At 34.0% G+C, this 72,089-nt stretch overlaps 3 protein-coding genes and 1 pseudogene across 24 annotated transcripts in view; 1 reads left to right on the forward strand and 3 right to left on the reverse strand.

Annotated features, from left to right (window-relative positions):
* Positions 1-5,027: 5,027 nt before the first annotated feature.
* Positions 5,028-5,675, reverse strand: LOC147391476 (uncharacterized). Its single transcript, XM_086459071.1, has one exon. It carries the CDS (start codon positions 5,673-5,675, stop codon positions 5,028-5,030), a length of 648 nt encoding a protein of 215 aa, XP_086315197.1.
* Positions 5,676-12,063: 6,388 nt separating this feature from the next.
* On the reverse strand, positions 12,064-31,940 carry LOC147391477 (3-hydroxyisobutyryl-CoA hydrolase 1-like). 6 transcript variants are annotated; one of them, XM_086417421.1, is made up of 14 exons: positions 31,660-31,940; positions 31,197-31,277; positions 29,868-29,918; positions 21,886-21,949; positions 17,973-18,052; positions 15,410-15,493; positions 15,198-15,282; positions 14,945-15,030; positions 13,795-13,916; positions 13,342-13,402; positions 13,008-13,109; positions 12,771-12,872; positions 12,469-12,510; positions 12,064-12,344 (listed from the first exon to the last, which is right to left on the reverse strand). In XM_086417421.1, the coding sequence occupies exons 1-14, from the start codon at positions 31,699-31,701 to the stop codon at positions 12,207-12,209; spliced, it is 1,140 nt and encodes a 379-aa protein (XP_086273547.1). In that variant the 5' UTR covers positions 31,702-31,940; the 3' UTR covers positions 12,064-12,206. The 6 variants fall into 6 exon arrangements, with proteins under 6 accessions (XP_086273547.1, XP_086273546.1, XP_086273548.1 ...); XM_086417420.1 differs by having other exon boundaries at positions 29,868-29,935; positions 31,196-31,277; positions 31,660-31,936; XM_086417422.1 differs by lacking the exon at positions 29,868-29,918.
* Positions 31,941-34,317: 2,377 nt separating this feature from the next.
* Positions 34,318-40,892, forward strand: LOC147391478 (uncharacterized). Of its 16 annotated transcripts, none has more exons than XM_086458697.1 (9): positions 34,318-34,750; positions 35,672-35,770; positions 36,042-36,096; positions 37,729-37,770; positions 38,024-38,103; positions 39,326-39,362; positions 39,560-39,607; positions 40,178-40,565; positions 40,659-40,892. In XM_086458697.1, exons 3-8 carry the CDS (start codon positions 36,091-36,093, stop codon positions 40,424-40,426), a joined length of 462 nt encoding a protein of 153 aa, XP_086314823.1. In that variant the 5' UTR covers positions 34,318-34,750; positions 35,672-35,770; positions 36,042-36,090; the 3' UTR covers positions 40,427-40,565; positions 40,659-40,892. The 16 variants fall into 16 exon arrangements, 13 of the variants coding, with proteins under 13 accessions (XP_086314823.1, XP_086314824.1, XP_086314826.1 ...); XM_086458704.1 differs by lacking the exon at positions 35,672-35,770 and having other exon boundaries at positions 34,320-34,750; positions 40,178-40,238; positions 40,440-40,565; XM_086458703.1 differs by lacking the exon at positions 35,672-35,770 and having other exon boundaries at positions 34,321-34,750; positions 40,178-40,238; positions 40,414-40,565.
* Positions 40,893-64,238: 23,346 nt separating this feature from the next.
* Positions 64,239-72,089, reverse strand: part of LOC147391479 (3-hydroxyisobutyryl-CoA hydrolase 1-like) — a 16,302-nt pseudogene continuing 8,451 nt past the window's right edge. Inside the window, exons 5-14 of the transcript XR_015170335.1 lie at positions 70,451-70,530; positions 67,947-68,030; positions 67,315-67,399; positions 67,061-67,146; positions 65,916-66,037; positions 65,451-65,514; positions 65,140-65,241; positions 64,914-65,015; positions 64,635-64,677; positions 64,239-64,510 (exon numbers count right to left, since the gene is read on the reverse strand). The product of XR_015170335.1 is annotated as a 3-hydroxyisobutyryl-CoA hydrolase 1-like (transcript). The remainder of the gene's footprint in view (positions 64,511-64,634; positions 64,678-64,913; positions 65,016-65,139; positions 65,242-65,450; positions 65,515-65,915; positions 66,038-67,060; positions 67,147-67,314; positions 67,400-67,946; positions 68,031-70,450; positions 70,531-72,089) is intronic.

Genomic DNA, 72,089 nt, shown 5'->3' on the forward strand with positions numbered 1-72,089 from the left:
TCTCAGATTCGATAAAAATTACTCCTTGTACCGTACTCCATTGCTTCGTTCTATCTCCGGATTTGATTTCCGATCTCCGAGGTAAGGTATCTCTTCTTTCTTGGATCTGAATTCTTCGAATTTGTTAATGAATTTTGGGGTGTTCTTGAAGGGCTTTTAGGTGTTTTTTAGGCTAAAATCGAAGAAGGGATGTTAGGTAAGGAGTTGGGACTCCAAAACTAGGGTTTCTGGGAGGCTAGGGGGGCTTTTAGACCTACTTCTCTTAAGATTTATGATTTGATCCGAAAATAGGGTGTGAGCACCCCTATTTATAGATTTTTTTAGGGGTTGATTTTGATAGAGTTAGTGTTTAATTAGAGTTCTTTTAATTAGAGTTGTGTTTTAGTTAGAATTATTTTAGGTAGAGTTGTGTTTTAATTAGAATTGTTTTAGGTGGAGTTGTGTTTTAATTAGAACTCTATTAGATAGAGTTATTATTTAATTAGAACTTTATTATGATTTTGACTTTTGGTCTTATTTGATTGACTTTTACTATTTTGACTTTAGTCTTAATTGATTGACTTTTAATATCTTGACTTCAGTCTTGCTTAATTGACCTTAATTTTGACTTTAGTCTCACTTGATTAACTTTAATACCTTGACCTTAGTCTTGCTTGATCGACTTTAATTTTTTGGAGAACCCTCCTTTATTATATCTTTAATTCTTTGGACCCCCAAATGGAGGGGTCCTTAAAGAAATATCTCACGAACCCTCAACAATTTTACTTGAAAGCCTGATTGATTTATTTTTTTAATTTAAAATTTAAAATTAATTTAATTAATGTTTCACTTTAATTATTTAATATTTTATTTATTAATTTCGAAATTTTAAATTATGAAAATTGTGAAATTACCGTTTTGTCCCCAGAGAGGACTTTTCACGTTTTAAGTCCGTTTTTAATGTTCTAGGATGTTTTAGAATCAATTTTTCATAAGGAATTCAATGGAAATATTAGTTTGTATCATTTATGAAATTTTTTGTGTGAAATGGTCATGAACTTTATGAGGGGCATTTTCGTAATTTTGTTGAATTCTGTTAAAATTGGTGAAATGATTTATTCGGTTACGATTTATTGTTTTATGTGTTCGAAAGAGTTTTTCTAAGCATAATGTAGGCTCTAGGATTGTTTTGATGTTAGGGGTATTTTGATAATTTGATCAATTTTTATGATTTTTATCGTGAAGCTTCTTTTTGGTCTGCAAGATGATGATTTCTATGTTTTTGGGGTCGTATTTTCCTATCGTAGTGTGGTTTCTAAAGTTTTGTAGTTCGAGGTACCTCATCCAGATTTCTGAAACATATTTGGTAATAAAATAAAGCATTGGAATAAACATCCATCATTGGGAACCGTTGCGATCGGGTTGACGAGTTGATTAATCAGGCGAATGCAAAAATGGGGTGTCTACAGAAAATATCATACAAAAATTGAAATGTGCTCTCCCACACCCCCAAACCTAAATTTTGCATTGTCCTCAATGATTAAAGAGTATGAGTTTAAAGTACACCTGAAAACAGATTTCATTACGTCGCAAAAGTTGTGGGTACAACCAAAATAAGTGTTCTGCATTGGATGTAAAAGCTAAAAGCACACCACATAAAGTTTAAACAACAGAAAATATGACAAAATAAATCCTATTTAGTCACACAGAATATGGACAAAAATCATGGGTTGCCTCCTGAAGTAGCGCTAAGTTTAATGTCTTCAGCCAGACATGGAACTGGAGCTAATCCTGGTACACAGGATTACTCAAAAATGAATCTTTTTCTGACGAATGGGGGAGATGTTGAAATGGCTTCAGTCTTTGGCTATTGACTTGAAAATGTTTCCATTGGCTGGATTGAGTACCTCGATGTATCCATGAGGGTGAATATTGTGGATCAAAAATAGTCTAGTCCAACGAGACTTTAACTTCCCTGGAAATAAATGAAGGCGAGAGTTATACAAGAGCACTTTCTGCCCTACGTGGAAAGATTTTATCTGGATGTGCTTATCATGTCAGATTTTTGTTTGATTTTTGTATAGCTTCGCGCTATCGTAAGCATCATTCCTTAATTCTTCCAACTCAGTGAGTTGAAGTTTTCTAAGCTCGCCGACTTTCGCTAGATCAAAATTCAAATGTTTGATCACCCAATAAGCTCGATGCTCTAGTTCGACTGGCAGATGACAGGCTCTACCAAAGATTAACCTATAAGGAAACATTCCTATGGGAGTTTTGAACGCTGTTCTGTAGGCTTACAAGGCATCAGATAATCGTAGGGACTAATCTTTACGAGTCGGATTGACGATTTTTTCAAGAATGGTTTTGATCTCACGATTAGAAATTTTGACCTGCCCATTGGTTTGTAAGTGATATGGAGTAGCTACCTTATAGTGATTGAATATTTGCGCATCAAACTTTCAAAAACTCGGTTACAGAAATGTTTTCCTCCATCATTAATGATGGCTAGAGGAGTTCCAAATCGGGCAAACACGGTGTTCTTGAGGAATTGAACAACAACCTTATGATCATTGGTTCAACAAGCTATGGCTTCAACCCATTTTGACATGTAGTCGACTGCGACTAATATGTATTGGAATCTGTGTGAAATGGGGAACGGACCCATGAAGTCAATGCCCCAAACATCGAAGATTTCGATGATCAAAATTTATTGTTAAGGCATCTCATTTCTTCGATTGATTTTTCCTAGACGTTGACATCTATCACAAGATTTAGCAAAGAGATGAGTGTCACGAAAGATTATGGGCCAATAAAAATCACACTGTAAGATTTTAGCTACTGTTTTCTTTTCTCCAAAATGCTCCCAACAAGCGTGATTGTGGCAGAACTGGAGAATCCTACTCTGCTCTCTCTCATTAACACACCGACGAATTATCTGGTCTAGATAGTATTTGAACAAATACGGATCATCCAAGAAGAACCATTTGTCTTGAGCAAGGAAGAGCAGACAATTTTGTTTACTCCAAGAGGTGGAAGTTTGACCTGTCACCAGGTAGTTGACAATGTCAGCATACCAAGGTGTGTCAAAATTAGAAACTACCATGATTTGCTCGTTAGGAAAATTTTTAAAAATTAGGAGAGAGTTAGAGAGAGTTTCAACTACTAGCCTAGATAGGTGGTCTGCAACTACTTTCTCACATCCCTTTGTGTCTCGTATTTTGAGATTAAACTCTTGAAGAAGAAGGATCCATCGTATCATCCTCGCTTGTGCATCTTTTTTGGCAAGAAGGTATTTCAGCGTTGTGTGATCGGTGAAAATAACTACTTTGGACCCTATACGATAGGAACAAATTTATCTAAGGTAAAAACTACTGCTAGTAGTTCCTTCTCAGTGGTGGAATAATTAAGCTGGGCATCATTTAGAGTCTTGGTGGCATACTGGATGACATGGGGGAGTTTTTCAACTCGTTGCCCCAATACAACACCTATAGCATAATCAGATGCATCACATATCACCTTAAATGGGAGATCCCAATTGGGTGGGTAGATAATAGGTGCTGAGGTCAACTCAGTTTTCAACTTCTCAAAAGCGGATAAGCAAGCGATAGAAAACTCAAAAGTATTGTCTTTGGCTAACAGATACACAGGGGTTTTGAAATTTTTTCGAAGTCTTTGATGAACCTTTTGTAAAATCCTGCATGCCCTAGGAACGAACGAACTTCTTTCACAGTTCTAGGTGGAGGCAAATTTGCTATAAGATCGACCTTGGCTTTGTCTACCTCAATTTCTTTATGGGAAATAATATGTCCTAAAACTATCCTAGAAGTAACCATGAAATGACACTTCTCCCAATTTAGCACGAGGTGCTTCTTTCGACATCTTTTCAAAACTTGCTTCAAATGATCCAAACAGTCATCAAAACTCGACCACAATACAAAAAAATCATCCATGAAGACTTCAAGAAAGTCTTCGACAATATTAGAAAATATACTCAATATGCACATTCGAAAAGTGGTAGGAGCATTACATAGCCCAAAGGGCATGCGTCGATAGGCAAAGGTCCCAAATGGACAGGTAAACGTTGTCTTTTCTTGGTCTTCAGGAGCAATTGGGATCTGGTTGTATCCCGAATATCCATCAAGAAAACAGTAATAAGCATGACCGGCTAAACGCTCAAGCATCTGATCAATGAATAGAAGAGGGAAGTGATCCTTACGTGTCATCGTATTTAGTTTTCGGTAGTATATACAAAATCTCCATTCGGTTTGGACTCGAGTAGGTATAAGTTCATTATCCTGATTGGTCACAACTGTGACACCCAACTTTTTAGGGACAACCTGAACTGAACTAACCCATTTACTATCTGAGATGGGGTATATAATACCTGCATCTAAAAGTTTGATGACTTCTCTTCGGACTATATCTTGTAACACCGGATTGAGTCACCTCTGTGGTTCTCTCGATGGTTTGAAATTTTCCTCAAGATAAATTTGATGCATGACCACAGAAGGACTGATGCCTTTAATATCAGCTATGGTCCACCTAATAGCTTCTCGATTTTCGCGCAGAACGTCAAGTAATCGATTTTCTTGTGATTTTTCTATAGTAGGGGAGATAATGACAAGGAAGGTTTCAACATTACCCAGAAATGCGTATTTCAGCGTATCAGGTAATTGCTTTAACTCAAGCTTTAGAATTTCCTTCACTATTGGGGATGACGAGAGGGAGGAAAGACTTTGAATTTTTGGCTGCCAATCCATCATAGGGACGGATTCAAGAAGAGAGTTTACCTCCCTGATGGATTTCTCCGTATCAAACTCAAGGTCGAATTAGCCAAAATACTCTTCAAACGGATCCTTATTTTTCGCTTCTTCAAACGTGCTACTGACTAGGGTGTCTATCATGTTGACTTCTTCCAAATAATCCATGTTAGTAGATTGAAACTTATTTTGGAAGACGTTCATTTTGACTTTCATGTCCCCAAATGATAGGGTCATGATACCATTGCGACACTTGATAACTGCATCAGAAATGGCTAAGAAAGGTCTTCATAAGATGACTGGAACATGAGAATTTGGGTTAATAGCAGGTTCAATGGCAAGAACTATGAAGTCGGCAGGAAAGTAAAAATCCTTCACCTTAATGATCACAACTTCCACTATTCCCTTGGGAATCTTTCCCGATTTATTTGCTAGACTCAGAGTAATATCCGTAGGTTTAAGTTCACCTAAACCTAATTGCTGATAGACTGAGAAATGAAGAGGATTCACACTGGCCCCAAGATCTAATAGACATTTCTCAATCATGGTATCTCCTATGTGCACAGAACTTGTAGGACAACCTGGGTCCTTGAATTTCGGAACAATTGTCTGCTGAATCAGACAAGAAGATTGGGCTGTCATCACAGCCTCTTTTGGCACAGGAGTTTTTCGCTTCACTGTGGTGAGATCCTTGAGAAATTTGGCATACGAGGAAATTTGACGAATTGCGTCAAGGAAGGGAATATTGATTTGAACATTTTTGAACACTTCTAAAATTCCTTCCAATTGTTTTCCCTTTTTGTTATCTATGAGTCTATGAGGAAACGCGGCTTTGGGAATGATTACTCGACTTTCGAGAGGAGGAGGTGTTTCCTTAGACTGGTCTTCTTTTTTCTGTGGAAGGTGTTCTAGAGGCTGTTTCTTTGACCAGAACATCCTCAGGCATTTCAACTTTATTGTCCACCAATTTATCAGATCGTAACTTGAACAGAATTAGAGGGACCTGCCTGACTATTGATTTCATACTATCCTCTTGGAACAGTTCTTGCTGGATTAGGCACAGTTTGACTGGGAAACTGGCCTTTGTTTTTCTCTTTTATGAATGAAGCTAATTGACCAATCTAAACCTCTAAATTTTTAATTGCCTGTGCAGTGACCTGGTTGGTCTAAGACTAGCTCTGGCTAGTTTGGATTTGTTGCTGTATGAGTTGCTGTTGTTGCTTTAATATCTCAGCCATCATTGATTCCAATGCTGAGTTTGTTTGAGCAACAGGAGTAGAGTAATTGGTCAATGATCTCCCGTTGATCAGAATTTTGAGGTGAAGAATAAGATGGTTGTGGAACCAAATATAGGTTCGTACTGGCATGAGTTTGACGATTGAAATTTTTCTAAAACCCTAGAGGACTTCCTGATTGGATAGGTTCACTTTGTCGATATGAAAAATTGGGTTGAAACCTATTATCGGGATGGTACGTCTGGCTATAGGAGTTAGGAGTGGGTTTCCTATATGTGCTATAATTTCCAACAGCATTGGCTTGCTCTGACTGCGAGGGAGTCAAGGTGGGATAATTTTTCGTAGAATGATTGAAATTCTCACACAGCTGACATTATGAAAATGTCTCTGTGGCGACTTGTAGAATTGGAGTGGCTTCTTAGAAGTTGAATTTGACACTGAAAGCATCGAACTTTTTGTTGAGACTTTTTAAGCTACTCACAAGGCTATTCATGACATTCTTAAGTTTAGGATCAGACTTAACCTCATACATGCCCGATTTCTTAGCTCCTAAATCTCCTCTATCGAAATCCCCTATGTTTGTGCTCTAATTTCGAGCATTCTCAGCCAATTCGACTAAGAATTCATAAGCTTGATTGGGAGATTAATTCATGAATTTACCCTGATGCATAGATTCGAGAAGAATACGCTGGGCTATTGGGAGACCTCGATAAAAGAAATTAACTAATTGGGCTTTGTCTATCCCATGGTGCGGACACTTAACAAGAAGGTCATTGAACCTTTCCCAAGTCTGGGAGAATTCTTCATCCGGTCTTCCCTTGAAGTTCTGAATGGTATTTTTGAATTGTTCCGTCTTCGCCATAGGGAAGAATTTGGCTATGAATTTTCTCGACAACTCATCCCATGTAGTGATAGACTTGGAGGACAAGGAGTTTAACCAAGTCGCAACATGGTCTTCGAGAGAGAGTAGAAATAACCTAAGCTTGACATTCTCATCGTCGAGGTGACTATTTTTGAATATCTGGCATAAGGTCAAGAATTTTTTGAGGTGATTGTACGGTTGTTCCCTTTCGAAATCGTGGAATTTGGGCAGCATATTGATGGTGGTTGCCCGAATTTCAAATTGTGCCACATTAGCGACAGGTAAAGCTATACACGAAGGAGGGTTGGCAGTAATAGGTGCGAACAACTCATTGAGAGTTCGCTGATCCTCATGGTTGTGATGAGGTGGATGATCTATTTCTAGGACTGGTGGAGTGAGAACGGTGTTGCTTTCTCGTCTAACCTTAGGTAGTGGGTGAAACCTTGTGATCTCCGGATAAAAAACAATTGGATTTTTTTGCGATCTCCTACTTAACATACACTACCAAATTGCACACAATAGAAGGAAAAAATTCACACGTTAAAAATGGGTACCTATTACTAGACAGCTTCTAACTGGTTTAAAGGATTAATCAAAGCCTCCAACCCAAATCTCTGAAATCGGAACAGCCAGTTTAATCTCCAGAGGAGAGGTGGTGCACAATGTTGAGCAAGGGCACTCTTAGATCACCTCTCGTCTAGAATAGACGTGTGTCTATCCCCCGAATTCACGTAGAACTACAGGGCAAGATTGCGCTTAGGCACTGTTCACGATCAAGAAGTGCAATTGGTGCAACTTTTGATTAGTTTTGCTTAATGAGCTCGATGGAACCTAGAGTCCAGTCTTATCAAATTTTAATTAATTAATTTTCTGTGAATTTGATTTTCCTAGAAGGGCAAGATATTGGTAATGAAATCTGATTCTTATCTTATGGTGTCATCCTCATAAGGGTGCCCTTATTATTATGTACGATCCAATGTGTACAAATTAGTCATTAAAAAGCAATACAGAAACTCACTAGCGAGTGATGTGTGAGTGTTTCGAAATTTACCTCCCGTTCTAGACGGGGGATGATTGAGTTGAGTTGACTCGGGCCACCAACACCAAATTTGGTATACGAACTCAAGGAACTGAGATAGTTTCGTCCCAATATCGTCCGTCCTTAATTCTATTACAATCTGAGCCTTCTCGGATAAAATTAAAATTTAATACAAATTCAAGTTCCTAATACAAGTTGTTTTCTAAGAAAATTAAAATGCAGAGAAAATTCGAATTTGCTGATCTTCTTGGTGAGAGAACCAATTCAGTGGATAAAAATTTCACTTGTCGCCTTTGGTCAATTTCCATTGACTTTCGTCGAGTCCTTCACCTAAAAATAACAAAATTATTCAAATCAGAATGTTAAGCAAAAATCCAATATGACCATTACAATGTCCATGATGTCAGAAATTTGCTCAACAAAAATCAGCAAAAAATATTGCCACGTTACCGCGGAGCACTAGGGGGCAACCGCGGAGCGATGAAATTTTGATGAAAATTAAATTTTCAAATTGGAAATGGTTTCTGATATCTTGAGGATTGTAATGAAATTTTTTTTCTGTTCGTTTGGCTTCTGTTTCAAGCAAAACAAGTTCTGTCCTGTTTCGAAAACTATTTCGGATTTTTTCTGAATTGGAAAATGAATCAACTCGCTATCTTCTGCAGTGGCGCCATTTTGATAGATTGTAAAACTTGCTGTGTAAAATAAAGATTAACAGATGTAAAATAAGACTTTGGGTAAGCCGAATTCGTTCCACATGGACAATGAAGATTCAAAGATTCATTCGGATTAAAACCATAACAGAGTTTTGAAACAAATTAATTTAAAAACAAACCAGATTTGTTGCACAGATGATATGAAAATCAACTTGTAAATTGAAATCAAAACAGAAACTAGAGGTTGAAGATAAAAGAAATGGAGATTAGAGAGTTCAATGTAGCCTTCACAAACCATCCATAATGTAAATTAATTCTGAATTTAACTCAATCCATGTAGCAAGTCATTGCTCATGGATTGGAAAGTGGAGCCGTTTAATCATTGAATGTAACCAAGGATCATTCATGAAAATACTGATTTAATTAAGATTGCTTAACCTATATTTCAATTCTTCACAAAGTATAGTCATTCTTGAACTTATCTAAGTAATGACTATCAAAGCTTGAATCATAAACATAAGCTAAGGGATCTAATCAAAGGAGAATTTATAGAATGATTAACAAGACAAGCAAGAATAATGAATTTAAACTACATTAAATGGATGGACTTGCTCTGGCATTATTGACCTCTCTAAGGAGATTCTAACCACTCATTGCAAGGATTATAATTGCAGAAAATAATAAAAGAAAAGAGAATATGGGTGAAGAAGATGAAGATGCAACTTGGTTTCTTCTTGAATGGATCTCTAAAAGAGTTACAATAAGAAATAAAGGATGAAATCACTCTTGTTGTTCTCACTACAATCAAAAGCTCTCTCAAAGAAAAAAATTACAGAGAATTAAAAAAAGAAAAACTAAAAAATTATAGAAGAAGAGAGCCCAAGAGGGACCCAAGAGGGGACCCCTTCTCTGAAATCAACTCTCCAATTTATAGCATTCATAATCTGGTCATTGGGTTGATTTTTCGGATGATTTACTTCGAAAGAACCATTCTGTTACAACCACCGAAGCTTCTAGAACATCTCATGCAAATCTCGAGGAAAAATTCCTCGAGATCATCGCGAAGCACCCAAGCCCAACCGCGACGTGGTGATGTGGCACCCTTTTTAGCTCATTTTCGATCATTTTTCTCCTTTTTGCACGCACATTGTAACCAACTTTGTTAATCGTTTGGCAGCTTTCACATGCGCTTTATTTATCTGCATTTAGCAATAATATCTCATTAGCTCTATTAATTTGGATAAATAATTTAATTTTGTAATTATTTATGAGAACTAACAATTATATGATGATAATCTTAGTGTAATTACGGTCCCAAAATTGAATAATTGGGACCTTATCAGAAAACAAACCAAATATACTAAGAAATGAGTCATAAAAATTAAGAACTTCTTAAGCTCATACATACTGACATTTGTAGTCATTTTTCCATTGTATGCTTAAGTAAAGAAAGATATTTAATTACCTTTATAGATGACCTTTCTAGATTTGGTTATATTTATCTGATTCATGAAAAATCTCAACCGGTAGATATCCTTCAAATATTTATAATTGAGGTAAAAAAATAGTTAGATAAGAAGGTGAAAATAGTTTGGTTAGATAAATGAAGTGAATATTATGGTCGATTTAATGAATTGGATAATAATTTTGGCCCTTTTGCCAAATATTTAGAAAAATTAGGTATTTGAATATAGTATACAATGCTTGGGATGCCTCAGTAAAATGGTGTAGTTGAAAGACATAATCGTATACTCATGAACATGGTTGGGAGTATGTTGAGTCACTTAACAATTTTAGAATTTTTGTCGAGAGAAGTATTAAATACCATAATGTATATCTTAAATAAAGTTCCTAGTAAGATAATACCTAAGACTCCATTTGAGTTATGGACTGGTAGGAAAAGTAGTTTAAGACATTTAAAATTTTTGGGACTACCCAACAAAAGCAATGATTTACAATTCACGAAAAATAAAATTGGACCCCAAGACCATTTTTGAATATTTCATTGGTTATTTAGAAAAGTCTAAAAGATAAAAATTCTATTACCTTAACCACAATACGAGAATAGTTGAAACAAAAAATGCGCTAGATTCTTGAAAAATGATGAGATTAGTGGGAGTGTAAAATCATGTAAAATAACTCTAAAAAAAGAGTGGATATCCTACCACCTCTTAATCTTCAAGAAATTGTTGATTCGTAAGATGTTCAACAACTTGAGGAGAATGAATAACAGTAAGAGTAAGTTGATTCACAACTGAATCAAGACTCAACTATTGTAATTGAAGATTTACCACTAGTAGTTCTGAGAAAATCTCTTAGAGTTAAAATACCTGTCATTTCAGATGATTATGCAATGTATCTATAGGAATCTGATTTTGATATTAGGATAAATAAAGATTCGTTTACGTTTTCATAAGTAATGGAAAGTAATATTTCTACTAAGTATAGTAGTACTTATGGAGATTTTTCTCACGTTGTTTATTCAAATTTTTTTCAAATACTCATCCCAAGAAGGTGTTTTATTCAAATTTCAAAAAATTTCATCTTTACAATCCTCTTATTTTAGTTTTGTTTAATGTTGAAATAAATAGTGAAATTATTGGTAAACACGTGGTAGTTTATTTTATTTTATTTGTGAACTCTATCTGATGAGTCATCCAAGAAAAATGTTAGGTTGATCTTATTAATTTCTTTAAATAATGGATTAAGATTATGTTTATTTGCCATTTATTTTCAAGTTTGAAGTAGATCATATATAAATTAAATTTCATTCAATAAATTATTAATTTTAGAATATTTCACCATTATAATTTTATAGAGGTAAAAAATATCTTTCTAAAATGAGCAAAATTATCAAAATGGGATGAGTATTAAATTTTATATGTTTTTTTTATTAAAGAAACTATTGGAATCTGAAGTTTTGCTGTCTTTTTAAATAGATTCTATTTCAATCCATTTTTCTCTCAGAAATATTCTTTTTCTGGAAATGGTTAAAACACAAAAGTTTTAGCCTTATGTGTTAACTTTCCAACCTCACCGACCATTCACAAAAATACTGAGCGTATTGTCCGCAGCGACCATTTCTTTAAAATGGGTCTGTTTTGTCAATAATGAGACAACACACATTTACTTTTTCTAAAATTTTCTCTCATTTCTTCTATAACTTGTAACTATTGTATTTTTTTTATCAAAAATATATTGATTTGAGAATCTAACGATTTAGAGAACGCACCATATCGAGATTTCTTGATAATCAAATAAAATCAACATATTTTTTATATATCATAAATAATTTAAAATTTTCTGACCTTCAATATTCAGATCTACATCTTGTTTCACGGATTATGGGTTGGGTCGTGGACCCAAATTTTGGAGCATCACCGACTCACTATTCCTCGAAAATATTGACACCTTGAAACAAGTCTCATTCCCAGACCACCTAACCTTGCTCTCCACCATGTACCAATTTAAAATTAAATTAAGATTCATTAATTAAATTCAAAATAAATCATAGAAAGCCATCAAACGATGGTTAACTTGAAACCAACTTTCACACATTTAGAATTTGATAGGTGACATGTTTTTTTACTTGCTCTAACATTAATAGATATCTCAAATTCTAACTTAACAAATATACAATCCTTAATAAATTGGTTCATTCTACGAAGATGGTGCTTAGAGTTTAGCTCTACCAATGCCAATAGGATTGGATCTACTTGCAAGCTCTAAATCTTCCCAATCTTCATCATCGACTTTGGCGAAATACCAATCCACCCTTTCATTGCTAACTAGCTCCAGTTTTGAAGGCTCCCACTGAAATCAGAAATATTATGTTAAAATGTAACTCTAGATGGAATTCGAGGGATGAACAAATTCATTCAGCTGAGCTGACCCCAAATTTTCTTATATAAGGCTTCAATGATGATGAGAATGGTACCTTAGGTTGTTTGTCCTTGTCAAGCAGAAGTGCCCTACAACCCTGCATTTGATTTGAGATTGTTTTTAGAATGCTGATTCCATTCTAGCACACTATTCATTTTTATTCCGAAAACAGTAAATTATTAACTTTGGAATTAAATTTCTACCAAATAGAAAAAAAAGTTAACTGCGAAAACATTTTCCTATTTGGTAAAAATTTGATTCCAAAAATGGAAACTGTGTTTGAAGGGCAATTTTCTTAAATCAACTAACATATATAATGAACCAAGTTCTAGTTATGAGTTAATAATTCTGTCTGACCTCAAAGAAATCCCTATTGATCATTCCACGTAGCAAGTGAGAAACGATTCTGTATTCACAGATTAGACACCAACTTATGTCTTGCGTCCGGCCTTCTCTGATCTGATGTATCAAATGTCAACAAAATCAAAAACGAATTTGACATGAATTTTTTTTTTTTTCTGTTTGATTTATCAGAATAATAATGAAACTCAATCCTGTTTTATACCATCATTTTTTTTTTTTTTTTTTTGTTACCGATTTAAGAAATAATTTAAGGCTCGTAGGTGATGCAGATTTTATAGACTTGATTGTGGCACTAAGCCACTTCTCATCTGCTCCATTTAAAGCTTCAAGTTCCTGTAACAAAGAATGTGAGCTTCCTCTTGAGTACCAAAAGAAAAAAAAAATTAATTAATTAAACCTTAATACCAAGTAACTACGAAGAAAAACATAATAATAGCTCAATTGATGTATGATTATATCAAATAGAGAAGGCCAATATTAATAGAATCAAAGAAAAAAATTAAAAAAATGAACCAGTTGATTATTCTAATCATCAAAGCTTTCTTATTTAAATCAAATTTCTTACCAATGCAGATATTATTTCTTCAACTGTTTTTTCTGAAAAGCATTTGTTGATAATCCGTAGCCTGCATTTTCATTGCAAATCATTCTCAAGATTATATAGTATTGTTGCATTTAGTTTGAATTTTAGAATCCAATTATTTCCGATAATCCAATTTTAATCTGATATTACGTTTCATATATATGGATTATAAAAGCAATTATCCAACAATAAGAATCAGAAATCAGATAAAATCAGAAATGGGACCAACCCGTTTCTTGTGACATTGAATAAAAACTGTTTCAAGTATTTCTAGCAAAAGTGCATTTTTTAGTTTAGGTGATTTAAATGAAACAAAGTCAGTAAACGGAGATTCTGAAATCAGTTCCTAGAAACAGTACAATTTTGGGCATAATCTGATTCTGACAATCCAAAATTGGAATCTGGAATCAGAATCTAACGATAGTAATTGAATACCTCCTATAAGCACTTTCTTGCCTCAGAGATACTCTATCTGCAAACCCATCGATTACTTCCGAAACAACAGCTTGCTCCATAGAGTCCATTCCATACAATGCTTTTTCCAGTGAAGGCAAATTCTGTCATCAATAGAAACCTAATTCAATTATTCCTTTACTTCTTTCTATATCAGCTTTTCTCATTAATACAATCCTTTACTTCTAAAACAGAGAAAATTTTTAACGGAGAGATTGCAGCTATTTTTTTCACTGAGATCACTGATTATAAAATTGTCAATCTCGCTGTAGAACATGTTTTTGGGAATTAAAATGAATAGTGTACAAGAATCAGAATTTTCCCATATTCAGCTCAAAAAATGGTAATTTACCCTTAAAAAAAAAAAGAGTTGTGATCCAAAAGGTGTCCTGCTTCTATAACAACATTACGTGTCTATGTGGCACATTTTTGTTGGAGTTCAAACACATCGGGCAGTGTGCATGGCTTGGTTAAATGCTCCAGGTGTTTCAAACTCTAACAAAAGCATTCCATGTAGACACCTTACCTTTATTATAGGAATGGGACACTGTGACCTGTCTTTACTATTATAATGAGAATCTAGAAGGCGGAGTAGAAGTGGTTCTGTACCAAAATTTGGAATCAAAAAATGCCACTACATTAACATATAAAATATAATATAATTAGGGTTACTTTGGTAAACAATCAACATCCCTCGCATCACACGTTTGTTAGTTTTTAAAATTACAAAAATAATTTTTTTTACTATGTAATCTTCAAAATCACCATTTAATTAATATTTTTGAATTACAATTAAGCCCTTCAGATAGATGTGTGTTTGCACATGCCACCTTCTAGTTTTATTAATAAAAAGAAAAAGAAAGGCAACGGTTGAGCGAGGTAGCCACTTACAAATATACAAGAAAAAATTACAACACATTTAAACAACAACTCACTCAAGCATTAATTAAATAAAAGTTCCTCTTGGAATAAGAAATCCTCAAGAAATATTCATCTAAAGTCCTTCAAATCCTACTCCAAGAGAATATGAGCCTCATAATATATGGACATAATAATCACATGAAAAGGGTGCACCTTCCTTTCAAAATTAGCACTAGTATTCCATTTGTTAATGGACTCTACAAATAAATACCTTGGAAAAAACAAAGTGAGTTGCAAGGCCACATGCAAGCATTTCTTCGCCATCCAACCGAGCACCAGTGAGCCCTAAGTATTCTCCTGTAAGCCATTGTTAACATGAATACACAAAAGTGGAGTGATACAAAGCAATCAATTAATTTTTTGCTGAGGATCGGATGAAACATGGTACCAGAATGATGGTTATAACAAGACTATGTCCATGTATAAATTAAGCTTCGGTACGGTTGGCACTAAAAAATTATTACCAAAGAAGCCGGGAAACCTTGATAGAAAATGAGATGCGCCTATATCTGGGATAAGTCCCAATACTGATTCTGGCATAGAGAATACCTGCAGAAGTCAATGACCAATACTTCTAACTTAGACTACATGTACAAGAATTCACATCTGCATCTTAAATAAAAGATTTTATAAACACACACACACACACATGGAGAGAGAGAGAGAGAGAGAGTACAGAATTCTCAGTGACAACTCGAAATCTCCCAAGAATGGATATTCCAGCGCCACAACCCATGACAATTCCATTAAGAATTGAAACCTTCAACCACGCTTCTCCGTTAGAATGAAAACAATATGAATAATAACAATATAAACAAGGACAATGGCGTCAGGACTCAGGACCCTAGTGGTCATCACCCCATGAAGCCATGATCACAAGCAAATTCTAAAAGGAAATTACTGCTCAGGGACACTACTCACTTTAATTCCAAAAATGACAATTTAGCATTTTTGAATTCAAAAGGGTTATCAAAAAAGGTCAAAAATGCTACAGTAATAAGGGTATTTTTATAATAAAAAAATGACAATAAAAAGGGATTTTTGTAATTGAAAATCTCACTTTATTGTTAGGTAAAATTACCATTTTGTGAGCTGAATAGGACAAAATTCCCATTCCAGCTAACTGTTCATTTTAATTCCCAAAATGTTAACATCAATATCGTAGGTTTTTCAAGTGACTATCTCACAGCTATAAAGTAGCAAGATCACTAATAATTATTTTTTTTTTTTTTCAAGTGGAGAATCTTGCTGGTTTATATAGTGACGATCTCGCTAAAAAGTAGTGAATCTGAACCTGCGAGATTGTCACTTGAAAAACCTACGATATTGATGTTCACGTTCTGGGAATTAAAATGAATAGTGAGCCTGCAAAAGTTAAAGTTTGGATGAAGTCTGGCAACATATGACACTTACAAGAACAGATTTTCTTGGTAGACTAACCTGGAGTTATTTACCATCGCCGTAAGAGTGATTTTGAAACAAATATTGAACTTAAGGGTTTGGTAAGTTCTTCTGGTTCCTCTGGCTTAATTGCATTCCTCAATTATTTCTAAAGTAAAATTGGTCACAATTAATTTTGAAATCAAGGTAAACCTTGTGTATAAGGTTCCTAGCTAATAGCGAGTGCATCAATGATAAGTTGGAAACTTCAACCAATATGGATCTCATGAACATTTTTTTTTTATTATTATAAATTTAATCATAATTAGATGCTTACCTAGTAATGAACGAATATAATTTTTCTTCTAGAAAGGTTTTTGAGCCATTGTGGAATCGAACTTACATATGCATTAATGGGCTGGTATAATAGTGCTCATTTTTACTTTAGGTTTTGTATTATTAAAAACCCATGTTGTGGATTGTTCTTAATGATGATATACACTAAAAGAATTACATATTTTTCAAATTTTGAAATGGGTTTGCTTTGATGATTTCTTTGAGTGGTGCAAAAGAGGAGGATACAAATATCTGCGTGAACTTGAGCAAATCCAAGGGAAGTTCGCACTTATAGTTAAGAATCCACGGATTATTTCTTCCGTGGGAGTCAGAAAAAGAAACTCAAGTTCTTGTTAGGTATAATATACTGGAGTTTGAAGAAAACACAATAAAAAACACCTCAAAGCTACCTAGTTTCTTTTTATTAATTTTGGATATGTTATCTTCCAAGTAGTGATTGAAGTAACTTTGATGCTTGGAATTTTTTGAGTTCTGGTGTGTATTTTTAAATTTCGTAGGTTCAATATGTATTTATATTTATATATAAAAAAATATATCGTGGACATTTTAAAAGAAAAAATCCGCCTCTACATGCTATATATATATATATATATATATATTTTAATAAAATTACTTATAGAAGTGGATTTTTTTATCCACCACCATAGATACCATTTTAGTGGCAAACCATAGCTTCAACCACTAGTTTTAGTTACAGGGGCAACAACAAGGGATAGGATTTCCGCTGCAATAGGCGGAAATTGGGAAAAAACTTTGAAGCAGGAAGCTTGCTTCAAAATTTTGGTAGAACCCTCTTCTATGGATTACACGCGGCATATTTAACGAGGTATCCCAAATATAGATGAAAAATAATGGTGTGAAATAAATAAATAAAAGCCACATGTCCTCTTGCCAAGAGGGTTTTATCAAGATTTTGAAGTGGTCTGCCAGCTTCAAACTTCTAAAATTGTACCCTATTGCAGTGGATTGATCTGCCACTGTAGCTCATTAATGCTATAGTGTGCAATGGGAATTTTGTTAAAAGTTGATCACGTTTTGGGAAATTTCTCTTACGTCAATCCCCCAAAAATGATAATTTACCAATTTCATAATTAAAATGAATGGTACGCTGGTATGAGAATTCCAATTCTTCAGCCAACGTTATGGTAAATAAGCCATTTTAATCTGGGCAGTCGAGCTCGTGAACATTCCAGCCACTCTTTGGTGGACCTATGTTCCAAAAAACTAGATTTATTGATGATTTCTTGATGTTTGTTTGAGCAATTTTTTTTATCAAGGGATTTAAACCCTAAATGCTTTTTAACCATTGTCTTGGTTAACAATGAAAAGAAGCTCAGATCCAACAGCTAGAATTAATGGAGTCAGCAAGCCCAAAAGTGGGTCTCATGGCATTTTTCTAGTGTTGGGTGACTCTAGTAATCTCGGGCCCTGACAGTATTGTCCTATAAACAAAATCTCTACCCACTTGGAAAGAGAAATAATATTGAACACATGAATCTCACCAGGGGCTTCTTGTATGTAGCTACAACATAGACTAAGTTGATCAGTTTTCCATAGTAAATTTGACCAAAACTCCAATGACCTGATTATCCAAAAATGATAAGTTAAAATTAAGGTAATAAGACAATTAAATAAATTTTAACGAAGTGAAGTCAAATTACTTCATCTATACTCCTTTTTAAGATGGTAATTGGGCTTCAGCATGAGGCATCACTTGCATGGTAAGGAGGGAAATAATGAAAAATAGAAACTTCTCCTGTGCTAATTTTCATAACAGTCTCTCTCACTACTTTAAAATTTGGGGAAATTACTTAATAGATCCCGTGGGAGGGGTTCCTTGCAAACAGTCCCTAACTTTTGGGCATTAGCATGATAATCCAATTTATTTCAATGATTTATAACAAAAAGTGACTAACAAAATTTTGTTGTTAAAGATTTCGTCATAACTTTTGGTTCGAGTGTCTGTTTCACAATTATAATATATTCATTTTGGGCATTTTGAGAACATCTATTCATTATCAAAGTCGAAAAAAAGAAAAAGAAAAAAAAAAGAAAAATCTGAATCTCATTTACAATGTTGAATTTGTAACTTTTTATACATTCTCAAGGTCAACATTTTTTATTTATAAGATCAATATCTCTAAAAATAAATGTTGATCTCATCAATAAAAATCGTTGAACTCAACAATAAAAAATGTTCAACTCAACAAATTTTTAAAAATTACCCAACTCAATAATAAAAATTGTTAAACTAATCAACAATAAAAATGTTGAACTTGATGAAAAAATGTTGAGTTTGACAATAATTGAACAATTTTTTTTGACTTCGATGTTGAATAGATTTTTCCAAAATACCCAAAATACATATATAATAGTTAAGAAATGGACACACAAATGAAAAGTTATAATGAATTCTTAAAAAAATTTAGAATGCCAACTTTGTTTGTCCATTTTTTAATTATAAATCATCGAAACAAATAAAAAATATATCTAAATTTAAAAAATTAGGAGCATATCGTTTTCCTGTCGTTGTCCACGATAAAAAATAGTTGGAAATGATTGCAATCTCCATTGAATGACCTAAGTGTAGATATGTGGGGATTCAAAGGAGAATTTTCATCCTCATCTACAAAGGGTTTTGGAGTCGCCACCATTCAAAGAGTTTAGGTGTGAATGAGCACCATAAAATAAGTTTTGAAATTATTTTTAGACTAGTAGTGACTCACTTTCAATGGATAAATAAAAGGTCTAGCTAGATACTAGGTAAGGAGGTTCGATTGAAGGACAAGGAAGGTGTTAGACACCTTGTCCTATCTATCCATTAATGGTTACTAAAGTATGATAACAAAATGAAGTATAAAAACTATTTTTGTAGGGTTTTGAAGATAGAGGAGATTATAGAGAGACTATAGAAAATATTGACTATAGTTTTATTTATAAATTAGAGAGATGTAAGTAATGAGCAAGCCACTACTAGAAGTAGGTGCTTACTGGATTTTTTTGTGGGCTTGGGACTTGGATGGAAATTCACTTGGATTCCACTTTTTTGAGTCCTCAAATATTATTTTCTATTTATTTGCTCATTTTGGAGTCTTTATTTGTTGGTTTGGTCCATAGGTAGTGTCTATGGATTGAACAAAACCTTAGTGAAGCCAAGACCTTGTGCATGAAAATATTGTCCACTTTGAGTTTATTTTTGTTGGCTTGCTATAAGGACCTAGACCTTAGCTCATAGCAATTGGAAGTTGTGGGCGTGCGCATGTTGTGTATGCATGTATGAACTTATAAAGAGAAGATTACTTCATAGAGTGTTTACTCTTTAGCTCTTAAGTCATAAATAATTGCACCCCTCCTACTAACGAACAAATGTTGGGCATAGTGGCCAAGTCCTCCCTTTAAAAAAGGATGAGATCTTGAGTTTAAATCACTTTTGTATTTACTCGTTTGTATCATCTTGCATTTATTATCAATAAAGGGGGTGGGGGTCCCATTAAACCCCAACTTACCCATTAAAAAAAGAATCATAAAGAAAAGAAGAAAAGAAACTAAACTAAGAATCTTAAATTGCAAGGAATTGAAATAAAATAAGGAACAATTATTCTAAGGAACTAAAATGGTCACTATGGAGTTTATTAAGGACTAATAGGTGGAGATTACCTCACAAGGAGGGATTACTCTCTACCAACTTAGCCTCTAACCTAAGAAACTTAAAGGCTTACATTGCTAGAAATTTAAAGGTGCATAAAATAAAGAACAAGGGGTGATAGAAAAATGAAAATTGGGGGAGGAAATTAACTATAAAGAAAAATAAATGTGGCACTCCATCTTGGTGTTTTTCTTGATTTTTTCGCTTCTAAGAGGGATGTAAGTATTTGGATAGAATTTTGGGGTATTTGGAGAGCTTAGAGAAAGAAATTTTACAGAGTTCGAAAGTGTAAAACTTCTCCTCTCATTTTCCTTGGATATGGATCTTTTTTGTAGGTTTTTGGGAGACTTTTGGAGATATACTTATCCAAAATCCTAGAGTTCCTAGTATTTTCAATAAAACCACAAAAAATGACATCAATTTCCCCTCATCAAATTGTTCTTGATTGCCTTTTACACTCTTATGAGTCTTAGCAATCACGATGAACAAAAGATAAGATTGTAAAAGACAACAAGATTCTAGAGAATTCTAGAGGTTAAAATTGTCCTAGACGTTTGACTTTGGATTAACTTGAAGAGAACTAGGCCAAATGACATGTAATTTGGTGCTTGATTTTTGAACTTTCTAGACTTTATACCTGACTAGGCTACTAACAACCTAGAGATAGCAGCATCTTTGCACACAAATTCTAGAGTTTTCTTATGGTTGGACAAGATGACCATGGCTCTTGGATTTGGTCAAATTACATTTAATTTTCTTTGAATGGTAAGCAAGGTTGGGGGCACTCGAGTAGATTACTTCTATTGAGTCTCAACAAATCATGGTTAGGGAAGTAATTAAATTTAAGTGGGGACCAACAATTGATTTGGAGTCAAGATTAGAAGAAGAGGTAGAAGACCAAAAAGCCTATGCTTTGAAGGATGGTAGGGGTTTAATGCCAGGGTAAGGAATGAAATAAATATGATTTTCTTGAAGAATAAGTCATTAAGAAAAGGTTTAAGGGGTTATTTCCCTTAAGAAAATCTTGTAAGCATATGGGTTTTAATAAGCTCAACCGAATAGGTCTTGGGTGGGGGTGTTGGAATGCAAATTTTTGCTTGACTCGTTAACCTACTCAAGGTTCTATACAAAAAAAGGCAGGAGCTATGAGTGATCCACGACATTAAGAAAATTTCCTTTAGGTCGTGGGTTACCTATGGCCTAGCTTAAATTTAGCTTTGAAATCAGCTTTGGGGAGTTGAGCTCCACTGAAATGGACCCCACTTAATCCAATTTGAATACTTGAATTGGGCCTCCTCTTTGCTGGATTCTAAGAGCTTTCGGGTTCAATTTAGATGAATTGGGGTGTCTACACTAAGTATGTAACGAAGATGTGAAAATGGTAGATTTTTATCTTCAAAAATATTATATAAGGAGATGAGGGACCATTTAGCTATAAAAAGTTTACAAAATGGAGTATAAAGTTAACCCCCACCCTCCTACAAGTTCTATTAAGTACTCTTTACTAAAAATTTACTACCCAATTTATTCACCAAGTGATTTCGATTATAAAGAAAATTGGGTAGTAAATTTTCAGAGAAAGATGGTCATTACAAAAGGTTGGCCCCAAATCATTAGGATAAGACTTCAATGATGATGTGCTTGACATTCACTATTGCATTAAAATTGGAACAACTAAATACCTAATAAATAATTTTATCTTTTTTTTTTTCTTTGGGAAATGTATAGGACATACAAATATTGGCAAGAAATATATAGAAGAACTTTACCTATTGTCGAAACATTGACGAGTGATACAATATCACCCCCGGCACAAAATGCTTTTCCATTTCCCTACAAATGAAAATGAGTAAGTGTATTTATTGAACTAATTGATACGAATACATATTCATATTAAAAAAAAAAATTATACATATAGAGGGCACTAGCATATCAAAGATCTATTAGTAAGAGTAATCAAAATTTTTGGAGTACGTAAGTACTGATGTAGGTGGAGTTTGGCCATTGATTGGGCTTTTCTAGATCGAAACACATTAAATTCATGTAGAGCACTAACTAAAACAAGTATGAATCCTTGTAATTCTAAAAGCCCACAGAAGAACTTAAACACGTTAATAATGAATGTCATTCGATTATGAAAAGTCCATTTACAATACCTTCATAATTAAGGCTTACAATGGTATGGATTTTATTCGATATCCGAATCTAAATTTAGTGGGTTTGGTTTCATCAAGTATATTTGAATTAAAATATAGTTTGGATATAGGTTGATTTCCTTAAACCCGAGTTGAATACAGTTCCATCCTTATATCTGCCAAGCACCAAATGATATATTACTTTGCAAGTTGTATTGTAATATTTTTTAAATAATCTTTGATCAACCAACAACGGTTGGGTGTAGTGGTCAAGGCTCTTTTCAAAATGGAGGGGTCTTAAATTTTAGTAATTTTATTTGAAATTATCTTAAACGATTTGACATTATCCGACTTGAATCAATTAATTCAGTCAAATCGAATCCGGATATGATTTTAATGAAAGTAAAATGGTTTGAATATGGTCTTAGCTAGTATGATCCGAGTCAAATTTAAATCAAAATAAAAAATTTAGATATGGATATGGACACAATCATATTTGGTCCGAAATCGACCCGTTTTAAGCCCTATTCATAATTAACATTTACTCACAAAAAAATAAAATCACAAAATGCTACGTATATAAGGGAATAATAAAGTGAGAAACTTTTTTGATCAAGGGTTTTTTGTCACAACATTCAATCTCTCCACCGCATGACATGTGCTGCTTAACGAGGGTAGTTTTGCAAATTTTGGAAAGCCCTCAATACATGTGAGTTAATGAGATTGGTCAAACTTGGATAATGTGAGCCAAGAACTCTGTAAACTAAGAAATTTCATGCTAAAGCCATTGAGACCTCATGGGGGACCCTTAGATTTCTCGACAACTTTGGATTTTCAAAAATAACTTTATTTTTTCTCCTTTTGGTAATTTTTGGATGATATTTTTGTTAATATCAAAAATAATAATTGCATTATTAAAAATACATTCATCACGCAAGGATAATTGTTTTTTGAGAGTTTTATATTTATAAAAAATACCATCCAACAAATACCAAAATGCCCTTCTTTTTAACTAAAAGACTAAAATATATGGTCATTTTTTCTATTGGATTTAATTTTTAAATTTAGGAGTTCAGTGGCCATTTATCTCTCTCTCTCTCTCTCTCTCTCTCTCTCTCTCTCTCTCTCTCTCTCTCTCTCCTTATATATATATATAGGGTAGCGTTCAAGGGCAAACTTTTTGGCAAAACATTTTTCAAAACATGGGTTAGAGGTTTTGGAATGGGCTGATTTTTGGTGAGGATGATCTCTATGGTGAGGAGATCATCCTCACCAAAAATCAGCCCATTCCAAAACTTCTAACCCATGTTTACCAGTTGAAAAATCGTGGACCGTCCCTTTTTTGTAAATTATTTTTGATGGGGTTAGAAGTTTTGGAATGGGCTGATTTTTGGTGAAGATGATCTCTACGGTGAGGAGATCATCCTCACCAAAAATCAGCCCATTCCAAAACCTCTAACTCATGTTTTGAAAATTGTTTTGCCAAAAAGTTTGCCATTGAACGCCCCCCATATATATATATATATATATATATATAGGAATAATATAGGATTAGGATCCGTATACACATAAAGCTACTCAAAAAGCTAAAACGTGTTTTGTCTTATATGGGCAAAAATGCTTAGAATGGGCTGATTTTTTGTGAGAATGATCTCTATGGTGAGGAGATCATCCTTGCCAAAAATCAGCCCATTATGAAACTTCTAGACCCATGTTTAAAAGTTGAAAAATTTTAGACGTCCAATTTTAAACCTCACAACAGATATCATCCTCACAAAAAATTAGCCCATTCTGAACCTTTTTAACCATATAAGACAAAAACGTTGTAGCTTTATGAGTAGCTTTATGTGTCTACAGAACCCGACCCATACATATATATATATATAGGGAAATGTTCAACACCCAACACTTTACCCTACGCTTTACCAAACGTGTTTTATCCTAGATGGGTTAGAAGTTTTGGAATGGGCTGATTTTTGGTGAGGATGATCTCTATGATTAAAAGATCATCCTCACCAAAAATCAGCCCATTCCGAAATTTCTAGTTCCATGTTTACAAGTTGAAAAAACATGGACCGTCCATTTTTTGTAAATCATTTTTTATGAGGTTAGAAGTTTTGGAATGGGCTGATTTTTGGTAAGGATGATCTCCTTACCATAGAGATCATCCTCACCAAAAATCAGCCTATTCCAATACTTTTAGCCCATATAGGACAAAACACGTTTGGTAAAGCATAGAGTGGCGAACAGGACTCATATATATATATAGGGTCCCGTTCAGCAACAAACATTTTGACAAACATTTTGGCAAAACATTTTTCAAAACATGGGTTAGAGGTTTTGGAATGGGCTGATTTTTGGTGAGAATGATCTCTACGGTGAAGAGATCATCCTCACCAAAAATCAGCCAATTCCAAAACTTCTAGCCCCAATTTACAAGTTGAAAAATCGTGGACCGTCCATTTTTTGTAAACCATTTTTGGTGGGGTTAGAAGTTTTGGAATGGGCTGATTTTTGGTGATGATGATCTCCTCACCGTAGAGATCATCCTCACCAAAAATCAGCCCATTCCAAAACCTCTAACCCATGTTTTAAAAAATGTTTTGCCAAAATGTTTGTTGCTGAACGGGACCCATATATATATATATATATATATATATATATGCGTCCCGTTCGCCACCCTTACTTTTACCACACACTTTAACAAACGCGTTTTGTCTTACATGGGTTAGAAGTTTCGGAATGAGCTGATTTTTGGTGAGGATGATCTCTATGGTGAGGAGATCATCCTCACCAAAAATCAGCTCATTCCAAAACTTCTAACCCCATCAAAATTGATTTACAAAAAATGGACGGTCCACGATTTTTCAACGTGTAAACATGGGGCTAAACATTTCGGAATGGCCTGATTTTTGGGGAGGATGATCTTCTAATCATAGAGATCATCCTCACCAAAAATCAGCTCATTCCAAAACTTCTAACCCATGTAGGACAAAAAACGTTTGTTAAAGTGTGTGGTAAAACTTAGGGTGCTGAACATTTCCCTATATATATATATGAAATGTTCAGCAACAAACATTTTGGCAAAACATTTTTCAAAACATGGGTTAGAGGTTTTGGAATGGGCTGATTTTTGGTGAGGATGATCTCTATAGTGAGGAGATCATCATCACCAAAAATCAGCTCATTCCAAAATTTCTAACCCCATCAAAAATGGTTTACAAAAAATGGACGGTCCACGATTTTTCAACTTGTAAACTGGGGCTAGAAGTTTTGGAATTAGCTGATTTTTGGTGAGGATGATCTCCTCACCGTAGAGATCATCCTCACCAAAAATCAGCCCATTCCAAAACCTCTAACCCATGTTTTGAAAAATGTTTTACCAAAATGTTTGTTGCTGAACATTTCATATATATATATAGGGAAATGTTCAGCACCCTAAGTTTTACCACACACTTTAACAAACGTTTTTTGTCCTACATGGGTTAGAAGTTTTGGAATGAGCTGATTTTTGGTGAGGATGATCTCTATGATTAGAAGATCATCCTCCCCAAAAATCAGCCCATTCCGAAATGTTTAGCCCCATGTTTACACGTTGAAAAATCGTGGACCGTCCATTTTTTGTAAACCAATTTTGATGGGGTTAGAAGTTTTGGAATGAGCTGATTTTTGGTGAGGATGATCTCCTCACCATAGAGATCATCCTCACCAAAAATTAGCTCATTCCAAAACTTCTAACCCATGTAAGACAAAACACGTTTGTTAAAGTGTGTGGTAAAGCTTAGGGTGCCGAACGGGACCCTATATATATATATGGGGGGCGTTCAATGGCCAACTTTTTAGCAAACTTTTTGGCAAAACATTTTTCAAAACATGAGTTAGAGGTTTTGGAATGGGCTGATTTTTGATGAGGATGATCTCTACAGTGAGGAGATCATCATCACCAAAAATCAGCCCATTCCAAAATTTCTAACCCCATCAAAAACAGTTTACAAAAAATGGACGGTCCACGATTTTTCAACTAGTAAACATGGGTTAGAAGTTTTGGAATGGGCTGATTTTTGGTGAGGATGATCTACTCACCATAGAGATCATCCTCACCAAAAATCAGCCCATTCCAAAACCTCTAACCCATGTTTTGAAAAATGTTTTGCCAAAAAGTTTGCTAAAAAGTTTGCCCTTGAACGCTACCCTATATATATATATGGGAAATGTTCAGCAACAAACATTTTGGCAAAACATTTTTCAAAACATGGGTTAGAGGTTTTGGAATGGGCTGATTTTTGGTGAGGATGATCTCTACGGTGAGGAGATCTTCCTCACCAAAAATCAGGTAATTCCAAAACTTCTAGCCCCAGTTTACAAGTTGAAAAATCGTGGACCGTCCATTTTTTGTAAACCATTTTTGATGGGGTTAGAAATTTTGGAATGAGCTGATTTTTGGTGATGATGATCTCCTCACTATAGAGATCATCCTCACCAAAAATCAGCCCATTCCAAAACCTCTAACCCATGTTTTGAAAAATGTTTTGCCAAAATGTTTGTTGCTGAACATTTCATATATATATATAGGGAAATGTTCAGCACCCTAAGTTTTACCACACACTTTAACAAACGTTTTTTGTCCTACATGGGTTAGAAGTTTTGGAATGAGCTGATTTTTGGTGAGGATGATCTCTATGATTAGAAGATCATCCTCCCCAAAAATCAGGCCATTCCGAAATGTTTAGCCCCATGTTTACACGTTGAAAAATCGTGGACCGTCCATTTTTTGTAAATCAATTTTAATGGGGTTAAAAGTTTTGGAATGAGCTAATTTTTGGTGAGGATGATCTCCTCACCATAGAGATCATCCTCACCAAATATCAGCTCATTCCGAAACTTCTAGCCCATGTAAGACAAAACGCGTTTGTTAAAGTGTGTGGTAAAACTAAGGGTGGCGAACGGGACGCATATATATATATATATATGGGTCCCGTTCAGCAACAAACATTTTGGCAAAACATTTTTTAAAACATGGGTTAGAGGTTTTGGAATGGGCTGATTTTTGGTGAGGATGATCTCTACGGTGAGGAGATCATGCTCACCAAAAATCAGCCCATTCCAAAACTTCTAACCCCATCAAAAATGATTTACAAAAAATGGACGGTCCACGAATTTTCAACTTGTAAACTATGTTTTGCCAAAATGTTTGTTGCTGAACAGGACCCATATATATATATATCTATGAGAGATGAAGGGAAATGCACAACATCAAAACATGATTTGGTTCAAAAGGATCCATTGACTGAACTTAAAATAATAATAATAATAAAAATAAAAATGCTCAATGTCACTTGGATCCTTTTGACATGACATCAAAATTTGTTTTTGTACATTGTCAAAACAATATCATGGACACTGAATTTTTTTTAAAAGTATTCAATGTCAATCGTATCGCTTTGACATGAGATTAGAATTTATTTTTGTAAAGTGTTAAAATGATCCCATTGTCACTGATTTTTTTATTTATATATAAAAAAGGGTATTTTCGATACTAAAATTCTAAAAATTACTCTTTGTACCGTTTTGGTAAAATAAAATATTTCCGAAAATGATAATTTAGAGTTTTCAGAAATAAGTTCAAAAGTGAATTAGTCGATTTTTGGTGCATGATTTGGTAAATATGCCTATATATAAATCTATGTTTATGAAAGATTAAGAATATGAGAGGTTAAGAAAATATAGTTCGATTAGATCTCATTGCCCAATTGACCAAAAATCCTGAATGGTTCTCTTCAGAATGAAGGAAATTGCAATTTTTCCAAAATTTTGTTTGTTTGTTTTGTTTTTTTTTTTTTTTTCCGTTTTAATACTAAAAGTCTAAAATTTAATAAATAAATATTGAAGGATCATAAATTCATAGATATGCAGCATTTCCACAATTTTGATACTGTATAATTTAAACGTTTGAAAGAAACGTGTTCTTAAATCAAGAACAATTTTAAATTTGTAAAGCAATTGATCATGATTTCAGTCCCTACAAGTTGATCTTGTTTTTTGGCTTTCACAGAGTGGTCATTTTTCACCTAATATCCTCCAAAAGAAAGCATCTAAGGAAAAAAATGAGATAGATTTTGGCCAACTTAAAAATCAAAAGGTTTTGGTTAACTATGTAACCAGCTGTACGTTTTTAAAATGAAAAAGGCTGAAGTAACATTGAAATTGACATCGTTTCAGACATTGCTGACATGGATGCATGTGTCTATAGAACCATAAAGCTTTTAATTCAGATATGAGTGAGAAGCATTCATGGTTCTCTCCACACCAATATTCCAAACGATGTCAATTTGAATGTTACTTGAGCATGACTCTTTTAAAATATTTATGTAGCCGCATAAATTTCCTTGCCTGCTATGTAAATTTTTTTTGTAAATTTACCTTTATGCCCATTAAAATTTTAAAATTACATAATCAAGATTTTAAAATTAAAGGGTATAAAAGTAGATTCACGATATAAATTTTAACAGTACGTAAATATTTTAAATTCGAATTTGATTATGTAATTTGACCAAAAGTCTTATCTATTTCTATAGTTTCATTGGTAAAATTTGTCAAAAGTTGAAGATAAACTTCATTTCATCAAGTCATATACATCAATACATTGTCAAGTCATTAAGCTTATCTCAATCTTCCTCAACAGATAAGCTGATCAAAACAATTAGCCTTTCCATAAAATAGGGTATTTATGGAAGAGAAAAAAACTCCGTAGGGACCAATCCAAGACTTTAGATCATCCATATTGATCCTATAACCATTCAAATTGTCAAAAAGACAAAACTACTTGTTTATTAAGAGACCGTTTGGATACACACAAAAAAGTAACATTTTGAGTTTTGAAAGTTAAAAAGTATGTTTGGATTCATTTTAAAAAGTTACTTTAAAAAATGTAAAAATCCTTACTTTTTAAAAGGCAAAAAGAAAACTACTTTCTACTTCCTAAAAACTATTTTCTTCCAAAACTACTTTCTTTCTTGTTACTTTTTTACTTTCTACTTTTTATCCAAATGAGTCTAAGTAAAAAAAATGTTTTAATTATTCTCATCAAGTAAAGTTCCCAACATAATCTACTCTTTCTTTTAAAAGTATTTTTCTCCTATTTTGTTTTTTTCTTGGCGATGGTTCTTGCAAAATGGATCCATAAGAATTGTTTCCATATCTTAATGGAAAAAATTAATGGACAACAACAAGGAGGTGTATTTGAAATTAAAGGTTAGTTTCCTACACTTCTAAGGCGATGGTAAATTTGGAGCTCTCCCTTTTTTTTATTTTTGGAATAGGGGATCTCTAAGTCTAACGGACTGACCATGATTCATTGGGCTTTGCCCAATCCATAGGACAATCTTATATATTAAAACTAATTATTGGGTGTCACACCCCAACCAACACCCTATGGCGTGACACCAATTAAGTAGCCACATTGCTATTGAGGGGTATATAAAGACTCGAAGTCAAGACCTAGGGAGCATACCCAACCCTTCCTTACCATCTCAACTAACCCCCATGGGTAATTTTTCACTAACTATCATATCATAAAAGTTGAAGTCACATCATGTCCAAGTTTACTGCCTTCTTACCTTTAAAATAACCAAATTTACACTTGACTCCTCCGCGTAGGCTTTGAGGTTCTTCAATAATTGGGAAGCATGGAGACAAAAAAAACATTACAATTGTTAGTTCTTTTTAGATCACATATTTCATACATGTTAATAAGTGGAAGACATGACTTTAGATAGAGTTGAATGAAGGAACAAGATTCGTCGAGTCAATGTTAGAACTTTATAACGTGTGACCCATTGACCTCACGGTTTTTGGGTGTTTAATTGCACTAGAATTCTACACATAAAAGCGATCGATATTTAAGGAATCCCAATATCGTTAGAATAATAGATATTCTTTAAGTTTACTAATATACATTAATGGATAGGAATCTTACTAAAAGAATAACTATATGCCCTCAACCTTCATCTATAAAAGAGATCGGTGATCCAATATTGGAATACACGAATAGAAAGTACAAAGCGTGGAAAATGCACAAAATAAAGATTTCTAAAAGAGTGATATCCATCAATCACTAGAACTCTAGCCGATCCACATAGAGAAAAGGGAGAAGGTGAGTCTAGAAGAAATGACCAATTTGATTAAGGTTTCGAAAACTTCGAGGAACATGCAAATTGTAAAGCACATCTCCAACGGTATTGAATCAACGACTTTATGATAGCACAAGGTAAGTACCATCAACTCGTTTTATTAAGTATACTTGAGGTATGATATAGATTAAATCCTATTGGGAAATCATAACTTATTAAAGTTTTATGTTTAAGATTTTGAATGTGTAAAAATCTAACAGTCAAATCCCAAATTTTAATTTGCATTAATAAGGATTTGAATATAGATAATGATCAATGATCGAGTCGATCTTTCTAATTAGACAAATGATGAAGAAGTTCAAAGGGGGAAAAAAAATCTCTTGAGAGTTGTGAAAAATGTATTTGGGCCCAACTGTTCCCTCCCGACATAAGTTTTGAAAGTCAAAGTCCCTCATCGTTTTCCAAACTAACATGCTCAATGAGAAAAATTACGCTGGCGTTGATGAAGATAATCTTCTTCATGGTATACATATTCACCAAATCCAAATCCATACACAACTTTCATAACTCTGAACTTTCGAAGAAACCAAAGGATAATTAAGGAAGGAAGATTGGAAGATTTTCCATATTTAACACTCAGTTATTAGTGGTGAACAGCATACCAATAATAGATTATGAGAAGAAGAAAAATACAAAAATGCCTTAAAATTTGACCTTAATAATACTCGACCTAATGCATAACCCACTTACACCCCTACTAGCAGATTAGTTGATTAGTATGAAAGCGTGATGCATAATAATGGAAATGACACTTACCATATGAAATGTGAGAGAATTGAGTTTCTGAGGACGATTTAATATTAGTGTTCTCACACCTGAATTTTCTTCCTCCCAAACCTGAATAAAATACAAATTGTGAATGACAAATTTCAGAAGGATGAAGATTGAAAGATAAATATTCATATATAATGTACGAAAAAAATTGAAAGAAAAGAAAAATAGGAGTTATGAATGAATACATATCTATAATAGATTATAGATAAATCCATATTTGAATATAGATTGAATGGAATAATTTTAAATATAAAGAAAATAGAGCAAGTACTATAAGAAAGTAGAGTAAGTTCTATAATGTAATTTGGATTCATTCTAGAGTGCTTATTGGAAGATTCCATAATAGTATTAAGATATGCTTGGAGAATGATATCTATTATTATATATGCATCTCACAAATAATATTATCTTATAAAAAGACTAAATAAAGTTTTTGATGAAGTACCTGATCAAGTTCAACATTATAAAATGAGCGACTAGAAGCCATGCAGATAGATATGTTCTGAAAAGTTTCAAAGAATTGTAAAATGGTGATGAAAAATCACTTGAAATATGCACCAATTTATATGCAATTATTGAAAGACATAAGGAGCGAATCCTCTGTAGTGCGTCTTCCCTGTAGTGCCTTTTAATTGGTTGCGATTGAAATATTGAAAACACAATCAAACAACTCAACCTTATATGGATCATGGTGTAAGTCAGTTTTGAAGATGGACAGTCCATGACCACTAATTTTTTAACGACACGGATATCACAACAGGGTAGTATAGGGAAAACTCACTACAAAGGATCCTCTACCAAACACATAGGACCCACAATGCATGCTTCATCATCAATCCCTTGTCCTAAAGAAGATTCCATTAGTGTTGCACATGCTTCACAACCAAAATGTATACTTACGTCGACACCATTATTGAGTCATGATGAATGCACATGGTTAGGCATATGGCTGACATGGCAAGGACACTGACCCATAGATTGTTTTCATCGGGATACACAAGGAAAAGATGTGCAGTTCTGTGCCCTTACCACATCAGCCGTGTACCCAACCACATGCATTCATCATTATTCTAAAAATAAAGTAAAAAAGTTGTAATTAAACCTACTTTTTTTAATAGAAGCAAAAATCCAGTTGATATGAGCAAAATAAGAAGATTTCAATTTATACGTAACATTTACAGCACATTGAGTACTATAAGAGAGAGAGCGAGAGAGAGAGAGAGAGAGAGAGAGAGAGAGAGAGAGAGAGAGAGTGTGTGTGAGATAGTGACAATGTGTACTATTAAAGTGAGTCTGTGATAATGACTACATCGATGGAAGATAAGAATGAGGTTCTCCGGCAAGATGTGAGTTTTGATTAATAACTTATCTTTTTATTACAAATTATATTTTATAATAATTAGTTATTATTTAATTAATTATTTTTACCGTTTGGTCTTACAATATTTTTTTACCGTTTGGACTTAACGTTCCTAATAATTCTTCTAGTCGTTTAGATTGTGTTAATTAAGGTATTAAAAATCTATTAGCCATTTAGGCTTCTATTTTCTATACATTCAAACTTAATCCATAATGGAAAGTAGATCTCTCCCTTCTTCAGTGAATGATCTTCTTCTTTATTGTTCTTTTGTGCTCAAGTTTATTCTAAATTTTTTAATTTCTTAATTTTTTTTTTCTTCCATTTTCTTGAATTAACAATTTGTTTTTCTGGGTAAAGATTTGGGTGTTAATTTGGATTCCTGTCTAAGGTGGAGTAGACAGAAGAAAATCTAGTTGATATTGGGCCATTGTATCCTGGGGGCATCGAGCCATTGTTCTTCTCGCACTTCTAAAATTTTGCAAAGGCTCGAAACGCCTTACAGAGAATGACTGAGTTTGTGCCTCGATTCAATTATACTATTATTGTCTTGCAGGTCAGATAACAATACTACAAAAATTTTGATAAACTTCCAAAGGATCAAGATTAGATAACATCGAAATTATTAGTCTCTGTTATTTCAACAGTTGATCAACAACAACATATATACCAGTACTTTTAGGATATGATAGTGATCTTCTATGAATCCCACGTATTATAACATCTAATAGAAGACTTAATAAAATAATTTGATGGAGTACCTTCTCAAGTTCAACGTTAAATGACTGATTAGAAGTCTCATATGAAATCCTATCTTACAATCTACAAAGACATCCAAAAAAATGGTAACTTAATTGTGATGAAAAAAATCTGGTCATCTTGCACCCTTTTAAATCCAATTATTGGAATACATAGGAAGTAGAACACATATTTCATCATTGAAACCTTACCCTAAACAATTGAATTCCATGAGTATTATGTATATTTCTATCTAAAATGTGCAGTGATGTCCATGAATCCATCAATTATTACTAAAGGGAGAACTCTATGCCTTTAATCTCCATCTATAAAAGAGGATTGTCAATCCCATAAAGGTGAGTGGAAAAGGCACATAAAGAAGAGAGTTATGAAATAGTGATGTCCATCAATCACTAGAACCCTAGTCAATCCATATAGAGAGGAGGGAGAAGGTGAGTCTAGAACTAAAGGAATTAAACGATTGGGGTTCGAACACTTCAACTAACACGTGGATTGCAAAGGCACACCTCCAATTTAGACTCTTAAATCATGTTTCTGACTTAAAAAAAGTAGGTTATAAAGAGCAAGATCACTACAATAAATTATCAAAGTTTCACCACATAGCCACAATGATGGGTGGTTCTACCTCTAGAAATCCCAATTGTTTGGATTTTGGTTCTATTTTTATGATGTGTTGCATTGTGAGTTCTTTCACCTATCACTGTCAAGAACCAAAAGTGATGTGTGTGTGTGTTTATAGTTGAGCAATCAACAAATGATTTGTATAAATTTTTTGTGAATTTAGATAGTGGATTTTTTCTTTCTTTATACCATAATTCACTACGTCATATTGCACTTTTCGCGACGCAGGAATTGCGGCAAAAACGACTGCTAAAAGCTGTCGTTAATTGTGACAGTTTTTAACTGTCGTTTAACCGTCGCTTCTACATAATTACGTACAGTAATAAGTAAAAGTTGGGGTGCCAATAGCCACTCTAAAATAAGTAACAATTTCTTCCCCGATTTGGGAGAAGAACGACACTCTCTATCTCTCGTCCTTGCCTCTCGTTCTCTCCCACTCTAGGGTTTGCACGCACATACACACACACTTTCTCTCTCTCCACAGCTTATCATCACGAATTACCTTCTCTCTCACTCGACTCTCTAGGGTTTTATTTCATTTTATCTTGACTCATACTTCGATATCTCTCAGACCCAATCGCAATCGGATTTGAACACTCTAGGGTTTCGATCTCTCACACACAATCGGATTGAACTCTCTAATTTTTCGATCTCTTTCAAATTTTGTCTCAGACGAAATAGGATTTCAATTCTCAAGGGTTTCGATCTCTCTCAGACGAAGCGGATTTCAACTTTTTGGGTTTCCATCTCTATAAGATTGGAAGCTGAGTTTCTGCTAGGGTGCTCCTCACTCTTCAAGGTATGATCTATCTCAAGTACCCTTAGATTTTCCTCACTTGTTAGATCCATTCGATTTCAACTCTATAGGGTTTTGAGATGCAAATTGTTTAGGTTTCTTGACACGGTTCTTCTGTATTTGCTAGCACACCATCACTTTCTTCTAAATTTAAGTAACATGGGGGAGTAGGTTTACAAACCATGAATTTGGATTTTTTTTGTTTATCTTGTATTTATTCTTCAATCATCAGAGACTAAAATAGGTGGTAAAAAAACAAGAAATAACATAGTTCAAGTCAAATAGAATAGTGGAGCTTTTTTTTGGAATAGAGTGGATAGAGTGAATTAGTAGAATTTCTGATTCTTTTTATGTTTTTGGTGCTTAGTTTGTTTCTGATTCACCAAATCTAGAAAAGAAAATTATCATTTTTCATTTCTTATTTTGATGTAAAATATGAGATTTGGCTATCTAGCAATGAAACTCCATTTTATAAGAATTTTCCATGTTGGATACAATGTCGAACACAAAGATAATTTTGCCATCCAATTTTACTTTAAAATGTTTTTTTTTATTTGTTATTTAATATCTGAGAAAATCTTAATATTATTTTAAACAATTTTCTAAATGAAAGTACATTTGTTCTTTAGACTGAGGATTAGAACATGTATTAGTTTATAAATATTTTTTAATTCTCATAAGCATACCAAAATGTTCCAATATTGTTAGTTGGGTGAGAATTATCACATATTTGAATTATATTTAGATTATGCTATTTGTTGCCCCTCTTTGTATTAAAATTCCCCTTTTACTGATTAAAAAAATAAATGCACCTTGTCTATAGACCTCCCTTTTTATAGAAACTTTTGATTTGCACATTGTAGGACTAGAGTTCCAGAAGTGTTTATTTTTAACCAAGTTTTGATAGACCCACCTTGTTTACAGATCTTCCTTTTTATTGGCAAGATTTCAATCTTTCCCTGTTTCAGCAAAAGCTCTTGGTTGATATTGCTAGAGGTGTAACAAAATATTTTTCATTGGTTGGTGAGTTGTTCTTTAAGAACTCCAAAGCTTGAACAAACTTCAAAGTTTTCTTGATTGCATCAAATTCTGCTCTATTGATTTCACTTCCATTATATGTTGAAGGCCCTAATTTTCTTGGTGTTTTTTGGATTGATCATAATAGTAAATGGTAGTAGTTATTAAATGATCAATTAGATTGTGTGGCTTTTATTAGGTCCTTTGAGTGTGTTTTTGTAACACATATGTTGTTGTGCCTAAACTAAGACCAGCCAGCTAATTTGGTTCGTTTCAGGTGAGAGCCCCTTACTTTAAAGAAGGAAATGTGCAGCTAGATTCTAACCATGAATGTAAGGACTCAACTACTTTTCATTTTTTCATCATCCCATTTTTTTACACCTTGCTACTTTAACTTGTATGTTGCATTAAATGAAAAACAGTGGATGATTTTCATTATATAGAAATTAATGAAATATTTTAGTTAGTAATAAGGAATTCAGTGAGACTGCTTAACATGCTAATCATTATAAATAATTTTCCAATGACATGCTCATGAGTAGGATAACTATAAATTATTTTAGAGGTGGGGCCACATCACATTTTATTAGTGACTCTTTTACCTAAATATGCAATGTGGGGGTGGAGTGGCCAATTTTCTATATTTAGAAGAAATCACCATCATGTCCATGTCCATTTTGGAAAGGAAAGTGATATATAATTAAGTAGAGCAGAGTGGCATTGTCTTTCAGAAAATGTTAGTCGATTGAGAAATCAATGGGTTTGTTTGCTTGAGACCTACTCCTACTACTGTGCCTTCTACTCCTTATATGGGTTAGTATGGTGTTCTATGCCATTGCATAAGCTCTCAAGCATTGGTGTCATTATGTAGCATACCTAGTGTTTATCACGAGGCATGTGGTATGGTGGCACCTCAACTCCAAAAGATGTGAGTGCTTAGTATCTGTGGTCCTTAATCATTGGTGACATTATGTAGTATACTTGGTGATTAAGCACCGGTGTGCATCTTCCCCTTGGTGAAGCAAACATTGGATTTATGCTTAGAAACCATTTGGGGAACCCAATATGAGTAGTAACAACTGGATAAACACCTAAAAACATCTTGCATTATGAGCTATGGGCCGTTTTTTAAACTAATGATTTATGTTCTGGGCAATAAATCTTGTTCTTACTATTAAACAGAGAAATCGATTTACTTGTAAAGAGATATGGGAGGAAACTTGAGTTACAACTTTCTATTTGTTAACTTTAGGGTCGTATACTTCTCACTTGAAGGTCTTGGACAGTGTGAAGTTTCTTGTGAATGGCCTTTCCTTGAGCTTTTGCGTATTTGCTTTGTTGAACCACCCTATTTTCAGATGACAGTGAAGCCTATCATCAACCATATGTTGCAATCTCTTTGTTCTGTATGTGCTTTCCGTAAGAATCCTAAGGAATGGGAATGGGAAAAATACTGTAACATGGGCTAATATCACTTTTAATATTAGAACAGTAGATAAATAAATATGTTTGTGTGAGAGTTTTCAAATACTTTTTATTATTGAAAATTGATATCATGGTAGAAGGAATTTAGGACAAATCTAAAGCACAAGAGAAAGTAGGTTGCAGTGATTATTGAGAAAACAAACGAGTTCAAGTCCAAAATCAATGTAAAGAATAATATAAACTACGGAGAATTACCTCAAAGGCTCTCTATTTTGAAAAATGGATTAGAAGGTTGAGGTTTACGTTTTAGAGAATATTTTCCTTGCAAAGATCTTTTGAAACATTCTTATCATGACCTCTTGAAGTATTATTTCATTCAATGCTTAAAATGCCTTTTATAATGCAATTCAAATCTTTTGAAATACGTTTTCTTTACTTGACGCATGAGCCTTATTTCAATTGTTCCTATTGAACTACTGGGCAGTTGTGCATTTTTTTTTTCCTTAGTTATTTATTCTTTTCTTTTTTCCTTTGAGCAGGATAGTCTTATGGCTGCTGCATTTGAACAAACACTTATTCAGGTTAGTTCTGGTGGATTTGTCCCATACACCTTAAATTTCTTTAGATCCAGTTAATGCACATTTTCATGTTAAATCCATGTTCGATGAGTAGAAATCACAATCACAATTCACTACCTTGCAGCTCAACATGCACATTAATTTTTGCCTCTTCTATTGTTGAAAAGTTATCACTTCATTCTTTTGAAGTTATTGGTTTTAAAATATGTGCATTCACTGGGAACTTGCTTCTCATGTAAAATTCACTACCTTGCAGCCCAATATGCTGGTTGTTGACGTGGAAAATTTTGCTTCATCACCAATAGGTAAAATAATGATGAAAAAACTTTCAATCAGGTAAAAGAATTTAATGGTCTTTTACCCTGTTTTCCTTATGTTGGAGAATCTGAAAGAGAGAAACAAAATAGTCTCTGAAGGAAAGGTGCACTCTTTTTGGAAAATTCTCGTGTCCATAGTTGGACTTCCAATTTCTTTTCTTTTCCTTTTTTCTTTAAGCAAAATATTTAAGATTTTTATTCAACATTTAAACAAAAAATTTATGTTTGAAGGCATGATTCATGAATTGTTTCAATAAGTGGTTTTCTTTGTGTCCAGCACCACGAGGTGCTTAGGGGGTCTCTTTATTTGAGCATTTTTTTTTAAAAAGTAGGAATCGTTGTTAGGAGGTGCTAGTTAGTGGTTTCTATTGTTTCATTTTGCTGTTTCCACATTTTTAGTATCTCACTTTGCTCCTTTTACTAATGAAACCCTGATACTAATCACAAATAAGCAATCAATCACTTTCCTACAATTTGCATGTTTTTCAGTTGCACTTACAACTGTACTGCTATGTGTTCAAGAAATGGATTGCAAACACCATAATTCAGGGTTTTATCTCCATAACACTTTAAAATTGGAATTGTGAGGAATTAGGGAGAAATTTATATACAATTTTACCTAACTAGATATAAGGACAGCACCCCTCTCAAGAAAAAACCCTACATTTAATAAATCTAGTTCCTTGTTGTGCTTTAGTTCTTTTGCTCATTTATAAAATTCTTAGAGTTTGATGTAGCTTCATCTTATTAACTATGAGTACAACCCTGACTTGCTGAGAAACAAGCCCAATCAACCTGGTTTGTATTTGTATGCAAATAATTCACTAATTATTTATTGGTTTTGTGATTTCCCTTTTTGATGACTGATTAAAGGGGGGTCTTGTTTCAAATTAGAAGAGTTATTTCATATTGCTTGCATTACTATTCATTTGGATGATCCTAAATTTTTTTTAGGATAAAGCTTTGAATTTCTACCATGTCGTCATCTTTAGCTTCGATATGTTATTGTAGGAGGCCTTGGTGTTGAGGTGATGGTGAGATATGCCTTGGTATATAGGATTAGACTGCCTTATGCCTTGGAGTATTGTTGAGAAATTTATGTATGGTGGTTGGATGAAACTTAATGATATTTTGCTTACAATGGTAGAAATCATGTAAAAAACAAAAAGTAAGCATTTTGAATTCAAACTACTTCTGAAATTTGATCTGTAGTTTTTCTGTTTGAATGCTCTTGAATACAGATACGGTTATTCCGGGTATGGGCAGTCTTTTGGAAAGGTATCGCATCTTCAACCAAGATTTATTGATTAAAGGAATTTTTTTTTCCAGTTTGATTAAGTTGGAGATTGTTGATTTGTGCTATTAATGGCTACTGATAGCCGAGCGACCAAAACATGTACGTAGACATTGAAACCGTGTATAAATGCCTTGAATTAATGCTTTATTGAATGAGTGTCTATTTGTTTTCCATGCAGAATAGTAATAAAATCCCAATGGTCAATTGCCTAGTCTTGATAATCCATGTGAGTGTTTCTATTCTGTTTTTTAAGATGTTAAACCAATTATTACTTGTTAGCTTGATTGATTGATTTGGCAACTAAATCTGAATTAAATTGGAGATGTATGCTTTAACTTAGTAAATCTATTTTGTTTTCCCTGACTTTTTATTTCTTTACAAAGCATTCCATTTGTCTTCTTGCAGTTCCAGGCAACACACCGTTTTAGTTCCTTGCATTAGCAATCAATTAATTTCAATAGAAATCAGCAATACATATCTTCACTGGTTAATATCTTCAATTCAACAGTCTATTCATAGAGTTTAGAACAGTTTCAAAATGGACATTCCAAAGGAGATCTTTCTGAAGATTTATAAGATGCCTAGTTACTACTTTGATTCGGTATACAAATTCTTTGAAAATTGATACATCAGTTTTTTTAATAGATGCAAAGTTTTTACTTGCATTGTATTGAAATCGGTCATGTGCACCTAATGCCATTTGATTTTTCCTAATTTTGTGTTGCTGATTGTATTGTGTAAATATGCATGTTAAAAGATGAATTTGTTTTGATGTACTTGTTGAACTACGTTTCAGGTGGACTTGAAATTTTTGCTGGGAGAGGAGAATACGGTTGTTGATTCAAAAAGAGTTGAAGGTAATCTTTTGATAGTCTTTGTTATTTTGATGGTCTATTTAGTTCCATTGCAAGAGTTACTTATCCATTGTGTCTTTCTACAATGTTGTTGGTTGTTTGATTTCATGAAATCTTTTCAATGTGAGTCGATAGTCTTTCTACAATTCCCTTTATATTTTCCAATGTATTGTGCAAGATGGTTTCCATGATTGCTTCGGTTAAGCTGCAAAATATGTAGAGTTCGATAGCACTTTCAATGAAGAGTAGAAGCAACCGGGGAAGTTTTTCAATGCTGCCTGCAAACTTAAGTTGAAGGAGTTTAGTGAAGCCGCTAAGCTGTGCTCAATGGTAATCTTGATTGCATTTCCATTTGATTGGTCCACGTCAAAGTTATTTTCTTTTAATAAATTTGTTTTATTTACTTCACTTGTTTCAAAACAGGTATTGAAGCTTGAACCTAGCAATGTAAAAGCGTTTTTCCAGAGAGCCGAAGCCTACATAAAGACACTTGATTTGGACATAGTTGAGTTGGACTTGAAGAACGCATTTGAGATTTATCCTGATAAGGGATTCTCGATAATTTTAAATTGTAGATTAGAATTTGGATTGGTAGTTACATTTGCATAATTGGTAGTTAGAAAATAGTTAGTGTTATGAAAGTTAAAAGACGAGGGGTATTTGGGTCTTTTCATGTTGTTAGTTGGGTTCTAGGTCATCAATTTCAAAGTATAGGGGTATCTCCAATATTCAGCAACATGTGAGGGGGTAGGTGTAAAATAAATTTTTTTTTATAAAAAAAATACCCTATAGCGACGGTCACTGACCGTCGCTATATCCTCATTTTACAGTCGTTTTTTCCGACTGCCAAAGACAGTCGTTTTTTTCCCGACTGCTAAGGACAGTCGTTTTTTAAAAACCACTCCTTTTAAAACGACTCCATTTGCGACTGTAAGGGCAGTCGTTTTTGACGAATTATGACGTAGTGATTGTAGCGTTGAGTAGATTATTTTGAAGATAAAAGAGATGTATGATCTTCAATTGTAAAAAGATTGTACATGCTTTTTTTTAAGGATTTTGTTTTTAGGTGGGTTTCAATCATTCACAGCTCCATCTAGTTTCACTGATGTATAGCTTGTTGTTTATCCTGTTTTTTTTTTTTTTTAAAGTATAATTTATTAAAAAAGAAGAGCAGAAGAACGAGGTATCCTTTTAGTTTTTTAGGGGCTAATATACACATACCCTCTTGTTTTGGTGGTCAGTTATTTCAATACCAGTTCTGTTTTATAGTTAATACCCTTAATTGTACCTAGATTAAAAGGTTCAATTAGGCTATTTGTTCTGAGATGTTACGTGGAGTACATAATTGAATCCTCTGTACCCTTTATGCAAACTAAATATTGGAAGCAATACGTGGAGGTGCACATTGTTGTGAGTAACGATGATGTAACAAAGCAGATATTCAGTCAGTGTTTATTAAATTGTCATTCAGATTTCTCTTTTCTAAGTGTTTTTTACCTCACCATGGTTCAAGTTTATGACATTAAGAAAAATTTTCAAGATAGGAGATCTTAACATATTGTAGCTCTAGATAGAGCTGAATGGTGGAATGGAATCTTGCAAACCAGAGTATTTCTTACTTAAGTTTGCCATTGTTTTGAAATAAATGAAGTCTCTAGGACCTCATTTTTCACTCCACAGTTTATAAAGAGCTTATCTTGCTTGCCATCTTCAAGTAAATTAATTAGAGCAGAAAGTATCACGATGTTTTCTTCCATGGTCAACTTGCAGATGGTGATCAATCGGTGAAAGGATCTCTGAACAATCATCAAAGGTTGGGGATTGTTGGTCTTGCTTTGCACTATGCAAATATTGTCACTCAAATCGATACTCTTGTGAGTTCAAACTCCTTGACTCACGTTTCTTTTTGTTTATCTAGTTTTAGGTGACTATGTTGCTATTATATGTATTGTAATAATAAGTCTACCTATCTAATCTTATGTTCCACGATTAACCAAACAAACTAAAATTGATTGTAACTTTCAAACAGAGTCATTCTTGAGGACACTTCTCGAATTTGTGAAGCGTGAATATCATCTAATTGAAATGATTACAAGAGCCTTCAAATACAAGGGATACATTATACCAAGGATTGCCACCTAGTGTAAAGTCAGCTTTACGCTCCAAACTACAGTCATTTCAAATCGAGGGAGAGGTATTTCACTACGTCATAATGCGGTTTTTGCGACGCCACAATTGTGGTAAAAATGACTGCTAAAGGCTGTCGTTATTGGCGACGGTTTTTGGCAGTCGTTTTATCGTCGTTTCGACTAACAACGGTGATAAGTAAAAGTTGGGGTGCCAATAGCCACTGTCAAACTTCTCTCTTCTCTCACTCTCACTCGACTGCTCCTCTCACGACTCTATCTTCTCTCTCTCTCTCTCGAATCCATCGCTCTACCGAATATCTGTCTCTCTCTCTCTCAAATCTACCTCTCTCTAATTTTCAAGAAGAAGATCAACTCTTCGATCAGAATTTTTTTTGGGAAAGAATAACGACGCTCTGTTTCTCGTCCTCATTTTCTCGCTCTCTCGTTCTCTCGTTCTTAAAAAGTCTCGATCACACTCTCCAGTATCTGTCTCTCGCACGCAGTCTCTCTCCACAGCATTCCAGATCTAGGATTTGTGAAATCGCTTCCCAAATTTGTCTCAACTCTACAGATCTTAATCAGATCTAGGGTTTGCTTGCGTACACACACACTTTGTCTCTCTCCATAGCTTCCCAGACCTAGGGTTCGCACACTCTCTTCCTCCACAGATTCCTAGATCTAGGGTTCGCAGAGATCACAAGTAGAAAATGAAAAAAACTAAAAAATTAGGGTTCATGTTCTTCGATTGGAACTCAAGATTAATCGCATCTCTCGCTGCTCTTCGATTCAATCAAAGAAGAACAAAACGACTCTTCCGATTTCTCTTTTCAGGTAAGATTTTACTCTCTTTGTCTTTCGTTCCATCTTTCGAGATTTGAGATTTTGAGATTCTTTGATCACATGAGGTTCCTTTACTAGTGGATCGAATTACTTTAGGGTTGTTGTATGATCTGAGTATTTTTTTGGTAATTAGGGTTCGATTGGTTTTCTTATGGTTTGTTGAGATTTGGTAATTAGGAAAATTGAAACTTTGACCAGACACCCAATTCAAGGCTGTTTTTTTTTTCAAAAAATTGTTTCGATCTATCTTGATCTAAAATTGTTTTGTTTTTGTTTTTTTTTTCCTATTTTGGGAGTTATAGATTATAAAGAAAAATGTTGGCAAGAAATAGCCTTTTTTACCTGATTTATTATGCTCTTAGAGTACGTGTGGCACTCAAGCTAATCCCCTTATATAGCCTCACCCAAGAGTCCAAGGAGTTCCTTTGATTTCACTAACACACTCACATACTCAACAAAATGCTCACACACTTAGAAAGGGGGATCCACATATTGGGACACTGGCAACAATGATTGTGGTAAGCTATGCTTCCTGTTGTACTTTTGCTTTACCCTCCAATTCCATCACTTTATGTTTCTTGCAAACCATCATTACTTAGTTTTTAGTTTTAATTTGCTTCTAGTTTAATTTATTTTCCTACTCATTTAGTTGTTGTATTTTGTGGTTCACATTCATCACAAAAACAAAGTAACAAAAAAATTAAGAAAAAAAATGTGAGAGTAGAGTGCATCTGCTTCTCTCTCTTGGTTGGCAACATCAACCCAGTAAGTTAGGGTGTATCTGCTACATATTAGTCTTTTTCTTAACTTGTTAGTCTTGGTTCCATATAGTTTTCCTTAATGCTTTTGGTTTGGTCTTTTTCTTCCCTTATAAATAATTGTGATTACTAAAAGTTAGCAAGTGGTATTATAAAATTGTGTGAAGGGAATGCCTCTTAAGATTGAAAGATCTTTTTTGGTTTATATATTTTGGTATTGTTCTTCATGTATCCTTATGTATGATCCTATGCAGTCACATCTATTGTTTTGAAGGACTAGATACTAATGATTCAGATTCAAACCACTGTATTTTCTGTTTAATTGATGCATATAATGGATTATATCCATCTCTACTTGGATGATATTGGGTTCCTAAGATTGATTTTATTGATGAAAATGTAACATACAACATTACTCTTGACTTATTTTCTTCATTTTTTGGAGTTTCCATACAGGGGACCCTTAGTGAATTCCTATCCTAGCTAGAGTTATAAATCATTGCTTATGGTGTTAATTATTTTCATGTTCTTAACTATTTCCTGCTTGTTTTGCCCACATTCTATATTGTGAGTTCTATGATGAATTCCATATGTAAAAAAACTTTGATTATTATTATTTTGTTTTCCATATGACTTCCATACTTAATATACTCTTATCATCCACATTTATATATGATTTAATTGAACAATCGCCTTCTTTTTTCGACTCTATGGATACAACCAAATCTGTTATTTTTAGTTTGGTTAACTTATTGGAGTCAAAAGTACTTTAAAGTAGGACTCGACTAATACTAAGTACATAGAATGCATCTTCAGCACTGAAAGATAGAGCTGGTCCACTCCATTGATTATGGATCATATCTAATGTATCGTCCACATTTAATTGATTGTTTTTTCTCCATAATTTTCTGGTTTGTTCCTTTACAATTATTTTGTGATTTCAATCATATTTTGGATTTCTATATGGTAGTTCTTTTCGAATTTTGAACTATTGAATGCTTGCACACTATGAGAGCTATACATGTAAGGTGTGTTCTGTTTGAAGTAACCAGCTTTGAGAGAGCTTCCCAAGTTCTTTTTGGATTTTTTGCGGACATTTTCTATAATTTCGCCAAGCTTAACCCATTTGTAGGTACTGATATCCATTTGCATTATTTCCTTTTTATTAACTGACATTATTGGATCTTGTATTAATTTGCAAATGTATGTTTTTGTGTATGTGTAGGACTGTTGGAGCTGAAATTTCTGTTGTTAACTATTAATAGTGCAAGGCTTTTGGAGAGGTAACTATAACTTGTGTTATATTTTACTTTATAACTTGTCCCTCCAATTGATTTTACAAGAATCCTTTACAGGTTGGCTTACTTTTGGGGTTTCAACGGAAAATCCAATTGGTTCTCCAAAATCTAGTAATGAGAATGTATTTGAGTGAAAGTTTTGGACCATGAGAAAAATGTCATTTTGGGTTGCAATCGATCCAAGTGGATGTCCAACATGTACGAGGTTCTAGTTGATGCCATATGGCACAGGTAAACTTAAGAAATCACCTATGCAGTAAGTGTGTAATATGTGACCTCATCTTTATAACTAAAATTTCATTTTTTGAATTTACAACTTAGAGCTGCCATGAAGAATATAAAATCTGCAGTTATTACACCTGGTTTTTCATAGTGGCACCATACATGTTCTATCTCTTAGTTTGTTAAAGGCCAATACATGTTGTCCTTTCAAGATGCTGCCTCAAGATTTAATGGTCTGGATTTATTCATAGGTGAACCTTTTGGGTGAAGTACTGTTATGTGCAATACTGCAGCCTACCTCTTGTAAGGGCCAAGTTGAAAATCCTGCAGAAAAACTAATATTTTGTTCTTGAAATCGAAAAAACCTCTTATTAAATTGTGATTATTTTTTTTCCGTCATATATTTAATTGTGATTTCTACGAAGGCCATGATCAATCTCAAATGATGCACTAGTAAGATGATATTATTTTGATAAGGAGGATGGTGACTATTTTTAACAATTAAGATGGAGAATGAGAAGCAAATGAGGTTGATATTGAATTTGATTGGTTGATGAATCCCAACTTTAATTCATACTTGTAATTTTTTTTTTTTTTTTTTAATATTTCGAGCAATATTTACCTTGAATGTGTGTGGACTCCTTGTTATTTATGTAAATGTATGGAGGATATCAATATGGGATTTCATAATTTTTAATTGAATATTAATATGGGATTTAATTATATAAATTGCAAACATTAGAATAAATGTCTCACTTGCAGTTCTGTATGATGAATTGAAAAAGAAGTCGATGGAAGCACAATCAATAAAAGCTATAAAAGACTGCCACTTAAAAGGAGATCAACCTGTTCTAATTGTTGGTCTCCAATACTCACTTCTCTTCAAAGGTTGGTTCTTAGATGACGATTGTGAGAAGGAAGGCAGGTATAATTTTTTTCCTATGTTAGATTTTGGCTTATTTTTATTCATTTTTTTGTTCTATTAAAGATTTGGGGATCCTAGATGTGATGCTACAATCGGAATCAAGGGAAGAAGCTTGCATGCTAACTCATTAAAGTAGCTCGACTTCTATGTCAAAAGTGGTAAGTTTTACTATTTTTAATTTATAACTGCATCACATAAACTTCTTAGATTTTAGTTTCTTATACATTTTTTGGTCTATTTCTCAATTTGAATTGTTGGTAGATGTTGGTAATGGTCAAACAAGGAGTTTATTGAGACTTAACAATGTATGATGGTTCATTGAACAAGAATAATCCCATCCCATTGTTATATATATTCTTATATTTAATGAGCTTTACGTGATTGGGGTTGATTTCCTGTTTGAATGCTCTTGAATACAGATACGGTTATTCCGAGTATGGGCAGTCTTCTGGAAAGGTATGGCATCTTCAACCAAGATTTATTGATTAAAGGAATTTGGATTGGTACTTAGATTTGCATCAAATTTCTAGAATTTGGATTGGTAGTTAGATTTGCATAATTGGTCGAGTCGACACGTTGAACTTGGGGAGGATGTTTAAGTTTGATTTGTTGAGTTTACGGACTTGATTCTGGTGATGATAGAGAAGCTACTTCTCTCAAGTTCTAGTTGATTCTGAATATAATTACTTAGATTTTATGTTTAGTTGACGAAAGCCTATGTTTGTTCTTTATTTTTGCAAGATTTTGATTCTGAATCTTACTGTTTTGGCTCCAAAGGAAGTTTCTTTATTTATTATAAATGTGGAATATTTTAATTTCAATTTATGTCTTTTTCGATAACTTCACTTCACATAACTTCGATTTGATATTTTTTTAAACTTTTTTGGGTATTCAAGATTTTGTAGCCTCAGTTTCTCATCTTTTCAAAATGGCATGGTTATGGTTCAATTGCTTCAGGGTGATCCAGAATCTCAAGATCCTGTTATGTATGTAATGACGTCATCTACATGTTCTACGTCACGTAGTTGATGTAAATTTGCTCCATAATCCTAGTTTATGCTTCTGTTACATGGTTTTAAAATTTGGTTTCGCGTCTCGTCTCGTCCATGCCTGATACTGAGTTGTCTCGGACGAGTTTTCCAATACATTTGAGATGTCACGTCCAAAATTTTCAAAAATGAACGTGAGGTATTTAATCTCGTTCTAAAAATTGACTTGTGCTTCCGTCTTGTTCATGCCTGATGCCAAGACAACTCGGGTGATACGTCTCGGTCTCGGACAGGTTTTCAAACCATGTTCTGTTATTGTTTTTGTAGAAAATATCTATCTATCTATATATATATATATCAACTATAGTGAAAAAATAGAAATTGAATTATTAATTGGTACATACCTGATACATTCATTGTTTTAGAGTCAATATTTTGTATCAATCTTGGCCAATACTGAACGTATTTTAAACCATGGCTGCAATGCAGTTTCTAGTGAAGGGGTACGTTACAAGAAGAATGAAGTAGGTTTATTTTATACATGGTTTACTCATTATTTTTTTCACCAATACATGATATCAATAAAAACTTCTTTCATGTTCGATCAGGTATTCTTGGATGTGGTGGAAAGATTCAATATACTTGTCAATGGCAATGAACAAATAATCCGGTCAGATTTTGTCGAGGCATTGAAGATGAGAACATATTTGAGGTGCACTTTTCATCCACCTAGTAGTATTTCATTTGGACTTATTCATGGCACCTATGGTTCATCTTGTAGAGTTGTAGTTATTCTCTTATAGTTTTTAGGAATCATGGTTGATGTGCCAAGCGAACCAAAAAAATGGTATTGAGCATCAATTGATCGGCACAAGTGCAAAGGTTTCAGATCTAAAGATAACTCTGTGGACATCATTATCTTCATTGTTAAATTTTTTTTTTTATATTTAAATTTATAATTGGAGTACAGAATTCATTGTTTGTTTTTGATGTTGAATGTGAACTAATAAATTGAATTTGATCTGCATTTGTTTCAGGCTCAAGAAAATGTCTTTGATTTGCAAGTATTCTTGTTTTGATGACTTGTGTGATTTTATTTCTTTTTTTTTCGTTGAAGGAGGTCCTTTGTGTTTATAGAAGCTAAGGACCCTAGACTCCTAATAATTTTATTATCTGATTTATTTTTTCACGAATTTGATACAGCTCCATCGGTCTCTGATGGAATTTTTCCTTTGTAGTTGATCTTTCACTTCTTTAGCATAAGAAAGGTTGAGGTTATGCTATGGATCTGTTGTGATAAAGAACTTGATTATATTTAGGATCCACCAATTTGATCTACACATTAAGACTTGATCAAGATTAGAGATTTCCAGTCTCTTTATTCGATTAATTTTTCTCAGAGGGAATTATTATTTTTAAATATTCTGCATTTTTTTATGGCTCAAGAGAATTTCTGTATATAAATTATACTTTCCCTGAAGTGGTTTTACTTAGATCTGATTACTAGAGTTGCATATAGAAATTTGAATCTTAGATCTAGCAATTTTAAAACTTGACTCATCTGGACCATAATGCTGACATTACCATAATGCTGAATTATGATATTATGATTCTCTGTAGGCATCTCCAATACAGCTTGGTGGACGGCAAGTACACATTGAGGAGAGGAGGGCAAATGGCACCAGCACATATCGTGGGGGAAGTATGTGCCTTTTATCCCAAGTTCTCTCCTATTTGCAGCCTTTTTTCAGTGTACACATCTCTCTTTTTGTCTTTCTCTTTCCCACTAACTTAAATGTGTGACCGCTTTGTATAACTTCTAATCTCAATGTTATATTGTGTTGTTTTCTGCTGGAATGATTCATCAGAAATAACAGAGATCGCTATTAATGAAATATTACCAAAGATTAATGGCAGAGTAAGACACATAAAATTCTTTACCTAGCCCCAGCCTCATAGCTATTTTATTATCAGCTGAATGATTTTGCTGTTATGAACCACTCTGTCAAGGTTGTGTGTATATCTATTCATTTATACCTTTAGTAATGAATGTTAGGCGTAAGAGTCAAAGTTAACATCCGAGTATCTCACATTGATCGGAATCACTATAAATCAAATGGATGTAGTGAAAAACTAGAATTGGGGTGCTATTAAGATGTCAAGTTTGTCTTAGATATGACATGTATACTTAACTTCCATGTATGCTATTTGATTTCTTTGATGTATTTGGCTTGTACTTCTTGTACTAGATGCTCTCAGTCATTTAGGCTGGTGTCCACACGCAATATTACACCAAGTGTATTTGCTCTATTATGTTGTCCAAGGTTGGTGAACCTTTCACCGACAGTTTATACATGCCGTTGCTTGTGTAGTTGCATCAAGTTATGGAGCTTGGTGTATAGATCAAGTTATGGGCTTCTTTGTTAGATATAGTTTTATAGATAAACAAATAGATGCAAATTTGTGCTTCTTTATTCATATTCAGTGTTTGGATTCTGGTGTGATAATAGACCACTACAACTTCATTTTACTAGCTTATTTAGTTCATCAGTATATGACCTACCCTAAGATTTCAGGAACTTCAACCTACCATAAGCCTATATGGTCAAACCAGCAATTACCAAGGCCAGAGATGGAGCAATCATAGTGCCATTCCTTGCACAATGTAGGCTAATTTGGAGTTAAGGCAGGACATAGGAAGGTGGTTTACATAGTCTAGTACAGATGCACACACACTATATATATGGGACCATCTAATGCTCCTAGTTTTTATATGATTTCTTCCTGTTTTACTTCATCACTCTATATAAGATCTCATCCTCCATCTCAATTTCTTCATCCAAATTCGAAACAAAGAAGAAATCTATTTCTTATTTTTCTAATCAAATATTAATCAAAACAAGCAGACAGAAGAAGAAAGATGAGTTCAACCAGCAGAGCTTGGATTGTTGCAGCAAGTGTTGGAGTCGTGGAAGCATTAAAGGATCAAGGAGGGTTGCATTGAGCCATCTTGTATCCAGCCATCCTGTGTAGCCCCCAACATGCTTCTCGTCCCGTCTCTTCTCCAGCAAATCCAAGAAAGATCGAAAACCCAAAAATGAGATTGGAAACCAAGTCAGTCCATTGCCTGAGCTCATTGCGGAGCCAACTGGGGCTCGGTCAATGTCATTTGTTGGGACCCATGAATACTTGGATCCCGAGATAATCAAAGGTGATGGCCAAGGGAGTGCTGTGGATTGGTGGACTTTCGGCATCTTTCTATATGAACTTTTGTTTGGTAAAACTCCTTTCAAGGGATCAGGGAATCGGGCAATGTTCAATGTTGTGGGGCAGCCATTATGGAAGCTAGTGGCTGTATGTTGTGGTAGCACCCGCTAGGACGTTATATACAAAAGGTTGTGGTTGTTAATTGTTTGATTTTACTTTCTAAAAATAAATAATTTATGGTAGGTGGCTGAAAATAGGTAGATTTATGAAAATTGAATATGAGGGGTATTTGGGTCTTTTCATGTTATTAGTTGGGGTGTAGGTCATTAATGTCAAAACATAGGGGTATCTCCAACATTTAGCAACATATGAGGGGGTCAGGTATAAAATAATTTTTGCTTATGAATTGTTCCCTCACCTTTTTTTTTTTTTTTCAATTGGGTTGGTAACGTAAGGCTTTTTTTTTTTTTCTTTTTTCCTTTGTTGGGGTTGTGAGGGGTGCATTCTTCCAGTTTGTCATATTAGACCAAGTACTACTTTACTATCACTCTCTTCTTCTTGTCTAATTGCAGCTTATAGTTCCACAAATCAAGGCTGAGATGGAGAAAACTTTGCAGTGGCTTGTTCCAATGGCCACAAACACCACAAAGTAACACAACCAACCTTCACCAACTGTTTATTTTTCATACTCTCTTGTTATGTTATGGCATCCTCTTTATTTTCTCTTTTGGTTGCATTTTGTACTTTTTCGGGTGGTCACCTCGGTCCCCTTTTTCTTAGGTGTGCAACTTGGTTCGGTTTGGTTAGTGGCTTTTGGCCTACACTGACAGTGTTTCTACAAAGGATACCCGTTCTTGGCTGGGTCTTCCAACACCCGTTTGTGACATCGGTAAGGATACTTTGGACTCAAATTAATTTCAAGACAAAAGAAAATGATGAAAATTTAACAGACCTGGATCTGATCGGATCTGTCATTTCTATGTTTGGACCCAAATCCAATATGATATGTTTTGCTCTGGATCCAATCCGAAAAACGTATATTTTTGGATCAATCCTAATCCAACCTGATTTGATTTAATAAAAATATATATAAAATGTGATGCAAATCATTTGAATAAATAAAATATTAAATATTAAATATTGGATCGGATCAAACAATGGTTGATCCAAAACCGATCCAATATATTATTGGATCGGATCTTTTTAGAACCCAAATCATTGATCCAGACCTGTAGATATCATATTGGAACAGATTAGACTTTTTATCTAATCCAATACATTGGCAGCCCTTAGTCCACAGCAGTGTCCATCAAATTTATAATGAAGCCTATACCCTCTCTAAATTGGGATTTGCTTGTTTCTCTTTATGCAGTTCTTAGATAGGTACAGAAGCAAGAGGGTTCCTGTGTGAGGATCCTGAATCAATAGTGATGCCAAAAATTACAATGGACATTTATAGACATGATCTTCATCTGTATAAGTCAGTATTTCTTTCATTCTTTTTCGTGTGCGATTCAACGTGTTTCGAATCCGAAAATGTTTTATCTTGATATTTGTCCTTTGTTAGCCTTTGCTCGAAGGATATGGTAGCATAGAGGCGCTTTTTTTGGGTTGCACTTCTTTCACTTCAGTATTTTGGTTATAATTGTGATTGGTAAAATATTTGCAGCCATTGGACTAATCCTGAAACTGTTAATGACCCGGTCCTACTCAAACAAATGGAAGCTCGTTAATTCTATTGGACTGCTTCGAGAGCGGAAGTTAAGATTCAAATTGGCTAATTGGCTAGTTCTATTTTACCTTACAAGTTAAAAAGATTAATGCTAGGGGTTTATTTTGATATATATGATTTATTACTTCAGGTTATGGAGTATCTACTAAACTGTCAACAACAAGGGGGTAGCAGCTCTCCTGGTGAATTCTTTTCTTTTTTATCAGAATTTCAAAAAGCATCTAGGTATTTCTTATTCTTCTTTAAGAGTATAGCGTTTGATATTAATCCATTCCTTTTATTGTTGAAGGGGGTACACCTAGATGATTTGTTCTTGTTTCATTCATACAATTTCTAGTTTTAGTCCACAAGAGATATTGAATTATTGTTTTGGTTGGAGGATTTATCTAGCATTAATATAAAGAAAGCTAACAATATGCTTATAAAAGATGTTGAAGACAATAGGGGAACACATTGGAAGCAATGTGGAAGGCAATAAGGAAATGGTGTGGTATAGATTGATGAAACTTTCAAATACAAGTGTTGTTGGAAGAAGAAATAATCGGCAAATACTAGAAAATCAAGGAATGGGCATGATACAATGGATGCACTGCTCTCGTTTCTAGGATGCATGCGCTCTCATTTCTTGCATATATTGATGGAATATGCGAATGGATGTCTATGTTTTTTTTCTTTCTTAAATGAATGTTGTATTTGTTTGGGTAAATTTGAAATCCGATCCGATGAAGTCTGTATTTTTCAAAAGTACCCAACTCAATCACTTGGATGTGTGTTTATGTGCGGATCAGTATTCATCACAGTTTCTATGGACCACATCTACCCATTGGTTTTCTCACTTTTCTGTATGCCTCTATGTTGGACTTAAGAAATTTTATTTTGCATGACGTTCTCCATGATATGAGTACCTGCATTTTTGTGTTGGAGTTAATTCTTTCTTGAACTTTTTATATAGAAACTTCGCTAAAAGGCAAATGGCGCAGTTCCGTAATGAGTTATTTATCATTGGCTTGATGCTTCATAAGGGTAAGTCAACCTTTGTATTCCTTTGTTTGTTAGTCGAGTCTTTGAACGGATTCTCTTACTTTTAAGTACCATGAACACATTGATTCTTAAACAATGGAAAAAAAAGTCATAACATGCTCTATTAAGGAGGGTGGTAGAAGGGGTGGGAAGGTGGTTTCTTTCTCATGAAGGGTTCACATGGAAAATTCAGTCTATCTTATTTGATAGATGATCTGCCCAAATTGGCTATGTTGAATGTGCGCCTTCTTGAACTTACCCACACACCATTGTATTGCTCTAGTCCCCCAACAAATTTTTTTTTTCTTTTCTCATCTAGAGCCATATCTTCTGTTAAAGTTCATTTCAATTATTTTTGTAGTCTCTTTCCACACCTTTGTTGGTCTTCCTCACACCAAAATACTCACTAATGCCATCATTTATTTTCATTATACTTGTCCAAACCATCTCGATCTTCTTTCCTTGATCCTTTTCATGAAGCAGCGATAAGTCTCTTAAAATGCCTCCAATCACCTAAAATGTAAGAACATATCTTTGTAAAGTTAGATCTGAAACAAATTCTAATATTAGAGTTGTTCTGTTGTGGGGTCTTTTCTATTTTTCTTATTCCAATAAATTTGGTATAGTTCTAGTTTCTTTTATGTAGTTTCTTATATTTATGGATTGAATGAAGTAAATTTCAAATAGAATCTGTGGCCAATACATTTTTTGCAGGATAAGGTGCTCGACTTCATTTATGATACATACCATGACCAAACAGGAAACTTGGTGGTGCCAGAATCACTTAAAATGAAAAAAGATTTATCGAGTCAAAGGGAAATATCTGAACTGAAGGTTTATCGTACAAAAAATAGGTAAAATCTGACATCACTAATACCATGTAGTTCCATTATTTAAGACGAAGGGCTCAATAAGTTCTTGGCATTTGCAGACATTTTATCAGACGTGAAGATTGTTCGGAACTTTAGGATTGGATAAGAACCCGAAGGCAATATAGTGGTGTTCATTAACTTCAGTCGGTCTTGACTTTGACCCCATGTAATGAAAAGAGACGAATCGAAAACATTTGCTGAACCAACTTCAAACACCTTAAAGATGTGTACTTCAGGTTATCGTTCAGCAGGTTTCAACTATTGAAATGTAAACAAAATAGTTCAAGTCTGAATTTTTGCGGACTCGTGACAAGTGGTTATAATTACTCCATGTCCATTAATTTTTGTAACGTAAAAAATAAAATTAGTAGCTCGTCAAGGATGTCTGGTGAGAATTTGTATCACAGTTTGGTAATAGTAACACAATGAATAATAGTAGAATGGGCATTTGGGTCTTTTCATATTGGTTGTTGGGGGTCAAGGTCATCAATTTCAAAACATAGGGGTATCTTCAATATTAAGCAATACATGAGGGGGCTGGTGTAAAATTAAAATTATTTTTTCAAAAGTTTTTATAGCAACGGCCAAAACCGTAGTTAAAGAATAAGTTTTTTTTTTTTTAAATAACCTATAGCGTCGGTCAATAGCGGCTGTCGCTATAAGTCTTGTGTGGGGCTATTAGCGACGACTACCGACGGCCTCCTTGACTGTCGCTAGGGTCTATTGCGATGGGGTTTTCCACTATAGCGACGGTCGCCCTATTTTACTGTAGTGATACATGAATAGTGTTTTTGAGATCTGTGATTGATTTCGGTCTTATTGGAATTATTGTTGAAAAGTTATGTTAAAGATTTGAATATTTAAAATCTTACTTGTGGTATCAAAGTCTTAGGTTTCTTGAATCTCCATATCTTGATTATAGACTATTCATGCATGATGGTTGCCATAACTTAAAATTCTCTTTCCAATTTTTCTCTTTGATTGTATTATATATATAACGATGATTGTGTTTTTAATTGACTTTCAATTTTAATATTAATCTAAGATTTTCATTTTTGAGTTCATAACATTGATCTTAAATTTTTTCCTTTTTTTTTTTTTTCGTTCATAATGTTGATTACAGATTTTCGAATTTGAATTCATAATTTTAATATCAGATTTTTCGGTTTTGGATTCATTATATTGATTAAAGATTTTCAATTTTGAATTCATAATATTGATATTATATTTTTGGTTTTTGGATTCATAATATTGATTAAAGATTTTCGATTTTGAGTTCATAACATTGATCTTAGGATCCATTATATTGATTTCAGATTTTCGGTTTTTGGTTCATAATATTGATCTTAGATTTTCGGTTTATGGATTCATAATATCGCTTAAAGATTTTCAATTTTGAGTTCATAACATTGATCTTAGATTTCGATTTTGGGTTCATACTTAGATTTTGAATTCAAAATATTGATATCAAATTTTTTGGTTTTAGGTTCATAATATTGATCTCAAATTTTCGATTTTTGGGTTCATAATATTTGATTAAAGATTTTTTATTTTGAATTCATAATATTGATTTTTGACTTTTGATTTTTGAGTTCATACTATTAATTAAAGTTTTTCAATCTTAAATTCATAATATTGATCTTAGATTTTTTTTCGGTTTTTGGGTTCATAACATTGATCTCAGATTTTTGATTTTTGGATTCATAATATTGAGTTCATACACCCATGTTTTCATTTAACAATCTTCATATGTACCCAATTGGTGATGAAATATATTGGGTTCGATGTAAGGGTAGGCAAATATAGGAAAGTTGATTTTGGATAGATCATTCTCAATATAGTGAAACTCTCTTATCTTCATTTGTAGATAGACTTAGGCAAATGATATAAATCTTTTGTTTTCTCAAGTAATTTCCAACACATATACCACAAAATCTAAGAATTTGTACTCTCAAAATGCATTTGACATTCCCTTAAGAAAAATACCTCAAAATTAATTTAGGAGCATCGATGGATGTTCCAAAATAGAAGGTACTCCCAATGAAGGATGTCTCAAGATGATCAATCCATCAATTGAAACTCAATATGGGTCATAAACATGCCATCTTCCCATGAGAACAACACCATATGAACTTAAATGACTAATTAATGCTATACATAAACCTCACGACCAATGTATCCAAAGTGCTAATTAAAATATCCGATAGATTGCATATTACATATTTAGAATATTTGGAGTATAGTTGACTTATCCTTTGGAATCTTCTAAGTTAGGAAAGCCAGTCATTTAGAATATTTTAGTTTCCTTATTCTTTGGTTTTCTCAATTGTATATACATGTATATATATTTGTGCATTTTACATTGATAATATATTAGAAATACTTTTCCATTCAACTCTGTTATGGTATCAGAGCCATTGGCTCACGCCTACACCAAAGCATAATATTTTTTTTTCCTTTTTTTTTTCTTTCTTTCCTTCACCACCATTGTTGCTTGCTTACTGCTACTGTCATCATGGAATCACAGTCTTCACCAGTGCACGCCTCCTCCTCGGCCCAGTCCACACTTGCTGTCGTCACAGTTCAACCGGTCACTACAGCCGCTAATCCAACCGACCATCGCACCATGACAACCATCATTGCACTCAATGTTGCTGCGCAAGAGCCATTGAAGCTTACCGCCTCGAATTATTTTTCATGGTGCCTACAATTCTCCACTCTTCTCACCGGCTATGATTTGCTCGGATTTGTCGATGGCACACACCCATGTCCTGAGCAAACCATCACGGTCAATGGCGCCACAACCGTTAACCCAACCCATCACACATTGGTACGTCAAGATCAACTCATCTTAAATGCTATACTTGGTTCACTGTCTCCGACTTTGATTCCCTTTATTGGAACCGCCCGAACATCTTGCGATGCTTGGTTGACCTTGGCCCTCACATAGGGTAAACCAACACATGGTCGAATAACCCATTTGAAAACTCAACTAAGTCACCCCATCAAAGGCTCCCAAACGATCACCGAGTTTATGCAAAATATTAAAACAAAAGTAGATGACCTTGCAATGATGAATGCCCCAGTTGACATTGAGGATCTTACCACCAAGATTCTTAATGGTTTTGATCCGGACTATACAGAACTTGCCAATGCTATTCAAGCACGAGAGACGGCGATTTCCTTTGAAGAACTACATGAGAAGCTCCTCAACCGCGAAGCCCACCTTGCCGCCAAGAAGGGCAACCAAATATCCTTCTCGGTTACTGCCAATGCAGTTGCTAGGTCTGGACCACCAAACAGGCCAAATAATCGCCCCACAGGTTCGTCACAAACTAGTCCTTTTCGACCTTCTAGGACATGGACTCCCCGACCACCACAGACATAGAGTCAACGTGACCCTCGTCCTTACCTTGGGTGCTACCAATTGTGCGAACAACAAGGACATTCTGCTAAGAGGTGTCCAACCCTCAAACATTCATCGTGGACTGGTTCAACGGCACCACAGACTCAAAATAGGCCCGGATATGCTTCTCCTCAAGACAACGCTACAGCCTATTCTCTCGCTCCATCCTCATCTGAATGGATTCTAGACTCGCCACACATCATGTCACAACGGATCTTGCTAATCTTTCACTCCATTCTCCATATGAAGGTTCAAATGATGTTGTCATTGGCAACGGTGGAGGCTTGAACATTACCCATATAGGTTCTCTCTTTCAACCTTATAATCCTTCTTCCCTTAAATTTTCAAATGCCCTTTGTGTGCCTTCAATGAACAAAAATCTGTTATCTGTCTCCCAACTTTGCAAAAATAATAATGTTATTGTTGTTTTCACTCCAACACACTTTCAGGTGAAGGATCCTCGCACGGGGGTCATCCTCCATCAAGGTCCACTTAAAGGCGGCATCTACTCTTGGTCTTCATCGTTGGGTGGGTCGACATCACCATTGGCCTTTTCTGTATCCCATGAACCTTTTTCTTTATGGCATAGTCGTTTAGGTCATCCTTCCAACAGAGTCATGTGTCATCTGTCATTGTCCAAATTTGTGTCATGTTCTTCTAGTTCATCAAGTAATTTTCATTGTAATGCCTGTCTATGCAATAAAAGCCACAAATTACCCTTTCATGATTCCTCACTTGTATCCAATTCTCCTATTGATTTGGTGTTTTCGGATGTCTGGACTTCTCCGATTTTATCATGTGATGGCTATAAATATTATGTGATATTTGTTGATCATTATACCATATATATCTGGTTCTATCGACTTAAAAATAAATCTGATGTTCTGGCTGTGTTTAAATGCTTCAAATCACTTGTGGAAAAACGTTTCAATCGACCTATTATCACACTTTACACAGACAATGGTGGAGAATATATAGCTCTCAGAGATTTCCTTGGGACTTATGGTATCTCTCATTTGACGACCCCACCTTACACACCTGAACATAATGGTTTTTCACAACGTAGACATCGCCACATTGTTGAAACAAGTTTAACGTTACTTCACCAAGCGTCCGTCCCCTCCTCGTTTTGGCCCTTTGCATTTGCTACCGCTACCTATCTCATTAACCGTATGCCCAAACGAAATCTATCCATGAAATCAGCCTTTGAGTGTCTCTTTCAAACTCCTCCTAACTTATTCAAACTTCGGGTGTTCGGGTGTCTTTGTTATCCTTGGCTACGTCCTTACACATCTCACAAGTTGGAATCTCGTTCTTGTCCTTGTGCATTTCTTGGTTATTCCCTTACTCAAAGTGTTTACCTATGTTATGATCTGTCATCTCAAAAAATTTACGTCTCTCGTCATGTTGTGTTTGTCGAGTCTAAGTTTCCATTTCAATCATCCTCTTTGGCCAGTGTTGGTGTTGATTCCCCCAGTGGATTGCCAAATATGGTACCGTCTGAGGTGGCCGAGGGGGCCTCTGTGCCGGGTTATCCTTTGCCAATTCCTCCACCCCCACCTACTACCGAAGCTACCTTGCCCAATTTGCCTCCTAATCCTATACCCAGAGATCTTTCACCGTCCCCTTTACTCCTCCTGCAGACCACTTCCTGTGAGATACCTCCCATGACCTCCTCTCCTACTAACACCCAACAGAATCTTCCCCGTAGTGACCCACCTGCTTTACCACTTCCCACTTCCCTCCACCCAATGGCAACTCGATCCAAGAATAACATCATCAAATTGAACCCAAAGTATAGCCTCACCGTTACTTCTGAACTGGATATCACTGAGCCTACCTCTCACACTCACGCTCTCAAAAATCCACGTTGGCGTGCAGCTATGTCCGAAGAATTTGATGCTCTACTTCGCAATGGTACCTGGGACTTGGTACCTCCTGATACGTCTCAGAATATAGTTGGTTGTAAATGGGTTTTTCGTATCAAGCAGAAACCCATTTTACCATCGATCGCTATAAGGCGCGACTTGTAGCGAAAGGCTTTCATCAACGACCAGGGATTGACTATCATGACACGTTTAGCCCAGTGGCTAAACCCAACACAATTCGGGTTCTCCTCTCCTTAGTGGTTTCCTGAGGTTGGACTCTCCGTCAAATGGATGTTAATAATGCTTTTCTGTAGGGTCCATTAGATGAAGATGTATTTATGTCCCAACCGCCGGGATTTGTTGATCCTAATCTTCCCACCTATGTGTGTAAGCTCAACAAAGCCATCTATGGTCTTAAGCAAGCTCCACGAGCGTGGTACAATGAATTGCGTCGATTTCTTCTTGAGGTTGGTTTTATAAATTCCATATCAGATGCATCACTATTTATTTATCGTCATGGGGAGACTACCATGTATCTTCTGGTATATGTTGATGACCTGATTCTTACGGGGAGTGATGATAAAGCCATCCATAATTTTGTTTGATCAGTTGGGTTCTCGTTTTTCAATCAAAGATCTAGGTGCTTTATCATATTTCCTTGGTGTTGAGGTTGTTTCTTGTCCAGAGGGCCTACGCCTCACTTAGCATAAATATCTTCTGGATATTCTTACCAAGCACAACATGGAAAATTCTAAACCCGTTCAGACACCGCTAGCCACCTCCTCTTCCTTGCAGCTCCATGATGGTTCTCTACCTGCGGATGCAACACTTTATTGTCAGACAGTTGACAGCTTACATTATCTTCTCATTAGTCGTCCTGACATCGCCTTTGCTGTCAACAAGCTATCCCAGTTTATGCATGCTCCGACGACTCATCATTGGGGCGCTGTTAAGCGTCTCCTTCGGTACCTCAATGGTACACGGTCCTATGGTATTCGATTGCAACAACACAGCTCTTTGTCTCTTCATGCCTTTTGTGATGCAGATTGGGCTGGTGATCCTGATGATCATACCTCTATAGGTGCTTATATTGTTTTTCTTGGTCCTAATCCTATCTCTTGGAGTTCAAAGAAGCAACGCTCTATTGCTCGCTCTTCCACAGAAGCTGAGTATCGAGCAATTGCTTCTGCCGCTGCAGAACTTCAGTGGGTACATTCTCTACTTGAAGAACTTGGTGTCTCTATCAGTGTTCCACCAACTCTTTATAGTGACAACATTGGGGTAACATATTTATGCACAAATCCGGTCTTCCATTCTCGCATGAAACATATCGCTCTAGACTATCATTTTGTTCGTGAACTAATGCAAAATGGTCGCCTTCGAGTCTCTCATGTTTCTTCCGCAAATCAGTTGGCAGATGTACTAACTAAACCACTCTCTCGTTGTCGGCTCAAGGATATTTCTGTCAAGATTGGTGTCTCCACTGGAGCACCATCTTGAGGGGGCCTAACAGATCCGATAGATTGCATGTTACATATTTAGAATATTTGGAGTATAGTTGACTTATCCTTTAGAATCTTCTAAGTTAGGAAAGCCAGTCATTTCGAATATTTTAGTTTCCTTATTCTTTGGCTTTCTCAATTGTATATACATGTATATATATTTGTGCATTCTACATTAATAATATACTAGAAATACTTTTCCATTCAACTCCGTTACTAATATCTTGTTTTGGCACTAATCCCTATTTCACTATAGAGGCCAAGTCATCTGGTTTCTTCTTCTCCATCAAAAATGCCTATCAATTCATGACCATTGAACCAACTCATGATCACAATCTTTCTAATCACATAAATCTAGTTGTAACACTCTTGGGCTTTTTCATCGAGAGAGGGACTCTATAATACCCTGAAAAATAATGAAGTGTATAAATATAATATTATATATATAAATGTATGTTTGGTAAAACATACTTGATAATTTATAGATATAAACTCTATTCTACCCCTTTTTGCACTTATAATCTTTTTTTCTTTAAGGGAAAAAATATAATTTCACCTAGGGATAGTTTAATCACTTTGAAAATATTATCATCAAAAAAAGATTTCACTTTTTTTTACATGAGTTTGATAAATCTTTAAATCCGGAAAATCATACTTAATAAAAAAATATGAATTTCTTTATATTAAGGATGTAACCGTCATTTTTATTTGAGTAATTTGTATTTTTTGACACCTAAATGTCAAAATATTACTTTTATAAAATATAAAAGATTCTTAGAATATAATTTTATAAAACATATTAGATTTTCTAAATTTTAGGAGACAGAAGATTTTTGGACTATTTTATCTTTCAAGTAATTTTTTTATAATTTTATATATTTATTTTTATATGATTTATTTTGTAATAATATTAAAAATAATATGATGATATTGATGGTCTATTGGTTAAAAATTGAGAAATTTTTGAAAATTTGTCTTTTCGTCTTTTCACACGATGTCAAACGAGGAGGGTTTTTTCTAAAATTTTCAAAAGTGAAAGAGTACCTCAAAATATTCTTTATGAATTAAATTTTTTTTTTTTAAATTATGTGAGAGAAAATGGGGTGATTAACTACTCTTTATCTCATAAATTTGAGAATTTTAAATTTGTAAAACTATTATGTCACGTGTCACTTTCTTATTGCACATAACCCTATTTCTTTTTATCCAAAAGTAATATGTGTTTTAATATTATTAGTTGATTACATTGAACTCTAAGATATTTTCATGTGGTTTTAAAAAAATAATAATCAATGGCCATGATGAGATATGAAGTATTTTAACATAAACGGGTGCAAATTATAGGATCAAGGCCACACCAATTTGTTAGGAGCTTAGGCTACTATTAGAAGATGAAAAAAACAAACTTTTGAAGTATTAAAAACCCTAGAAGTCTTTCCAAATTCGTGTTCACCTTACCTCACAATAGAATACTTAAAGAAACATTATTGTTTTCTAAAAAAACACTATCGGAGAAGCCCTTGAAACTTTTATCTACTAAAGTCATTTGTTCTCGAATGAAACAAGAAAGTTCTTCATATAATTAAGGTCTAAAACATACTTCATTTCCAGACCAAAATATTAGATAGGTGCATACTTATACTTTTTTCTTGATCTTTTCATTATAATAATGTTATTTTATTTTACTGAAGTTTCTTACGCACCCTTTTTTTATGTAAGAAAAATTATTTATTTCTTTTTATATATTATTTATGGGAGATGAGTCATTAAAGATGAATGGATCATGATAATGAGATTTGACAAATGATATTATTGCATTGGCATAATGGATTGGTAAAAATCTTGATTGAAAGTGTCTTAGGGTGAAAGGCCCCAAACATCTCACGGAAAACTCTATGTTATATGGATTTATGATTTAGGGCATGCATGCCCAGTGTTATGTAGGTAAAACCTTTGCATGAATTATCATTACATGAAATATTTTATTTATTTAATTTTTATATCCGTTACACAATAAAAGATTTATAATATTATTCATTTATTCGATATGATTATTATCTCGATTAAATTATGGGAGAGTATAGTAGTACCTACGAAAATTTTTCTCACGTTGTTTATTCAATTTTTTTTTTAAATACTCATCTCGAGAAGGTGTCTTATTCAAATTTCAAAATTTTTTATCTTTACAATCATTTTATTTCAGTTTTATTTTACGTTACAATAAATGGTAGAAATATTGATAAACACGTGATGGTTTATTTTATTTTATTTGTGAACTCTATGTGATTAGTTATTCAAGAAGAATGTTAGGTTGGTTTTATTAATTTCTTTAAATAATGGATTGAGATTTCGTTTATTTGCTATTTATTTTTGAGTTTGGAGTAGATCGGATAAAAATTAAATTTAATTCAATAAATTATTAATTTTAGAATATTCCACCATCATGGTTTGATAAAGATAAAAAATATCTTTTTAAAATGGGCAAAATAATCAAAATCGGATAAGTATTAAATTTTATGTCTTTTTTTTTTTTTAAGAAATCATTGGAATATAAAGTTTTGCTGTCTTTGTAAATATATTCTATTTTGGTCTATTTTTCTTCCAGAAATATTTTTTTTCTGAAAATAATCAAAATGCAAAACTTTTAGGTTTATGTGTTAGCTTTCCAACCCCATTGACCATTCTTGAAAATAGTGAGCATGTTGTCCGCAGTGACCATTTCTTTAAAATGGGTTTGTTTTGTCCATAATGGGACAACACACATTTACTAATTTTTTCTGAAATTTTCTCTCATATTTTCTTTATAACTTGTAACTATTGTATTGTTTATGAAAAATATATTGAGTTGAGAATCTAACGGTTTAGAGAACGCATCATATTGAGATTTCTTGAAAATCGAATAAAATCACACATACTTTTTATATACCTTTAATAAATAAAAAATTTTCGATCTTCAATATTTGGATCTACATCTTGACTCACGGATTATGGGTCGAGTTGTGGACCAGAATTTTGGGGCATCCCAGACTCATTATTCCCTGAAAACATTGACACCTTCAAACAAGTCTCATTCTCAGACCACCTAACCTTGCTCTCTACCATGTACCAATTTAATATTAAAGTAGGATTCTTTAATTAAATTCAAAGCAAATCATAACTTTTTTTCTTCATCATTATTGATCTCAATCACTCTCTAAGCACAACAGAAAGCCATCAAACAATGGTTAACTTCAAACCAACTTTAACACATTTAGAATTTGATAGGTGATAGGTTTTTTATTACTTGCTCTAACATTAATAGATATCTTGAATACTAATCTAACAAATACACAATCCTTAATAAATTGGTTCATTCTACGTTGATGGTGCTTAGAGTTTAGCTCTACCAGTGCCAATAGGATTGGATCTCCTTTCAAGCTCTAAATCTTCCCAATCTTCATCATCGACTTTGGTGAAATACCAATCCACCCTTTCATTGCTAACTAGCTCCAGTTTTGAAGGTTCCCACTGAAATCAGAAATATTATGTTAAAATCTACCTCTAGACAGAATTCGAGGGATGAACAAATTCATTCAGCTGAGCTGACCCCAAATCTTCTTATGTGAGGCTTCAATGATGATGAGAATGTTACCTTAGGTTGTTTTGTCCTTGTCAAGTAGAAGTGCCCTACAACCCTGCATTTGATTTGAGATTGTTTTTAGAATGCTGATTCCATTCCGAAAACAGTAAATTATTGACTTTGGAATTAAATTTCTACCAATAGTGAAAAAAGCTAACTACAAAAACATTTTCCTATTTGGTAAAAATTTGATTTCAAAAATGGAAACTGTGTTTGAAAGGAAATTTTCTAAAATCAACTAATATATATAATGAACCAAGTTCTAGTTATGAGTTAATAATTCTGTCCGACCTCATAGAAATCCCTATTGATCATTCCACGAAGCAAGTGAGAAACGATTCTGTATTCGCGGATTAGACACTGACTTATGTCTTGCATCCTGCCTTCTCTGATCTGATATATCAAATGTCAACGAAATCCAAAACGAATTTGACATGAATTTTTTTTTTTGTTTGATTCATCAGAATAATAATGAAACTCAATCCTGTTTTATACCATCCAAATAATTTTTTGTTACCGATTTAAGAAATAATTTAAGGCTCGTAGGTGATGCAGATTTTATAGACTTCATTGTGGCACTAAGCCACTTCTCATCTGCTCCATTTAAAGCCTCAAGTTCCTATAACAAAGAATGTGAGCTTCCTCTTGAGTGCCAAAAGAAAAAAAAATAAAAAAAATATAACCTTAATACCAAGCAACTATGAAGAGAAACATATATATCAAATAGAGATGGCTAATATATAATAGAATCAAAGAAAAAAATTAAAAAAATGAACCAATTGATTCTACTAATCATCAAAGCTTTCTTATTTAGATCGAATCTCTTACCAATGCAGATATTATTATTTCTTCGGCTGTTTGTTCTGAAAAGCATTTGTTGATAATCCCTAGCCTGCATTTTCATTGCAAATCATTCTCAAGATTATATAGTATTGTTGCATTTAGTTTGGATTTTAGAAACCAACTATTTCCGATAATCCAATTTCAATCTGATATTATGTTCCATATATATATGGATTATAAAAGCAATTATCCAATAATAAGAATCAGAAATCAGATAAAATCAGAAATGGGGCCAACCCGTTTCTTGTGACATTGAATAAAAACTGTTTCAAGTATTTCTTGCAAAAGTGCATTTTTTAGTTTAGGTGATTTAAATGAAACAAAGTCAGCAAAAGGAGATTCTGAAATCAGTTCCTAGAAACAGTACAATTTTGGGCATAATCTGATTCTGACAATCCAAAATTGGAATCTGGAATCTGGAATCAGAATCTAACGATTGTAATTGAATACCTCCTATAAGCACTTTCTTGCCTCAGAGATACTCTATCTGCAAACCCATCGATTACTTCGGAAACAACAGCTTGCTCTATAGAATCCATTCCACACAATGCTTTTTCCAGTGAGGGCAAATTCTGTCATCAATAGAAACCTAATTAAATTATTCCTTTACTACTTTCTATATCAGTTTTTTCTCATTAATACAACCCTTCACTTTTAAAACAGAGAAAATTTTTAATGGAGAGATGGCAGGTATTTTTTTCACCGAGATCACTGATTATAAAATTGTCAATCTCGCTGGAAAACATGTTTTTGGGAATTAAAATGAACAGTGTATAAGAATTGGAAATTTTCCATATTCAGCTCACAAAATGGTAATTTACCCTTTAAAAAAAGAGTCTGTGATCCAAAAGGTGTCCATTCCTATAACAACATTATGTGTCTACGTGGCACATTTTTGTTGGAGTTCAAACACATTGGGTGGTGTGCATGGCTTGGTTAAGAGCTCCAGGTGTTTCGGACTCCAACAAAAGCATTCCATGTAGACACCTTACCTTTATTATAGGAATGGGACACTAGTCCCACTGTGACCTGTCTTTTACAATGAGAGAAGGCGGATTAGAAGTGGTTCTATACCAAAATTTGGAATCCAAAAATGCCACTACAATAACATATAAACTTAATATAATTAGGGTTACTTTGGTAAACAATCAACGTCCCTCGCATCACACGTTTGTTAGTTTTTAAAATTACAAAAATATTTTTTTTACTATGTAATCTTCAAAATCACCATTTAATTAATATTTTTGAATTACAATTAAGCCCTTCAGATAGATGTGTGTTTGCACATGCCACCTTCTAGTTTTATTAATAAAAAGAAAAAGAAAGGCAACGGTTGAGCGAGGTAGCCACTTACAAAGATACAAGAAAAAATTACAACACATTTAAACAGCAACTCACTCAAGCAGTAATTAAATAAAAGTTCCTCTTGGAATAAGAAATCCTCAAGAAATATTCATCTAAAGTCCTTCAAATCCTACTCCAAGAGAATATGAGCCTCATAATATATGGACATAATAATCACATGAAAAGGGTGCACCTTCCTTTCAAAATTAGCACTAGTATTCCATTTGTTAACGGACTCTACAAATAAATACCTTGGAAAAAACAAAGTGAGTTGCAAGGCCACATGCAAGCATTTCTTCGCCATCCAACCGAGCACCAGTGAGCCCTAAGTATTCTCCTGTAAGCCATTGTTAACATGAATACACGAAAGTGGAGTGGATACAAATCAATCAATTAATTTTTTGCTGAGGATCGGATGAAACATGGTGCCAGAATGATGGTTATAACAAGACTATGTCCATGTATAAATTAAGCTTTGGTACGGTTGGCATTAAAAAATTATTACCAAAGAAGCCTGGAAGCCTTGATAGAAAATGAGATGCGCCCACATCTGGGATAAGTCCCAATACTGATTCTGGCATAGAGAATACCTGCAGAAGTCAATGACCAATACTTCTAACTACTACATGTACAAGAATTCACACCTACATCTTAAATAAAAGATTTTATAAACACACTTACACACACACACACACACACACACACACACAAATGCATCCGGGCGTGCGAGCGCACACACACACATGACACGCCCAAAGAAATCATGACTTTAGCCAATCCGAGTCCAAAAATCCTGTAGCTCCTTATAATTTCTCAAGCCTGAAGAAATGTGACAATACCAATTTAAATCCGAGAAACGAGGTTCAAGCAATTATTCAAGTCCAAATAAATTATACCACGGTTTCAAAAACTTTGAGTCCGAAGATAATGTGGCTCCAGTTCAAGCCCAACTCAATGGCTTCACCAATCCGAGTCGAAAGATACTGTGACTCCATTTGATTCAAGCCTGAAGAAATTGTGCCTTACCAATTTGAGTTTCAGGATACGCACATGCACGAGCGCATGCACACACACAGACACACACACACACACACACACATGGAGAGAGAGAGAGAGAGAGAGAGAGAGTGAGAGTACAGAATTCTCAGTGACAACTCGAAATCTCCCAAGAATGGATATTCCAGCGCCACTACCCATGACAATTCCATTAAGAATTGAAACCTTCAACCACGCTTCTCCGTTAGAATGAAAGCAATACGAATAATAATAATATAAACAAGGACAATGGCGTCAGGACTCAGGACCCTAGTGGTCATCACCCCATGAAACCATGATCACAAGCAAATTCTAAAAGGAAATTACTGCGTAGGGACACTACTCACTTTAATTCCCAAAATGACAATTTAGCATTTTTGAATTCAAAAGGGTTATCAAAAATGGTAAAAAATGCAAGAGTAATAAGGGTATTTTCTTAATAAAAAAATGACCATAAAAAGGGATTTTTGTAATTGAAAATCTCACTTTATTGTTACGTAAAATTACCATTTTGTGAGCTGAATAGGACAAAATTCCCATTCCAGCTAACTGTTCATTTTAATTCCCAAAATGTTAACATCAATATCGTAGGTTTTTCAAGTGACTATCTCGCAGCTATAAAGTAGCTAGATCACTGATAATTTTTTTTTTTTTCAAGTGGACAATCTTGCTGGTTTATATAGTGACAATCTTGCTAAAAAGTAGTGAACCTGAACCTGCGAGATTGTCACTTGAAAAACCTACGATATTGATGTTCACGTTTTGGGAATTAAATTGAATAGTGAGCTTGCAAAAGTTAGAGTTTGGATGAAGTCTGGCAACATATGACACTTACAAAAACAGTTTTTCTTGGTAGACTAACCTGGAGTTATTTACCATCGCCGTAAGAGTGATTTTGAAACAAATATTGAACTTAAGGGTTTGGTAAGTTCTTCTGGTTCCTCTTGCTTAGTTGTATTCCTTAATTATTTTTAAAGTAAAATTGGTCACAATTAATTTTGAAATCAAGGTAAACCTTGTGTATAAGGTTCCTAGCTAATAGCGAGTGCATCAATGATAAGTTGGAAACTTCAACCAATATGGGTCTCATGAACAATTTTTTTTTTTTTATAAATTTAATCATAATTAGATGCCTACCTAGTAATGAACGAATATAATTTTTCTTCAAGAAAGGTTTTTGCGCCATTGTGGAATCGAACTTACATATGCATTAATGGGCTGGTATAATAGTGCTCTTTTTTACTTTAGGTTTTGTATTATTAAAAACCCATGTTTGTGGATTGTTCTTAATGATGATATACACTAAAAGAATTACATTTTTTTCAAAATTTGAAATGGGTTTGCTTTGATGATTTCTCTGAGTGGTGCAAAAGACGAGGATACAAATATCTGCATGAACTTGAGCAAATCCAAGGGAAGTTCGCACTTATAGTTAAGAATCCACGGATTATTTCTTTCGTGGGAGTCAGAAAAAGAAATTCAAGTTCTTGTTAGGTATAATATATTGGAGTTTGAAGAAAACACAATAAAAAACACCTCAAAGCTACCTTGTTTCTTTTTATTTATTTTGGTTATGTTATCTTCCAAGTAGTGAGTGAAGTAACTTTGATGCTTGGAATTTTTTGAGTTCTGGTGTGTATTTTTCAATTTCGTAGGTTCAATATGTATTTATATTTATATATAAAAAAAAATATATCGTGGACATTTTAAAAGAAAAAATCCACCTCTACATGCTATATATATATATATTTTAATAAAATTACTTATAGAAGCGGAATTTTTTATCCACCACCATAGATACCATTTTAGTGGCAAACCATAGCTTCAACCACTATTTTTAGTTACAGGGGCAACAACAAGGGATAGGATTTCCGCTGCAAAAAGCGGAAATTGGGAAAAAACTTTGAAGCAGGCAGCTCGCTTCAAAATTTTGGTAGAACCCTCTTCTATGGAGTGAAATAAATAAATAAAAGCCACATGTCCTGTTGCCAAGAGGGTTCTATCGAGATTTTGAAGTGGTCTGCCAGCTTCAAAATTGGACTTCTAAAATTGTACCCTATTGCAGTGGATTGATCTGCCACTGTATCTCATTAATGCTATAGTGTGGAATGGGAATTTTGTCAAAAGTTGATCACGTTTTGAGAAATTTCTCTTATGTCAATCCCCCAAAAATGATAATCTACCAATTTCATAACTAAAATGAATGGTATGCTGGTATGAGAATTCCAATTCTTCAGCCAACGTTATGGTAAATAAGCCATTTTAATCTGGGCAGTCGAGCTCGTGAACATTCCAGCCACTCTTTGGTGGACCTATGTTCCAAAAAAACTAGATTTATTGATGATTTCTTGCTGTTTGTTTGAGCAATTTTTTTTATCAAGGGATTTAAACCGTAAATGCTTTTTAACCATTGTCTTGGTTAACAATGAAAAGAAGCTCAGATACAACAGCTAGAATTAATGGAGTTAGCAAAAGCCCAAAAGTGGGTCTCATGGCATTTTTCTAGTGTTGGGTGACTAGTAATCTCGGGCCCTGACAGTATTGTCCTATAAACAAAATCTCTACCCACTTAGAAAGAGAAATAATATTGAACACATGAATCTCACCAGGGGCTTCTTGTATGTAGCTACTACATAGACTAAGTTGATCAGTTTTCGATAGTAAATTGGACCAAAACTCCAATGACCTGATTATCCAAAAAAGATATGCTAAAATTAAGGTAACAAGACAATTAAATAAATTTTAACGAAGTGAAGTCAAATTACTTCATCTATACTCCTTTTTAAGATCGTAATTGGGCTTCACCATGAGGCATCACTTGCATGGTAAGGAGGAAAATAATGAAAAATAGAAACTTCTCCTGTGTTAATTTTCATAACAGTCTCTCGCACTACTTTAAAATTTGGGGAAATTACTTAATAGACCCCGTGGAAGGGGTTCCTTCCAAACAGTCCCTAACTTTTGGGCATTAGCATGATAATCCAATTTATTTCATTGATTTATAACAAAATATGACTAACAAAATTGGGATTAAATTTTTTTTGTTTGTTAAAGATTTCGTCATAATTTTTGGTTCGAGTGTCTGTTTCACAAGTATAATATATTCATTTTGGGCATTTTGAGAACATCTATTCATTATCAAAGTCGGAAAAAAGAAAAAGAAAAAAAAAGAAAAATCTAAATCACATTTACAATGTTGAATTTGTAACTTTTTATACATTCTCAAGTTCAACATTTTTTATTGATAAGATCAATATCTCTAAAAATAAATGTTGATCTCATCAATAAAAATCGTTGAACTCAACAATAAAAAATGTTCAACTCAACAAATTTTTAAAAATTACCCAACTCAATAATAAAAATTGTTAAACTGATCAACAATAAAAATGTTGAACTTGATGAAAAAAGGTTGAATTTGACAATAATTGAACAATTTTTTTTGCTTTCGATGCTGAATAGATTTTCCCAAAATACATATATAATAGTTAAGAAATTGACACACAAATGAAAAGTTATAATGAATTCTTAAAAAAATTTAGAATGCCAACTTTGTTTGTCCATTTTTTAATTATAAATCATCGAAACAAATAAAAAATATATCTAAATTTAAAAAATTAGGAGCATATTGTTTTCCAGTCGTTGTTCACGATAAAAAATAGTTGGAAAGGATTGCAATCTCCATTGAATGACTTAAGTGTAGATATGTGGGGATTCAAAGGAGAATTTTCATCCTCATCTACAAAGAGTTTTGGAGTCGCCACCATTCAAAGAGTTTAGGGGTAAATGAACACCATAAAATGAGTTTTGAAATTATTTTTAGACTAGTAGTGACTCACTTTCAATAGATAAATAAAAGTTCTAGCTAGATACTAGGTAAGGAGGTTCGATTGAACGACAAGGAGGGTGTTAGACACCTTGTCCTATCTATCCAAAATATTTTAATTTTGAAACCTCTACTAGAATAAGGAGGTTCGATTGAACGACAAAATGAAGCATAAAAACTATTTTTGTAGGGTTTTGAAGATAGAAGAGATTATAGAGAGACTATAGAAAATATTGACTATAGTTTTATTTATAAATTAGAGAGATGTAAGTAATGAGCAAGCCACTACTAGAAGTAGGTGCTTACTAGATTTTTTTGTAGGCTTGGGACTTGGATGGAAATTCACTTGGATTCCACTTTTTTGAGTCCCCAAATATTATTTTCTATTTATGTATTCATTTTGGAGTCTTTATTTGTTGGTT

This window comes from Akebia trifoliata, chromosome 11 (assembly GCF_017979445.1).
Source record: "Akebia trifoliata isolate Shusen 1 chromosome 11, ASM1797944v1, whole genome shotgun sequence".
Classification (NCBI taxonomy): domain Eukaryota; kingdom Viridiplantae; phylum Streptophyta; class Magnoliopsida; order Ranunculales; family Lardizabalaceae; genus Akebia; species Akebia trifoliata.

What these genes read in the sequence shown, in the direction of transcription:
- LOC147391476 (XM_086459071.1), bottom strand. Translation starts at nt 5,675, where the DNA reads ATGTTCTGGTCAAAGAAACAGCCTCTAGAACACCTTCCACAGAAAAAA.
- LOC147391477 (XM_086417420.1), bottom strand. Translation starts at nt 31,701, where the DNA reads ATGGCTTCTAGTCGCTCATTTTATAATGTTGAACTTGATCAG. An exon ending in AAGAAATAATATCTGCATTG is followed by an intron (nt 13,110 to 13,341) that starts GTAAGAAATTTG and finishes TCTTTGTTACAG; the next exon opens with GAACTTGAAGCTTTAAATGG. An exon ending in ACAAGGACAAACAACCTAAG is followed by an intron (nt 12,345 to 12,468) that starts GTACCATTCTCA and finishes TTCTGATTTCAG; the next exon opens with TGGGAGCCTTCAAAACTGGA.
- LOC147391478 (XM_086458697.1), top strand. An exon ending in TTGAACAAACACTTATTCAG is followed by an intron (nt 37,771 to 38,023) that starts GTTAGTTCTGGT and finishes ACTACCTTGCAG; the next exon opens with CCCAATATGCTGGTTGTTGA. An exon ending in ATGGGCAGTCTTTTGGAAAG is followed by an intron (nt 39,363 to 39,559) that starts GTATCGCATCTT and finishes TTTTCCATGCAG; the next exon opens with AATAGTAATAAAATCCCAAT.